This window comes from Myotis yumanensis, unplaced genomic scaffold, assembly GCF_028538775.1.
Source record: "Myotis yumanensis isolate MYYU_CA2020_CCGP unplaced genomic scaffold, mMyoYum1.0.hap1 SCAF_1, whole genome shotgun sequence".
Lineage (NCBI taxonomy): Eukaryota > Metazoa > Chordata > Mammalia > Chiroptera > Vespertilionidae > Myotis > Myotis yumanensis.
The window spans coordinates 238,525,928-238,586,875 of NW_027223752.1; the positions used below are offsets into that span (position 1 = coordinate 238,525,928).

General features: G+C 65.4%; 2 protein-coding genes across 2 annotated transcripts; both read right to left on the reverse strand.

Moving 5' to 3' along the window:
• Nucleotides 1–31,371: 31,371 nt before the first annotated feature.
• On the reverse strand, nt 31,372–33,253 carry ADRA2C (adrenoceptor alpha 2C). The gene has a single exon (XM_070411369.1). The coding sequence runs from the start codon at nt 33,251–33,253 to the stop codon at nt 31,862–31,864; it is 1,392 nt and encodes a 463-aa protein (XP_070267470.1). The 3' UTR covers nt 31,372–31,861.
• A 26,460-nt stretch (nt 33,254–59,713) lies between these two features.
• LOC138997454 (uncharacterized) lies at nt 59,714–60,643 on the reverse strand. The gene has a single exon (XM_070399138.1). It carries the CDS (start codon nt 60,641–60,643, stop codon nt 59,714–59,716), a length of 930 nt encoding a protein of 309 aa, XP_070255239.1.
• Between the last annotated feature and the right edge of the window lie 305 nt (nt 60,644–60,948).

Below are 60,948 nucleotides of genomic sequence, written 5' to 3' on the forward strand. Positions count from 1 at the left end.
AGCCCGTGTGCGTGGACCCTGAGTGACCCCATTACCCGCAGGAGGGGCCGGGGGAACCCGGGGACGCGGGGAAACGGACGCTCTGTGCATAACGAGCAATGAGTGTGGAGCTACAAACACGGCAGGCCGACGACCAGCGGAACAAATTACAACCCACCCGACAGTGGGAAGCAGCGTCCACTTTCCAGTCTTTCCTTAGGTGATGGCCTCACTGTGTCATCCCCCCTCGCCTGCCCATCCCGAGAAGGCAGGACAGGGAAGCGGCGCTGAGAGCGGGAGGATCTATCAAATGCAGGAGGAAGGAAACACCATCAGGCAGATAATAAAACTGTTATTGTCCCAGATTTTTAAAAATATGCGTGGAATTTGTCAATTTAAAAGAAAAGGGTAACATGTGCTTCTTTCCACTTGTAATTAAATGTTCACCTTTGCTCCTGTTTTGCATTCATAGTTCTGCGGGGTCTTTCCTTAAAGAGGGTCCCCAAGCTGCCTCTGGGCCAGGCCCACAGCGCCTGGTCCCACCGCTGTCCTCGCGGTGTTTGTGGGGCTGGAACGAGACCGACAGGGGACGCTCTTAGGCGCTTACAATTAGGATGATTTCTTACTGGTGACAAGATCCAACTCCCGCTTCGCCCGCCTTGGGCTGGGGATCAGAAGTTTCCCCCTGGTCCCCCACCCCTGCCCTGCCCTGCCCTGCCCTGCCGCCTCGACCGACCGTGTCTCTCCCTCCAGGGACCCTGCCTTCCTCCAACTTCGAGCAGCCACAGCCCTCTGGCCGGTCCTGCCTGGGCCTGGTTCTAACCTCGCACAGCCTCTCAGAGTGAGGAAGGGGCCCCGGAGAGAAGCAAGGCCCTGGCAGAGGCGGTGGTGGTGCAGCCACAAGCCAAGGAATGCTGGCGGCCCCCAGGAGCAGTGAGAGCGGAGGAACAGATGGGCCCCTGGACCTCCGGAGGCTGCAGAGCCCTGGTGACGCCGGGTTTGGATCAGACTCCAGCGCTGAGAGGGTGTCTCTCCTGTGGGAGCCCCACGAGTGGTAACCGGTTACAGCGGCTGCAGGAAACTAAGACCCCATCTCAGCGCCTGCTCACTGCCGGCCCGTCCTCAGGCACCTGCCCTCCTGCCGCAGGCCTTGGCTCGGCCGGCCACGCCCTGTGCCTAACGTGTTCGCTCCCTCTCGTCCCTCAGGTCTCTGTGCAAACATCCATCTGCCTCGATCCACACAGACCACCTGGTTGTCCTCCACAGCGCCGGTCACCCGCCTCTGCTCCGTGCCATCTGCTGGTCTGTGGAGGTCACGCTCGGTGTCACCCTCCTCACCCCGCCCGGTCCACGAGGGCAGGCCTGTGCCCGGTGTGGGAAGCGATGCTCCGTGAAGTGTCCCTAGGTGACCGGAACTGGGAACTAGACTGTCCCCCCGGGAGAGGCCCCTGGAGGCCCCTGAGCTCAGATTTTTGCTGTAGGAGATGTGGCTGCAAAGGAAAGGGACAAAGAGGATGGAGCCCTGCCCGCGCCCAGGGACCCAGCTGCCGGCTGGCTCCCTGGTCCATCAGCCATCCAGGGGGACCAGCCAGGGGACCAGCCAGGGGACCGGCCACGGGGACCAGCCATGGGGACCAACCAGGGGGACCAGCCAGGGGGACCAGCCAGGGGACCGTCCAGGGGACCAGCCAGGGGGACCGGCCAGGGGACCGGCCATGGGGACCAGCCAGGGGACCGTCCAGGGGACCAGCCAGGGGACCGTCCAGGGGACCAGCCAGGGGACCGTCCAGGGGACCAGCCAGGGGACCGGCCATGGGGACCAGCCAGGGGGACCAGCCAGGGGGACCAGCCAGGGGACCGTCCAGGGGACCAGCCAGGGGACCAGCCAGGGGACCGTCCAGGGGACCAGCCAGGGGACCAGCCAGGGGACCAGCCAGGGGACCAGCCAGGGGACCGTCCAGGGGACCAGCCAGGGGACCAGCCAGGGGACCAGCCAGGGGACCAGCCAGGGGACCAGCCAGGGGACCACTCAGGGGGACCAGCCAGGGGACCAGCCAGGGGACCGTCCAGGGGACCAGCCAGGGGACCGGCCAGGGGACCAGCCAGGGGACCGTCCAGGGGACCGTCCAGGGGACCAGCCAGGGGACCAGCCAGGGGACCAGCCAGGGGACCAGCCAGGGGACCGTCCAGGGGACCAGCCAGGGGACCGGCCAGGGGACCGTCCAGGGGACCGTCCAGGGGACCAGCCAGGGGACCGGCCAGGGGACCGTCCAGGGGACCAGCCAGGGGACCAGCCAGGGGACCAGCCAGGGGACCAGCCAGGGGACCGGCCAGGGGACCGTCCAGGGGACCAGCCAGGGGACCAGCCAGGGGACCAGCCAGGGGACCGGCCAGGGGACCGTCCAGGGGACCAGCCAGGGGACCAGCCAGGGGACCGTCCAGGGGACCAGCCAGGGGACCAGCCAGGGGACCGGCCAGGGGACCAGCCAGGGGACCAGCCAGGGGACCGTCCAGGGGACCAGCCAGGGGACCGGCCAGGGGACCGTCCAGGGGACCGGCCAGGGGACCAGCCAGGGGACCAGCCAGGGGACCAGCCAGGGGACCAGCCAGGGGACCGGCCAGGGGACCACTCAGGGGGACCAGCCAGGGGACCGTCCAGGGGACCAGCCAGGGGACCAGCCAGGGGACCGGCCAGGGGACCAGCCAGGGGACCAGCCAGGGGACCGGCCATGGGGACCAGCCAGGGGACCAGCCAGGGGACCGTCCAGGGGACCAGCCAGGGGACCGTCCAGGGGACCAGCCAGGGGACCGTCCAGGGGACCAGCCAGGGGACCGTCCAGGGGACCAGCCAGGGGACCAGCCAGGGGACCGTCCAGGGGACCAGCCAGGGGACCGGCCATGGGGACCAGCCAGGGGACCAGCCAGGGGACCAGCCATGGGACCAGACAGGGGACCGGCCACGGGGACCGGCCATGGGGACTGGCCATGGGGACCAGCCAGGGGGACCAGCCAGGGACCGGCCGGATCCTGACGACAGTGGCTGCATCATGGGAGCCTGGGCATCAGGGCCCCCCGCCTGTGTCCTCAGGCGGGAGGGGTACGTGGCCACCAGGGACCTGCACTGGCCTTAGAGGCCCAGGACCCAAGTTCAGATCAGATCTGCCCCACCCCTAGCGTGCCCGTGCCCCCAGTCCCTCCCGCCTCGTCACCTGGGACCTGGCATTCCCTGGGCTCCGCTGCGGGGCGGGGGGCGGGGCGGGGGGCGGGGGGGGGGGGGGTGGTCAGAGTGCTGAGCCCAAACCCAGCAGAGCGCCCGCAGCCCATGGAAGGTTCTAGTGAGGGGCGGAGCGGCCGTGCTTAGAGAGCCGCGCTCTCGCTCACGGGCTGGTTGGGGCAGCCCTCCCCATGAGGGCCCCTCGAGAGCATCTGTTCCCCATTATCTGGGGGCGGACAGGCCGCCGATGCGGCCCATGATCTCACGCGGGAGGGCGGAGGCTGGCGGCTAATCAAGAGCCCAGACCCCTCGGCTAGGCTCGGCGGCGGGCGCTGGAGAGCGAGGGGGGGCCGGGGGGGGGGGGCGGGGGAGCAAGGGGGGGCTGGGGGGGCACAATTAGGCCGAGGCGCCTCGCCCCGCAGGCTGAAGCAATCAGCATTCCTGGCATTTTTATAGCACCTTGCCCGGATGGACAGACAACTCCAGCCCGCTCCGCCCCTCCTCCCTGCGGGAAGCACTGGCTGGAGATGGGGCCGGCTCCCCCCCGTGAACAGAGAAAGGGGTGCCGCCGGCCCTGGGTGACAGGCTCTCCGGGGAAGAGAGTGACCATGTGGACGGCGCCGCGTCCCCGCCAGAGCTCCGAGCAGCACGCGCCTCGCCCCCTCCCAGCCTCCGGCCACTGGTCCGACACTGTGTCCGCGGGTGCTTTTCACCATAGTCTCAGATGATGGCTGGTCGACTGCGCTTGCATGCCTCCGGAGACAGGCAGCTCACTACCTCCTGGGGACTCCCTTTCACACTTGGATGGCTCCGACTGCTACTGCCCCCCTGGGACCCCCGCTCACCAGGCCCAGCTGTGTCCCCTGGGCCTGTGCCCGGCTCCTGGCTGGGGCACCCCCGGCAGCGGCCTCAGGTGGCGAAAGCGGTGACCACCCTTTCCTGGTCCCTTGGGTGCTGGGCACGCCCCTCGTCACGTCGCCTCCCCCGGCTGTGCTCTCGCTGCGTAGATGTTGCCGGAAAGAGCAGAACGATAAGATCGAAGGCTCCCAAGGCCTCCCTGTGGGGCTGCGCCTGAGTCAGACCCCGACTCCGCGGGGTGGGCGCCTCCCCCACGGTCTGGATCTGACCATGTTCCTCCCCTTCCTCCTCCTCCCCCCTCCTCCCCCCTCCTCCCTTCCCTTCCCTCCCTCTTCACGGCACGGTGCTTACTGAGCCCCTACTACGTCCCCTCAGGCCCGAGTGGAGCGCTGGGACACCCTCCTGTGCCCACAGAAAGCCTGGGAAGCGTCGTGTGCTGGGTGGGGTGCTTTCTTCGCTGGGTCGGTCTGAGCAGTAACCGCCATAAAAAAAATCCCTTCCCGTTTCTGAGCTCACACGTCAGCTACTGGGGCCCGAAGCGGCTCGCGGAGCCTGCAGCGCGGAGCACAGAGCGCCAAGGCCACTCGCTCGACCAGCGTCCACTCTGTCTGGTTTCCCAAAAGGAAATCCACCCCCCGACCCCCCCCCAACCCCCCCCCCCCCCCCCCCCCCCCCCCGCGCACAGATCGACCAACTTTCTGCCGGGACCTTTGACCCTAACACTCCACGCCGCTACGCTGATGCCGAAGGACCCTGGGCTCGGCGGCGGCACGGCCCTCCCAGCAGAGAAGCGGGTGCAGTGAGCCATGCGTGTGGCCGTGTGTGAGGCCTGAGCCGTGGCCCCGTGTTGGAGCCCCACCCCAGCACCGCCGAACTCGACTTATTAGCAAATAAGGCCCTTGCAAAGGCCATGAGTCAAGATGAGGCCGCGCTGAGCGGGGCCCCGGGGTCCTTCCTGAGGCGGGAGTTGGACACAGCCCCCCCTGCCAGAAGCCGTGGGAAGAGTGGGTGGCTGCCCCGGAACCGCCAGGCGGGGACAGGGACCCTCCCCTGGCGCCTCAGGGGGAGCAGGGCCCGGACCCCGAGACCTGGGACTGCAGGGGGTGGGGCAGGCCTGCCTGGGTGGTTGGTGAGAGTGGCCGGGAGGTGGAGGTCAGCGCACAGGGCCGGGCGCCGGGAGGCGGCTCCCCCTCCTGTGGGTGGGGCGGGGACGGTGCCGGAGACTGGCCTGGGCAGGGGTTCACTTTGCCATCGTTCATCCACAGACACGTCGCCAACAGCTTCGACATCCGAGCGAGGGGTGCGTTCACCTGACCGGGCATCGTTACGGGGCTTCACCCGCAGGCGCTCGGGTCATCCGACCGCACACGGTCCCGGCCCTGCCGCCCGGGATGCACGGGAGCCGGCGGCTGCGAGGAGCCCCCGCCCCAGCAGCATGATCAGACCCGGAGGGAAGCCCGCAAACGCCGCTCTGAACAGGGTGACCCCAAGTGCCACCCCCCCAGTCAGCCAGCGGGGCTCCCAATGCTCTTTCGGAAGAGGGGTGTCCACTGGGTCACCCCGACCTCTGCTGGCCCCCACTTCCCGGCAGCACTGTCCCCACACCCCATCCCCTCAGCTTCCTGAGGCCTGGGCACCGCCCGACCCCCTGGGGCCGTCCTTCTCCCGTGTCCAACCGTGGCCCCAGCCCGATCCCAGGCTGGACCCCAGGCCGGCTCGGCCCCTCCTCTCCCTCACCCCTCCTCAGCCTTGGGGGCCCCGGCCTGGAGAGGGTGTCTGTGCCCCCCGACCCCCCCAGCAGCCATTGTTTGTAACAAAACAGCCTCTATGTTTGTGTCTCCAGGACAAATTGCTCTCACCTGGAGTTTAATGGGAACCAGGCCTCACCTCACTTGACTCCCCGGGAGGCTGTCCAGGGAAGGGAAGAGAGGGACCCCAAATGTTGGAGAGGCGAGAGGGGGCCCAATGGTCAGCGCCCAGCCTCCAGGACCAGACCAGGTTCACACCCCAGCTCTGCGGCTTCCTGGCCATGCATCCTCGGGGGTGGAGGGGGGCACCCCGACCCTGCCCTCAGCGCCTCCCGTCTGTAAGACCAGCGGGTGCTACTTCCATCCATCTGGGCCTTGGTGGGGCCTGTGCGGCCAGGGGGGCCCTGCAGGAGAGAGAGGGATGCGGAGCGGGGAGCAGCCCAGCCCGGGAAGTGGGTGGTAACCTCCCCAAAGAGGCCGGTCCTCCGCTGGGCTGCTCATGCCGCCCTGGAAGCCCAGGGGTGAAGCGCCGTTGGAAGGCGGCTGGTTGGTTTGTGCATAACGTGTGGCCACAGCGGCTCTGGCCAAGGCTGGCGGGCTGGAGGCGTCCAGGCCTGGGACCCATGGGCCTCCTTGAGGTCCCGGGGGAGTGGGAGTGTCAGGTGGGCAGAACCCCTCGCTCGGGCTGTGACGGGAAGTGGTCTCTGGGGGTGTCCGGAAGGGTGTCCTTGAGGAGTGTCCTTGGACCCAGGTACACCTCTGCCATCGGGGCCTGGGCAGAGCTTGGGGGTCCCACGCAGAGAGAAGGCCCAGGGACAGACTCCAGGGATCCCTGGGGAATGCCACCCGCTCCTGTGCACAGCCTCATGGTGTATGTACTCAGCCTGGGGCTGAGTTTGGGGTCATTTCTCCAGGCCAAACAGTCAAGCTGTCCTTTCCTCATGACCTCTGGGGCCAAAGCTGGCAGAGCCACACCACTCCGGCCCACGCTGAGAAATGTAGATGATTCCATCTATTCATCCATCCATCCATCCATCTCTCCATCTGTCCATCCACCTCTCCATTTGTCCATCCATCCACCTCTCCATCTGTCCATCTATCCATTCACCTCTCCATCTGTCCATCATCATCCATCCACCTATCCATTCATCCATCCATCCACCTCTCCACCTGTCCATCCATCCATCCATCCATCCATCCATCCATCCATCCACCTCTCCATCTGTCCATCCATCCATCCATCCATTCACCTCTCCATCTGTCCATCCATCCATCCACCTCTCCATCTGTCCATCCATTCATCCATCCAGCCATTCACCTCTCCATTTGTCCATCCATCCATCCATCCACCTCTCCATCTGTCCATGCATCCATCCATCCATCCATTCACCTCTCCATCTGTCCATCCATCCATCCATCCATCCATCCAACCATTCATCCATCTATCTACCTCTCCATCTGTCCATCCATCCATCCATCCATCTCTCCATCTGTCCATCCATCCATCCATCCATCCACCCATCATCCATCCATCCACTCATCCATCCACCTCTCCATCTGCCCATCCATCCATCCATCCATCCATCCACCTCCCCATCCATCCATCCATCCATCCATCCATCCATCCACCTCTCCATCTGTCCATCCATCCATCCATCCATTCACCTCTCCATCTGTCCATCCATCCATCCACCTCTCCATCTGTCCATCCATTCATCCATCCAGCCATTCACCTCTCCATTTGTCCATCCATCCATCCATCCACCTCTCCATCTGTCCATGCATCCATCCATCCATCCATTCACCTCTTCATCTGTCCATCCATCCATCCATCCATCCATCCAACCATTCATCCATCTATCTACCTCTCCATCTGTCCATCCATCCATCCATCCATCTCTCCATCTGTCCATCCATCCATCCATCCATCCACCCATCATCCATCCATCCACTCATCCATCCACCTCTCCATCTGCCCATCCATCCATCCATCCATCCATCCTCCTCCCCATCCATCCATCCATCCACCTCCCCATCCATCCACCAGTCAGGGGCACTGACATTGTTTGGGTGCCTTGCTCTCCTTCCTGGAAACGGGGAGCCCAATCCCAACCTCACGTTCGCCTTGACGATGAAACTGGTGAGGGCAGGGCCTGGGGACACAGGGATGCCCAGGAACAGCAGAGCCATCACAGCCTCCGGTGGAGTCAGGTCCTCCCCACCCGCCTGGGCTCCCGAGCCCTCCGTGGCCCAGTGCCCGCCACGCCCAGGACCAACCCACCAGCAAACCTTTGCAGAGCAGCCCCAGCTCTGGGCTGGGCCTTGCTGCCCCCGATGGGTCCCCAGCAGCCCCGGGGCGGGGGCGGGGGGGGGGGGGGGACACCAGGCTCAGAGGCTGTGTGTCTGCAGGGAACAGGGCGGGGCCACATGGCAGGTGCAAGGGGAATGGAGGCGGAATGGAGGGCGTGAGAGGAAGACTCCCAGACAGAGACCTAGACCCCCCTCCGCACACCCCAAAACTGGGACTGTGAGAGCAAGTGGAGGAGAGAGAGGAGGGGGCTGGATTCTCCTGGGGGGGGGGGGGGTGAGGCTTGCCCTGCTCTGCCCCCTCCTCCAGCTCCTCAGTGGCATGGGTCCCCCCACCCTGACCTGATGGCTGAGATGAGTCAAGTGGTGGGGGTGGGGCTCTGGGAGGGAAGCACCCTGGAAGGCTGAGGTCTCGCTGCGTCCACGGCACAATAGTGCCACCTCGTGGCCGCCCCTGGAATCGCCGCTGTGCCCTTGCCTGGAAGCCGGGGCACCTCACCTTCTCTGACAGGACTCCCCTACACCGCCCGCCCTTCACCTTCTGCTTCGCCTCCGCCCACCCGCCGCTCCCTGTGATGTGGGTCGCCTGCCCCCTCGGGCGTCCTGCCCGCGGGATGAGATGTTTTCCCACCGCCACGCCCAGGCGCCCCGCCCGTGGAGTTGCCTCGCTGGGGGCGTGGGTGCCTGCCCGGCCCTGAGCCCGGAGTGGGACGGGTGCAGAGGACGAGATCGCCTGGGGGGGGCTGTGCCTGGGACCCACGCCCACGGAAAGGGGACCAGAGAGAAACCAGGACTCTGAGGGGGGCCCCGGGAGGGGGGGAGAAGTGGGCCAGGCAGCTGCCTTCTGCCCAGCAGAGAAGGTAGGCGCATCCCAAGGGGGACTGGGTGGGGCTGTGGGTTAGAGCGACCAGGTCTCAGAGCAGACAGGGCAGCCCAGGGGCTGCGGCCCCTTCCTAGGGGACGGTCCCCTTTCCAGGCAGGAACCCCAAGACCCTCTGTCTCCAGGTGCTCTCACCAACACGCTGCCTCCTCCAGGCTGTCCTCCAGGCTGACCCCCAGGCTGACCCCCAGGGACACTGCTGCCTCTTCTACCCCACAGGGGCCCACCCAACACCGGTCAGGGCAGCCCAGGCCTCGAGGGCAGCCCAGGGGCCGAGCCACTTCCCCTCCTCCGTGAGGCCAGTGGGTGTGGGGGGCTCTGCGGTGTCTCTAGCAGCCCCTGGGTGGGTGGGGCTGACCTCACAGCTCAGCCCAGGTGTCGCAGGGGGCTCCCTCGCGGCTCCAGGAGGGTCGTTCTGCCTCTCCCGCTGGTGGTGGCTCCGGGCGTCCTGGGCTGTGGCCACAGGACCCAGTCTCTCCTCCATCCCGGTGTCTGCACCCCTCTCTCCTTGTAAGGAGAGAGCCAGGGACCTAGGGCCCCCTCCCCCCATAATCCAGCTCATCTCCTCACCTCCCCCTGCACAGGTGACCCTGTGGCCCTCGTCAGGGGTGAGCTGGCCCTGGGGGGGTCCTGGACTCAGGCCACAGCCGTGGGGCCGTGGGGCCGTGGGGCCGTGGGGCTGTGGGGCCGTGGGGCCGGGGGCTCAGAAACAGCAGGTCTGAGGGGGCGCTCAGGGCCAGAACGCACAGCGGGGCCTGCCTTCCTCTCCACGGGGAGACCTGGTGGAGGGGCTCGGTCAGGTTTTATTCTCAATCAGCTTCGCTGAGGTAGAACCCACATACGCTGCACGTGGAGGAGTGCACCGGTGGTGGGGTGACGGCTCACCCAGGCAGGGCAGCTCCCTCCTGCCCCACCCAGGGGCGCAGTGCAGGTCTCGGTCCCACCCTCTGCGCGGCTCCTGGAGGCCTCAGTTTCCTCACCTGTGCAATGGGCTCCTCCCAGTTCTACCCTGGGATTCCGAGGGCAGAGCCGTGCGTGCCCACATGGCGTTTACGGCACCAGCACCGTGTCGTCCTAACTAACCCGACAGGCAGCGTGGCCAGCGAGGCTCACGGCCGTCCCTCGGTCCCTCGATGGCCTTGCCCCCCCTCCCCCCCCCGCCTTCCTCCCCGAAGACACTGAGGCCGCCTGGTCGGGCCATGACCCTGACACCTGGCCTGCTCTCGGGATGCCTTTGTGTTTCACCCAAAGGACCTGTGTACCGTTTCTCAGTCCAAATGAAAGCCAGGCTGAGAACCACACCCCACACAGGGCAGGGCCAGGGGTCACACCCCACACAGAACGGGGGGGGGGGGGGGGGGGCGGGTCACAGCCCTGCCCAAAGCAGGGGGGAGGGTGTGGGGGGGGCAGCCATCCTGCCTTCCCTCCCCTGTGCGGCCTCTCCCTCCTGGCTCCCCAGCAGCTCAGCCCCTTATGGCTGCGGTTCCGAGGGAGCGTTATTGCCGCTTCTGTGGATAAAGGCGACGAGGCGGAGGTGGTGCGTAACCTGCCCAAGGCCTCGCAGGAGCCAAGCCCAGGTTTGTCCAATCAGTTCCCTCCTCCCCTCTCCCCGCCTCCTCCTCAGGTGGCGCCGTGCCCTTCGTGGCCGGCAGGTGGCAGCACAGGGATTCACTGGAGGTGAGAACGGGCAGGAGGCAGGCTGGGGGGCGGGCATGAGCCTGCAGCTCAGGGAGGACCCCGGGCCGGTGGCTGCAGTGCCTGGAGCAGGAGTGGGACAGGGATAGGAACGCCAGGCTCCACGTCAGGCTCGTGTTCGAGCAGCTCCCGGGACCAGCGTTCCCACAGCAGCGCAGCCCCTCCCGCTGGGCTGGTGTCAGAGCCAGTCCTGTCACCAGAGGGGAGACCCGGGCCCCCCTCACCCCCCGCACCCCTCAGCCGCTGCATGGACGCCCCAGCGCTCGTCTGGATCGCGGGGAGCCACTGAGGTGCTTGAGGGGTGCAGCCTCCTGGAAGTCAGCAGAGCACAGGCCCACACAGACCAGTCATGGGCCTGGCAGGTGGGACCGCAGGCAGGGGACAGGGCAGGGGGCACGTGTCCGACCTTCCCAGGGCCCGTCCCCGCCCGCCCTCCCCAGGGCCCACCTGCCTCCTGCCTCGCAGGCCCACTTCCTGCCACCCCTGGGTCTCCGGAAGGACTTAGGGTGCCCCTGCGCCCGCCCTGTATCTTTAAGAAGTGAGACTTGGTTCCGGTGGAAAGTTGGGGCAGTCCCTCTAAACCAGTGGTTCTCAACCTGTGGGCCGCGACCCTTTAATACAGGTCCTCATGTTGTGGTGACCCCCAACCATAAGATTATTTTCGTTGCTACTTCATCACTGTAATGTTGCTACTGTTATGGATCGTCATGTAAATATCTGATATGCAGGGTGTATTTTCATTGTGACAAATTGAACATCATTAAAGCACAGTGATTAACCAGAAAAACAATATGTAATTATACATGTGTTTTCCGATGGTCTTAGGCGACCCCTGTGAAAGGGTCATTCGACCCCCAAAGGGGGTCGCGACCCACAGGTTGAGAACCGCTGCTAAGCGAACGTCGTTAACGCAGGCCAAGGACCTTCCCGGACCGGAGACGCGTTCCCTCCGCCTGCTGCTTCCACTAAACACGGTGGTGTGCGTGCAGCGATGTTTCCCAGATCCGTGCTGGCGTGGGGCCGCCCCTCCTCCGAACCCCCAGGCTCCGGCGCGGCTTCTGGGGCCCCAGCGATGCCCTGCACTGGGCCCTTCCTGGCCAGAGGGCCTATCACCGGGTGCCACGGCCCGGGCCGGTCACCTCCCTGAAGCCTCAGCCGCCCCGTGGGGTGGCACCTAGGACCCACGGACTCAGAGTCTTCGTGCTTCTGTTCCCCTGCCTGGAGGTTCCCACGCTCCCTCCTCCTCCCCCTGGGCCCCCGCCTCACAGGCTGACGGCAGCACCCTGCTGCGCGGATCCACGGCCCTCACTCTGTCCACCTTGTGGCTCTGCCCTCCCGCCACCACCTGCACCAGCTGAGGGGGTGGGGGAGAGCGCCCAGAGTGGGTGCGCCTGCTTCCCCGTGGCCTTGGCCCTGACTTGGCGCAGCTCGCTCCCCTTCACCCTCTCTGGGCAGAACTCACGTGGCTGCACCTCCCTGCGAGGGAGGCAGGAAGTGTGTTAGCTGGGAGCTGGAAGGACAGGAGTGTGGATGGTAACAGGTAGCTCGCCGTCACGGCCACGTGCATAGGACTGTGTACAGGTTAAGTAAAGAAACACAATGAGCCGAAACCGGTTTGGCTCAGTGGATAGAGCGTCAGCCTGCGGACTGAAAGGTCCCAGGTTCGATTCCGGTCAAGGGCATGTACCTAGGTTGCGGGCACATCCCCGGTGGGGGATGTGCAGGAGGCAGCTGATCGATGTTTATCTCTCATCGATGTTTCTAACTCTCTATCCCTCTCCCTTCCTCTCTGTAAAAAATCAATAAAATATATTTAAAAAAAAAAAAAAAAGAAACACAATGAATTACACAGACACGTTTTGTATGTGGTGCAGAGATCAGTGTCACTGCATGGATGTCAAGTAAATGCTTGTTTAAAAAGAATGCTGAATGGAAGAATTTTTATTGATGCATGGATGGATGGATGGATGGATGGATAGAGGCATGCATGCATGGATGGATGCATGCTGGGGTCCAATCCCAGCGGGTCCAGGGGTCCCCAAAGGTGTGGACGGAGTCGGTGAAGAAGGAATGACACGAAGACAGCCTTCAGTTGATCAGCAGCCTAGTCAGGACCTCTAGCCAGGATCTCCAGCCAAAGTTCTGGTCGGAGCTCTGGTTAGGAACTGATGAGGTTCTGATGTTTATTGTCTTGTTACATCCGTATTTATACCAGCCGATTTTAATCCTGTCAATTTCTATTACAAAGGTTAGGGCGTTTCTTATCTCCATTCCAGGGAGTAAAGATTATGTAGCTTAACTACCTGCCTGGCACTTAATTAAGGGGTTGTATCCCCTCCCTAACCTCAGGGAAAGATCCCCACCTGGGGATACAACCTTTCTCAGAGAGGTGACCTTGGTTAAAACACATGGCGCTAAAGGGAGCAAACATATTAAGAACAGTATGCTATATATGCCAGGTCCATTGAAACATATGCTGTGCAGATGTTTCTTTCCTGCAGCGACTGTGTCAAGCAGCAAGGATGGACCGGCTTCCAGCAGATGCATGGATGGATGATGGATGGATGGATGGATGAATACATGGATGGACGAGTGGATGGATGGATGGAGGCATGCATGCATGGATGGATGCATGGATGATGGATGGATGGATGAATACATGGATGGATGGGTGGATGGATGGATGGAGGCGTGCATGCATGCATGGATGGATGGGGAAATGGATAGATAGATAGATAGATAGATAGATAGATAGATAGATAGATGGATAGGTAGATGATAGATAGATAGATGATAGATAGATGATAGATGGATAAATGAGTGGTGGATGGATGGATGGATAGATGGATGGATGGATGGATGGACAGATGAGTGGATGGGTAAATAGAGGGATGAATGGAGAAGTAGGTAGAATGACCCAGTGTCCAGGGGTGCTGACGTGGGTCGGCTTCTGAAGAAGTAGCTAGACCTGGGCAAATAGGGGACAGCCAGCAGAGTCCCTGAGTTGGGGAGGGGACACCATGAGGATGAAGTATCTTGGCCTGAGGGGTCTGGTGGCCAGTAGGTGGACATTGCCAGTACCTCTCCTTGCTGCTCCCCCTCCAGCTGGCCTTGCCCGCCCTCCTTCATTGCCTGCCAGGGGCGGTGGAACCAGGCTCCCAGGAGGGCAGGGTGGGCATGCGGGTGGCGGGGCCTGAGCTGACAGTGATGGAGTGGAGCAGGTCCTCTCCTGTCACACTGAGCAACCGGTGGCCCGCAGTTCAATGTAGAAATGGCCACGTGACATGAGGCCTGACGCAGTGTGACGGGGCCTAGGAAAGGGGGGGGGGGACATGCTGAGGGTCTTCCTCCCCCGGCGTCGGCACCTTTTTCCAGGGGAAAGTCTCCCACCTGCTCTGCTACCTTGGGGCTCCCGAGAGCCGTGGTCGGGGCCGCTCCCTGAAGCTGGGCTCCTTAAAGGAAACGTTCTCAGGGGCATGTGCAGCCCAGGCGGCAGCGGTGTCATATCCAGGGGCTCAGGAAGGGGCACAGGGCCAGGGGCACAGGGGTGAGGGGCACGGGGGTGAGGGGCACGGGGGCGAGGGGCATGGGGGTGAGGGGCACGGGGGTGAGGGGCACAGGGCCAGGGGCACGGGGGCGAGGGGCACGGGGGTGAGGGGCACGGGGGCGAGGGGCATGGGGGTGAGGGGCACGGGGGTGAGGGGCACGGGGGCGAGGGGCATGGGGGTGAGGGGCACGGGGGTGAGGGGCACGGGGGTGAGGGGCACGGGGGCGAGGGGCATGGGGGTGAGGGGCACGGGGGTGAGGGGCACGGGGGCGAGGGGCATGGGGGTGAGGGGCACGGGGGTGAGGGGCACGGGGGTGAGGGGCACGGAGGTGAGGGGCACAGGGGTGAGGGGCACGGGAGCGAGGGGCACGGGGGTGAGGGGCACGGGGGTGAGGGGCACGGGGGTGAAAGGCACAGGGGTGAGGGGCACGGGGGTGAGGGGCACGGAGGTGAGGGGCACAGGGGTGAGGGGCACGGGGGCAAGGGGCACGGGGGTGAGGGGCAAGGGGCATGGGGGTGAGGGGCACGGGGGTGAGGGGCACCGGGGTGAGGGGCACGGGGGTGAAAGGCACAGGGGTGAGGGGCACGGGGGTGAGGGGCACGGGGGTGAGGGACACGGAGGTGAGGGGCACAGGGGTGAGGGACACGGGGGCGAGGGGCACAGAGGTGAAGGGCGAGGGGCACGGGGGTGAGGGGCAAGGGAGTGAGAGGCAAGGGGCACAGGGGTGAGGGGCATGGGGGTGAGGGGCACGGGGGCGAGGGGCACAGAGGTGAAGGGCGAGGGGCACGGGGGTGAGGGGCACAGGGGTGAGGGGCACAGGGGTGAGGGGTACAGAGGTGAGGGGCATGGGGATGAGGGACACAGGGGTGAGGGGCGTGGGGGGTGAGGGGTGAAAGACACGAGGTGAGGGGACAGCAAAGGGCATGCGTCTCCTACGACAGAGGAAGTGAAGCAGGACGCGGTTTCCTCCCGAGAACAGTGCTGAGCTGGTCGCCCCTCAAACCATCAGATGGGGCAGAGGGTCCCTGGGCCACGGATGTGCAGGGGAGGAGGGGGGACCTCAGCAGCCACAGGCGGGGCACCCAGATGTCACCTCTCCTCCCCTCTGGACAAAACCATTTTTGTTTCTGTTTAGAGAGAAGTGCGCTCGTGGTAGAGACGCTTGACAACGTGCAAAAGTGAGACGAAGCCGAACCCCGGCAACTCGCGCCGGAGACGCGGCCGGTTCCCGCGGTCCCCGGCCTGTGGGGATGCTCATGTGCGCAGGGCGGCCTGTGTGCCCGGAAGACATGGGAACAGCGGCGGGCGGCGGGAGGCGGGCGCGAGCACGCGGACCCCTCCGGGGCCTGTCGCACGCTCGTCCTCGGGTGGCCCAGCCTCACGCGTCCCTTGTCAATGCCTGACGTGGCTGCCCCCCCCCCCCCCAGCCCCTGAGGCCGAGAAGAGGAGAGGATGTGAGCAGGGCCGCCCCTCGGCGACCGCCAGTCGCGAGCATCACTGTCGGGAGGAGGGATTGCCTCATGGAGAAGCAGTGTCCACTGTGTCACACGGAAGTGACAGCGCCGTCCCAGGGGGCTGTCAGGCAGGGACTGAGGCGCAGAGGAAAACGCTGGCTCAGCACCCGCGTGGCACAGAGGAGCCACGGGAAGGGTGGCAGGGAGGGGGGCAAGATGGCATCCCTACCCTGCCACGGCCAGGCGTGGCCCCCCAGGCGTGGCCCTCAGGCGTGGTCCTCATGTGTGACCTTCAGGCGTGGCCCTGGCAGTGTCTGTGTCCTCGGGTGAAAGCACTTGTGTCAGTCAGCAAGGGGAGTAATAACATTGTGTAACAAATAGCTCCAAACCTCCATGGGGTAAACACATGGACCGATTCTTCGCGTCAGGAACGACTGCTCCCGCCAGAGAAGGGGAGCAGAGACGCCAGGGGCCGGCCCCACACACAGGCCTGCCTCCGAGGAGCTCCGAGGTGGCTCCACGGGATCGCGTGGAGGCTGAGGAGGCAAAGCTAGTCCCCAGCGCAGGACCCTCGCCCCGAGAACCCCGCCGAGCCCTGGAGGGGTCAGCCCGGGAGGGGAGCACACACCCTCAGAGGCTCAGAGGCCAGCCTGGTCCCTTCAGGGTCACAGAGGCAGCGGCTCTCCCACGTGAGGCTCAGCGAGGGGCCCAGGTCCCCCCAAGAGCGGAGGCCAGCGGGGGGCTGAGGCCGCCCTGGAGCTGGAGCTGGTCCGCACACGACCTGTTTCCTAAGGGCCGAGCCTGGGCTCGAAGGGCCGAGGAGCAGTGGCCACGGCCAGGGCTGGGCATGCGGCCGCTCCTGCCTGCAGAGCTGGGGGGGCTCGCTCGGCGCCCCAGGACCCGCGGCTGCTCCGTGCGGTGGGCGGTAATCACCGAGTCAGCGGCTTCCTCGCCAGCCTTCGAGCGACTTAAAAATACCTGCACCGTGAGTCACCCTCCCGGCGCGGCCTGGCAGCAGCTCGTCTGCACACATCCCTGAGCCCGGGCGGCGGGGTCCCCAGAGATGGAGCCCCCACACCCGCATCTTCCCAGGCAGCCGGCCAAGGTGCCCGACTCCTGCCCCTGCCCCTGCCCCCAGGCCTGATGCTGAGCCGTGGGGCCAGCGCCAGGGCCCGCTTCTGCCCACACCTGCCCCTGCCCACACCTGCCCCTTCCCCACACCTGCCCCTTCCCCACACCTGCCCCTGCCCACACCTGCCCCTGCCCACACCTGCCCCTGCCCACACCTGTCCCTGCCCACACCTGTCCCTGCCCACACCTGCCCCCTGCCCACACCTGCCCCCTGCCCACACCTGCCCCTGCCCACACCTGCCCCTTCCCCACACCTGCCCCTGCCCACACCTGCCCCTGCCCACACCTGCCCCTTCCCCACACCTGCCCCTTCCCCACACCTGCCCCTGCCCACACCTGCCCCTTCCCCACACCTGCCCCTGCCCACACCTGCCCCTGCCCACACCTGCCCCCTGCCCACACCTGCCCCTTCCCCACACCTGCCCCTGCCCACACCTGCCCCTTCCCCACACCTGCCCCTGCCCACACCTGCCCCTTCCCCACACCTGCCCCTGCCCACACCTGCCCCTGCCCACACCTGCCCCCTGCCCACACCTGCCCCTGCCCACACCTGCCCCTTCCCCACACCTGCCCCTGCCCACACCTGCCCCTTCCCCACACCTGCCCCTGCCCACACCTGCCCCTTCCCCACACCTGCCCCTGCCCACACCTGCCCCCTGCCCACACCTGCCCCTGCCCACACCTGCCCCTGCCCACACCTGCCCCTTCCCCACACCTGCCCCCTTCCCCACACCTGCCCCCTGCCCACACCTGCCCCTGCCCACACCTGCCCCTGCCCACACCTGCCCCTTCCCCACACCTGCCCCTGCCCACACCTGCCCCTGCCCACACCTGCCCCTTCCCCACACCTGCCCCTGCCCACACCTGCCCCTGCCCACACCTGCCCCTGCCCCACACCTGCCCCTGCCCACACCTGCCCCTTCCCCACACCTGCCCCTGCCCACACCTGCCCCTTCCCCACACCTGTCCCTGCCCACACCTGCCCCTTCCCCACACCTGCCCCTTCCCCACACCTGCCCCTGCCCACACCTGCCCCTGCCCACACCTGTCCCTGCCCACACCTGCCCCTTCCCCACACCTGTCCCTGCCCACACCTGCCCCTTCCCCACACCTGCCCCCTTCCCCACACCTGCCCCTGCCCACACCTGTCCCTGCCCACACCTGCCCCTTCCCCACACCTGCCCCTGCCCACACCTGTCCCTGCCCACACCTGCCCCTTCCCCACACCTGCCCCTGCCCACACCTGCCCCTGCCCACACCTGCCCCCTGCCCACACCTGTCCCTGCCCACACCTGCCCCTGCCCACACCTGCCCCCTGCCCACACCTGCCCCTGCCCACACCTGCCCCTTCCCCACACCTGCCCCTGCCCACACCTGTCCCTGCCCACACCTGCCCCTGCCCACACCTGCCCCTTCCCCACACCTGCCCCTGCCCACACCTGTCCCTGCCCACACCTGCCCCTTGCAGGCTGCACACGCACCCGGCAACAGCAGCCCACCGTGCCAGGACCCTCCCCAGCACCCATGACAGGGGCACCTGAGCTGCATCCCGTGGCCACTCTGCAGGTGAGAATGTGGGGTTCAGAAGACGGGGCTCAGCCGGGCAGACAGTCACAGGCGGCATGAAGCCCCCCTTTCTACCACGAGGCTCAAACAGCACGAAACTTGATGCTATAACCTGCATGTCCCCCGAAACCACACCCCCAAGGCGATGGTGTGAGGAGGTGACCGGGTCATGGGGGCTCTTATGAAAGCCCCCCCTCAGCGCTCCCTCGCCCCCACCCGGTGAGGTGGCAGCCGTGTCCGCCTCTCCTCTCCGCCTGGAGGAGGCCCGGGACTGGGACTGCGGCAGGAGGTGCTGGCTCCTCAGCCCGGCCCGAGGTTTGTCACCGCGGACAGACCTGCCACCGACGACCCCACGCGCAGGGAGGGCAGGGGGGGTAGGGGGGGCAGGGAGGGCATGGGGGGCAGGGAGGGGAAGGCCGGGCCTGGGGGAGAGATTGGCAAAACGTATTTTTAAACCTTAGTGTTTTCTCTTCCTTTTAACCCAGGCCTTCCTCGCGTGGGTTCCATCCGGGAAAGCATCCAGGTGGATGGCGCGTGCGCCGTGGGCCTCGCCTGCTGGGGCCGGGAACTGCAGGGTGGCCCCCTCGGGGCCCAGGGCCCGCTGAGCCGTCACAATGAGTGCGTCTCCCGGAGGCCGAGCAGATGGAGGCCGAGCAGATGGAGGCCGAGCAGATGGAGGCCGAGCAGATGGAGGCCGAGCAGATGGAGACAGAGCTGGGCTCCTGAGGACTTTGTCTCATTTCCATTAAAAGCGTCGGTGCCCAGGAGTCGGGGCAAAGTGGTTGAATTCATTGTCCACCTCGGGCGGGTCCTGGGCCTGGAGGTCCCCCCAGATCTGGCCTCCTGCTCCTTCCTCTCCTCCTGCGCGTGCTCCTCCTTGCTATTCCCTCCCGGAACCGCGCACTCTGCCCCAGGGCCTTTGCACGAGCTGGAACGCTCCTGTGATGTCATCATAGCTCCAGTGACTCTTTATGGGGAAGGGACCTTCCCTGACACCAGATGGAGAATAGTAACACGCACACACGCATGCACACGCACACACACACACACACACACACGTGCGCGCGCTCTACCGCCTGCCGGCCTGGCCTCGGTGTGCCCCCAGCCTCACCTGCGGCACCCACATCTGCGGGTGATTGTCAGCCTCTCCCTCTGGGACGGACGCTGTGGGTGCAGGTGTGTGGCCTTTGGTTTCCTGCTGTGGAGGACACAGCACCTACTATGTGCTCAATAAACACCCCTGGACTGAATCTGGCTGCCCCTCCGCCTCCAACGCTCCCGCGGTCTCCTCTGAGCCAAGGCCTCGGCGAGCACTGGGCACTGATGAACTTAGTGACATGCAATTTCGCGTTTGAAATGTGCATCAAGCACGAATCTCCAGGCTACGGAGAGATCAGGGAAATGCCTTCTCAAGGACATCGAAACAGAAAGCAATGTTTATCCAGCCCGGGAAACAGGTCTATGAATGTGCTTACGTAACGCCGTACACGCCCAGAAAAGCCGCTGGCGGTCACGGCGAGCCCCCACGCACACCCCGCACATGCCGCCCGCTCCGCCCGCTGCGCGTGGCCGCCCAGCGCGGAGAGCGGACCCAGGCTTTTCTCCTTGGCAGCGTGGCCGCCTTTGCCCGTTTTGCTAAGTGGCGGGCGGGAGGTGTTGCGATTCCAAAATGAAAGGAAGCCGTCACCGGGTTGCCCTGAGCGGTGCCCTGCGGAGTCTTCTTCCATTTTTCTTGAACTTGCGAGGACTTGCCAGTCTCCGCGGGGGAGTCTCGGGTCCCCGGGGTCAATCCGATTAGCGGGTAATCGCTCTGCACCTGCCCGGAACCAGGGCCGGCGGTTTCCAGGGCGAGGTCTGTCCCCGAGAGGCAGCCTCCCACAGAGGCCTTTGTTCCCTGAATAGCGTGTGACTGACAATGTATTCCCCGGTGGAGAAGCAGGTAAGTGAGCGAGACTTTCCCGGAAAGCCCACGTGTGAGCTGGGGAGCAGTGATTCAAACCCTGGAAGAGAAAGGATGTTGACTATTAAAACGATGGAATATGTATTTCTTTCCTCTTTTTTCCGCTGATGTTTTTGAGACGGGTGACAGGAAGTCAGTGACTTGTTTAAAAGCTGAAATTGTTTTTAAAAAGCTGTCGTGTACGGGTGACAAGTTGCATTGTCCCCGGTTGCATCCGGATTTACAGTGTTTGGGGGGTGTTTCCGGAAGCATAAACCCCGAGTCCTCCCACTCACTCGTTAGGGCCTCCCGCTGGCAGAGGAGGCGTGCGCCCTGATCGCCTGGTGACCCGCTTCCCTGGGGCTTGGGCTCACAGAAATCTCCGCTGGTGACCTGTGTGTGTGAGGGTCAGCGTTCCCAGGTGCTCCCGGGGAAAGTGTGGCAACGCAAACACAAGTGTGCAGTAAACCAGATTCGGGGCCGACAGTGCCCCAGCAACAACATAACCCACAGCCGAAGGTGGAATAACATGGCCTCACGAGGAATCGGGCTCCCTCCTCTCTGGTTTCGGGGTGCATCACCCGAAAACCGCCACTGCCAAGTCACTGCAGCTCGGCAGCTCCTGCGTTGAGCGTCTGCCCCCTGGTGGTCAGTGCGCATCATAGCGACCAGTCAGATAGGCAGAGGGACACTTAGCATATTAGCCTTTTATATATATAATTTAGATGTGAATTTATATTTATTATCATATATAAGTTAAGTATCTATAATAATAAAAGGGTAATATGCTAATTAGACCGGACGTCTTCCAGACGTTGTTCCGGACGTCATTCCTGACGAAGCCGGGGCCGGAGGGAAGCCAGCCCGGGTCCTAGGTGCCTGTGGGCAGCCGGAGGAGGCAAGCCCGGGCCCCAGGTGTCAGAGGGAAGCCGGTGCCGGCAGCCAGGGGAAGGAGCACCTACTCTTGCACAAATTTTCATGCATCGGGCCTCTAGTAAACATATAATAAATGAAAAGGTGGGACAGGGCCGACCCAGCCTCAGTTCAAAGGCTGCCGGCGGGTGCCCCAGCTCCTGCAGTGCGCGTGCTGCCTCAGGCTGCCAGCCCACACCTGCTGAAACGGCTCACTGCCTCCATGCGGCCCTGGCCCCCCATATCATCCCACATCACCCTGCAGGCAGACCCCTCCGACATCCCCCGAAACACGCCTGCCCCTGAGTCAGTGAGTGGACCAGTGGTGACAGGGCAGTGAAGAGAGATAAATCATGGAGGGCTTCCTGGAGGAGGTGGCTTCTCAGCTCGAAGTGGGAGAGCAGAGCAGACACATGCTAACAGTCCAAGAATCTTCCACGGATCGAAACGACCTCCGAAGCTCGGGCTGGCCCGTGTACAGCTTCCTTGCCAAGGCCAGCAGCCCAGGGACCATTATGCGTTTCGATGAAGACTAAGGTTTGTGAGAATTCCTGAATTCACCCACCATCCTGCAAGGAGCCCACCTGGCAGCTCAGTTCCCAGAGGTCTGCCTCGTGAGGCCCCACAGACTTTTGTCACAACCCAAGCCGAGTGATCTCCCGGCTCGGGCCAGCCCAGAGCCCAGCGGCTCATGGGAGCAAATGGATTTGTCTCGAGATGAGAGACGCTGGACCACTGCGCCTCTGGCACTGGTCTGGCCGGAGCCAGGTAGTAAGTGGACATAATTTATAATCTCCCCTCACGGAGCCGCCGCCCGAGCCCCCACACAGCAGGATGAGCGTCGAGAGTCCCAGCCAGGAGCCCAGAATCCAATTTCCTCCCGGGCCTGCGGACTAAAAGCTCTCTGCACACACTGCACCCCGTTCTCAGATCCAATTAGCCGCGGCCTGAGCCACTCGCCCCGAGCAAGGGGACCAGCCAGGCTCTGCGAGTCCGGTGGCCTCGGGCTCTGGGCAGCGCCCAGAGCCGGGAACTGGCCCTGTGCCCTCCCTGCAGCCACCTGGTGAGCACCCTGCCTCCCAGATGCACCCCCCCCCCGGAACTAAGGTGTCTCCCCCCCAGAACCAAGGTGCCCCAATCTGTCTGGCACTCCTGGCTGCCTGCAGGTGCACCCAGGGCCGCCCAGGCTGGAGAGGAGAGCTGGTGGACGGAGAGCTCACAGCTGCTTGGGAGGCAGCAGGGAGAAGCCAGCCCAGCCCGGAGGGGAAGTGATGGGACCCACAGCACCGCTGCCACCAGAGGCGCTGGCTGGCTCGGTCTTTTGGAGAAAAGAGAAAGTGAAACCTGCCCGCCCTGTGCCTCGGGATTCGTAACCTAAGGACGTGCTTTATTTGTGTTTGTGTCAAAATGTAACCCTGGGCCTCCATACGCACCCCCGTGGACAGGCGCTCCCCCGCTGTGGACACCCCCGTCCCCGTGGACAGCCCCCCGTGAACAGGCGCCTCCCCCCGTGGACAGCCCCCCGTGGACACCCCCCTCCCCATGAACAGGCACCCACATCCAAGCTCATCTGACGGGGCCACCCTCCCTCCTGTGTCTCCCACGACAGCCTCCGTCCCTCCTGGAATCGGAGAGGCTGGTGTCCAGGAAGCAGTAGCCCCTGCCCCTCAGGCTGAGCCGGGGGCACCTCCCAGGGCCCGCAGGACGGGGCGCCTCTCAGACGCTCAGCTCTGAGACCGAGGGGGGCAGCAGCAGGGCTGCAGGGGTGGCACTCACCGCCACTGGGCCTCACGCCCATTTCTTGGCCGGGGGAGGGCGTTGGCAAGGTTGGGGTGTCTCCTTCATCTCACTTATTAGCCACCATGTTGGGGTCCACTCTGTGCACAGGTGCTGGGCATCCAGGGTCTGCCTCTCCCTTAGGGACAGTGAGCTGGCATGTGCCACCTCCCGGCCTCAGTGTCCACGCCGGGCAGGGCTGACCCGCAGGCTGGCGTGGTCACGTGGCTGGCGAAGCTGCCAGGGCCTGCGTCTCGCCCGGCCGTGGCTGCAGGTGCTGACAGGCGTGCTTCCAGGACTGCTGGTGGCCCCTCCCAGAGACCCCAGCCACCTCCCTCCTCCCACAGCCCCTCCCTCCCTCTCTCCCGCCCCCTCTCTCCCCCCGGGACAAGCCCAGCAAACCCTTGCCATGTGGCTTGTGCTGGGAACTAAGCAGCGCACAGTGTGGTGCCTGGTGTCGCGGCCACGGGGCCACGTGCCAAGAGTGGCAGACGCGCCCAGGCCACTTCCTCCTCTGCGAATGGGCGCTGCTCCGGCTGAGCCTGCCTACAGGGCCAGCCCGGAGGCGGGTGCGGAGGGGCGGCTTGGGAACCTCGGAGTAGGCACCTGATTCATCTAAGATGTGTGGGTGACGTTATGGCAGGTCCCAGCTTTCCACAGTCCCGCCCCCCGTGGCCCCGTGGGAAGCTGGCCACTGTCTGAAACGCACATCTGATCCCGTTTTGCCATCCAGTGGGACCCCATGTTCCTCCACAGAAAGCCCCGGCCCCTAACACGGCTCTGGAGCCGGCACCGTGTGACTCCCCGCCCCTACCCTCCCCCCCACCCCCTGCAGCTGCCCAGGCCCACCAGCTGTGCTCGAGGGCCCTGCACCTGTCACCCAGCCCGCCCCTTCCTCCCCCAGGAGCTGCCTCTGCCCTGCAGAGCCCCCCGTGCAGCCTGCTCCCCTTCCCAACCTCCTGAGCTCAGAGAGGGCCTCCTGGAGGTGGTGTCAGGAACCTGGGGGCGGGGGGGGGGGGAGCAGGAGCTGAGCAGGTGGGAAGGAGCAGGAGCCCAGGTGTGTCACCCTGAGGGTGAGGGCCTCCTGGAGGTGGTGTCAGGAACCTGGGGGCGGGGGGGGGGGGGGGGAGCAGGAGCTGAGCAGGTGGGAAGGAGCAGGAGCCCAGGAGTGTCACCCTGAGGGTGAGGGCCTCCTGGAGGTGGTGTCAGGAACCTGGGGGCGGGGGCGGGGAGCAGGAGCTGAGCAGGTGGGAAGGAGCAGGAGCCCAGGTGTGTCACCCTGAGGGTGAGGGCCTCCTGCATCCTCAGGCCTCCAGTGCCCACAGGGGCCCAGGCACCGGGGTCCTGGCTGGGCCGCTGGCCGCCTGGCCTCACAAGCACCCCTCCCCCCCAACCCTGCTTGCTCCGCCACACTGCCTGCCTCCGTCACGCCAGCCTCCCCGGACACTGCGGGCTCCCAGAGCCAGGCCTGGCGCAGCACGGCTAGCAGTCAGGAATGAATTGGGTGCCTGGCACCAGCCAATGCCACAGGGGCCCACAGACCCCTCACTCCGGCAGGAAAACTGAGGCACGAAGCTGGGACACAGCCCAGAGAGGCCGGGAGTGGGCCGGCCTCAGTTTCCCCATCTGTAAGCGCTGCTGGAGACCTAGCGGGGAGGGAGACGCTGAGTGAGGCACAGCCGCAGCCATGCGGCCACCGGGCAGCTGGCAGGAGCCCGTGGTCCGCGCAGCCTTCCGGAAGGCTCCGTGCCTGAGGGCGCCTGCTAGGCCCGAGTGGGGGCCGTGCGAGGCTCCCGGCCTCCAGCCCCGGCCTCGGCTCTGAGCCAGGGCCCCGCTGCGCTCGCGCTTGGCCGGTTTGCTAGAAATCTCAAAGGTCAGCTGTTCTCAGGTTTCCAGAATTTATCGATTGTGTCTGGGTTGGAAAAGCAACAAAACGGCTCTTATTGCCCGTTTCTGTGGCCACAGCCGGGAGCGAGAGGCCCGGCCTCCCTGGCCACTTCTGGGCTGCGCCACCCAGAGGGTCTGCGGCCCCCGCCCGCCCCCAACGCTGCCCCTCACGGCCCCAGCCTGGTCAGGCAGGGCCGTGTCCTCGGGTACCCGCACCCCATGTCCAGGAGTCGACAAGCCCGGAGCCCCCACGCCCGATGGAGGGGTCCGTGTGCTCTCTGCCCGACTCCCCGTGGAGCCGCTGGGGCCACACGAGTCCAGCCGGCAGGGGCCTGCCTCTCCCCACCCCACAGACCCTCATGTCCCTGGAGTGAGGGGAGGAGGACCCAGCCGCCCTGAGAAGGGGAAGCTGGAGGTGAAGACGGGGCGAGGCGGGGAACTCAGACGGGCTGGGAGTCCCACATCCGGGTCTTGGCAGCTGCCCCACGTCAGTCTCCCACATGCCCATCTGACCAGAGCTGGTTCTTCCCATATGTATTAAGCGCCTACTGTGTGCCTGCCTCTGTGTGGGGACTGGGATGAGATAGCGCAAGGTGGACTCGAGCGCAAGGAGGCTGTGGCCTGGCCTGAACACCCGCTCCTGCCCTGGGCCAGGCCGGGCCCCTGGCTGTGTGAGGCTCTCCAGGGCCCTCCCCTCCACCAGGGCTGGTCCCGCCCCTGCCAGCCTGCCACCCCGAACCCTGTGCCCAGGGCTGCAGAAGCCTGTCGCCTCCCCCAATGGCCCATGTTCCCGAGCCCAGCGTCCATCCCAGAAGTTGCTCTGGGCCTGATGCCAGGGCTGCCTGCCCTGCCCCCGGGAACGCCCACCCAGCACAGGCCCTGCCTCCTGCATTTCTGAGCTGCCCCAGGCTCTCCAGCGCCCACACTGCCTCTGCACAGAAGCTGCTTCTGCCCACTTTCCAGAGGAGGAAACTGAGGCTCAGAGGCTCACCCTGCTCACTCTGGCTCCACGCCCAACTGGGGCTGGGGGGGCGGGGGGGAGCCGTGACGTCACACTGTGCACCCAGGCTCAGCCACCCAGGCAAACCTGCTGATGCCAGGGGACGGAGGGGCCCCATGAGGCCAGCCCTCTGTTGTCAGAAGGGGTTCCAGCGGAGGTGCCAGTGGGAATGGACCTTAAAGGGGCAGCCCTGGCGGCCCTGGGCCACGTTGGCGGCTGTCAGGCCCTGCCCGCTGCGCCTGCATTTAACTCTGCATCTGCAGGTCACCCTCGGCCGGACAGCAGCTACCACCTGGGCAGCGGGGGCCCGGGAGGTGCGCTGGGGACGGCTGGGCCCGCCGGTCACCGCGGCATCCACGGCGAGCCGATGGCGCTGGTGTTTTTCCTCTGACCTGGAGCCTTGTGGAAGCAGCCACCGCAATCGGTTCTGAGTAACGGCCTCACGTGAACCAATTAAAAGAGGACTGATTTGGCCTTAAATTCGATTTGTGAGGGCAGCACGCTCCGGGAAGCGGTAACCGGATTATTTTTCACCTCCAACATTTTGGCATTTATGTCCTGGGCGGGGCCAGCTGTGAAAGTGGCTCCGGGTGGGAACCGTTTCTAGGAGACGTGGGGAAACAAAGCCGCCCCGTGCACATCGCGTCCACATGGAGGGTCAGAGCGCTATGACGTCAACATAATGAGGCCACACCAGGCTCGCGTGACTCTTGGGCCGCGTCTGACCTCGTTGCTGAAACAGTTCATCTCGGGGTGTTCGCGACGGAGACCAGCGGAGAGGAGCGAGCCGGGCTCTGCACAGAGCTCGCCAGGCCTCAGTGGCTTCCCCGCCCCAGCTGCTCTTCTCTCTGTAAAAGGAGGCTGATCAACCCCGGCCTCCAGGGCTGGTCCTGGATCCGTGTGGTGGGTTGAGAGATGCGAACAGCCCAGCGTGTGACACCGAGGGGGCATCTGTCATCATCATCCCTGTCTGGGGCTTGGTTTTCTTGTCTGTGAAATGGGAGCATTTGTGCCCACGTGGCAGCTTTGTGAGAGGGGAATGCGCAGAGCCCCGGCCAAAAGCCGCCCACAGAGGCCACAGGAGCTGCTGGGATCCCCAATCTGGGACTCTAGTGAGAGGGGAGGGGCTGTTGAATGGCCCGCCCCAGGGCCTCCCACCCAGAGCGGTGGGGCAAGCCCAGCCTCGCCTCGGGGGGCCACATGGTGATCCTCTGGTCTGGCAGCGCTGGCCGTCAGTGAGGAGCTACACGGGTGGGGTGCCCACCAGAACCGGAGGGGACACAGCCAGCAGTGCCCTGGCCCGGCAGCGCAGAGTTCCTCTCCAGGCCCAGAGGCCTGTGGCACCCACGACAGCGCCCCCTGCAGGGCCTGGGACCATGTCCTGGGGTCTGGTCCGAGTCCTGAGGGGCACAGGAGAGGAGCTCCTGGCAGAGGGCAAAGTGGGCATTAACCAAGGCCTGGGCCGGGCACAGCCGGGGGAGGGAGGGAGGAGCACTGAGGGCGGGGCTGGCATTGGGTCCAGGGTGCAGTGGGCCTGCAGCAGCGGCTCGTCCTGGGAGGGAGCTGGGGTCCACAGGGGCTGCACCAGGTCCCCTTTGCAGCCGAAAGGCTCGTCTGGCACCGGGGCTTGACGGCGGAAGGCAGAAGAGCCCGGTGCCCACAGCCCTCCAGGCTCCCAGAGGGCCTGGCCCCGGGAGGCAGGCTGGTGGGGGGCGGCGGGTGGAGTGAACCATAAAGGCCTGTGGGCGCAGCTGGTGGCGGAGGCGGGCCGGCGGTGGGGGGGGGGGGGGGGGGGGGGCGGGGCTGTGGGGAGGCTCCAGGGTTCTCTTCGGTCTCTCAGACCCCACAAGGGATAGACCCCCAGCATCACGGAGGCCGTGGGCCGGCACCCAGCACGTGGCTGGCCCCGGGTCCCGGCGTTTCCTGTGAACTCGGCAGCGGAGAGCCTGTGTGGATCTGTTCCCTTTTGCTCCATGGCTGCCAGGCAGCGCGGGCACATTTCGCACTCAGCCCCCAAGACGAACCCCTGCCCACCCGCGTGGAGCGCCCCATCTCGGCATCACGACCCCGTCCCCGAGGCTCTCCCTGGGGAGGGGCAGCCACAAAGACTTTGACAGGAAAGAAACACAGTTGTGGTCCCGGGGCTTGCTTTTGGGCCAGGGTTGGTGTGGACTCTGCTCCCCAAGCAGCTTTCAGAGACACTGTGTGGCGTCCCCTGGAGTCTCAGGCCCCTCACACCCGCCCTGCCCTGGCCCCACCTGCCCCGGCCCCGCCCCACCTTGCCTGGCCCCGCCCAGCCTGGCCCTGGCCCTGCCCCGCCTGGCCCTGGCCCTGGCCCCGCCCCACCTTGCCCTGGCCCCTCCCCCTCCTGGCCCTGGCCCCACCCCACCTTGCCCTGGCCCCGCCCCGCCTGGCCCTGGCCCCGCCCTGTCTGGCCCTGGCCCCGCCCCACCTTGCCCTGGCCCCTCCCCCTCCTGGCCCTGGCCCCACCCCACCTTGCCCTGGCCCCGCCCCGCCTGGCCCTGGCCCCTCCCCGCCTGGCCCTGGCCCCGCCCTGTCTGGCCCTGGCCCCTCCCCGCCTGGCCCTGGCCCCGCCCTGTCTGGCCCTGGCCCCGCCCCGCCTGGCCCTGGCCCCACCCCGCTTGGCCCTGGCCCCGCCCCGCCTGGCCCTGGCCCCTCCCCGCTTGGCCCTGGCCCCGCCCCGCCTGGCCCTGGCCCGTGGGGACTGCGGGGCTGACAGCCCCTGGGGAGGGCGGGCTTGGCTGCAGCTGCCAACCAGGCTCACGGGGCTGCGGCGCCGGGTGTTTTGATCGGAGGCGGCGCGGGAATCTGTGGGCCCCGCACGGATGTGATATAAAAACACGGCGGCTGCCAGCGCCCGGAGGCCGCTTCCTCGCCAGGAGCAGCACAGCCAGCGAGTGCCTCCCCGCAGCCCCGCCCGCCCCGGAGTCCACGCCGGAGCTGCTTTCCCCAAGTCTCCCGACCTGCCTGAGCCGGGCAACTGTGTTTTGAATTCCGTCCTGAGCTGTAAGGGAATATGTTGGATGATTCTTTTCCTCCTGTCCTACCAGCTCACAATTGAATGGAACACAGGACTTCACTTACACAAATGCATGCCGCGTGGGCTCGGGCGGTTTAGGCGCAGGCCAGTCTGCCCACTCCCGCCGGCCTTCCCGTCCTCCATCCCGGATCTTCTCGTGGGGGGTGGTTGTGTGTGTGTGTTTTTTATTTTGCCTGAAATCTCCTGCCCCTGAGGGAAGCCTCAGGCAGGAGGCAGCTGTGTTCAGCCTCTCCAGCGGAGGCCAGGGGCGGGCGGCGCGAGCTGGGCCTCGGCACAGGCGGGCAGAGCCCGACACTCTGGGTCTGCCTCCTGCACTGCCCGTCCTGCGCCAGACGGCCAGCTCCCACCTCAGTGTCCTGGCCACAGGCCGGGGCTGACAATGGGCTCCTCGAAGTAGACGTGAACAGGCGAGGAGGCCACCGCGTGGCTGGACGGCAGCGCAGACGGTTGGGCAGAGGTCGGGCCCTGCTCTGGATGGCAGAGCAATCCCCTGACGCCTGGCTCCCGGACCACAGTGGGAGCAGTCAGTGCTCAGGGCCCCACTCCATCCACGCAGACAGCAAGGCCAGCGCCCGGCCCAGTTCCCACGCAGAGCAGGGTGGGAGCCGGTCTGGCTGCTCTTCCAGCCGAAAAGCCAGCCTCTCCAGGCGGCACTCAGGAGGGAGTGGGAACAGCTGTCGCTGAATGGGGATGAGGCGTCACCGGCTGCCAGCGGCCCAGCGCCAGCCTTCCCCCCCCCCCCCCCCCCAGGTGCCATTCCCGGGACTGGGGAGGAAGGAGCAGGTGTGGACACGCTGCCGGAACACCCTGCCCCTGTGGTGACCGGGGGTCCCTGCCCCCGCAGCCGGTGCCCTCTCCAGAGGTCACCCCACGGCCTCCAGTCGGCTGGCATGTTGGACCATAGACTGGCAGATTTCAAGCAATGCCCCCCCACTTCACAGGCCAGGCACTGGGGTCAGAGGGGGCACGGGGGTGCTGGGCTAGCTCAGCAATCCTGAGGCAAAGCCAGGCCTCCGACATGGACACCCCTTCAGGCCCCGCCCAGCGGAGAAGTCAGAGCTGTCACAAGGGGCTTAGTCCGCCATTCCCCCCTCCTCTTCCTCCCCCAGGTCTGGGCCTCTCCGCCTGTCCCGGAGCCTGGGCACAGGTGTGAGGGTGCCCACATGAGTTAGTGTGGACAGTGGGGGGGCGCTCGGCCAGTGGGCGAATCCTGAGGACCCATAACTTGGGGTGATGAGGCCAGGATCTGCACAGGGGTTGGGGGCTCTCCAAGGGACGGCGCTAGCACGTGGACCAGGAAAATGGCGTGCCCTGGCTCCCGCTTCAGGGGACGAGGGCTTGAGGATGAAAAGAAGGACCCAGGGCTGACCCCTCCCCGGACAGACCCGCCCCCCAAGGCCAAAGACAGATGGGTGGTGATTCAGGAAAGAGCTGAGGTGGCGGCAGGGGAGAGGGGAGGGGGACACAGGAAGGCCAGGGCACCGTGGGAAGGAGGAGGAACCGTCTCCAGCAGGTTCCACAGCCTGAGCCCCCCAGTGCATGTGTGTCACGTGTTTCAGAGGGATTCCCCCCCCCCCCCCCCGCAAGTGCCCAGGTCCTGCTCCTGACCCCAACCCCGGCTATCCCAGCTCCAGGCTCCGTGATGGAGCCGGCAGTCTGGGGGAGGCCTCTCTCATACTTCATTCGCTCCTTCTAGCCACCCTCCTCAAGCCTCAGTGTGGGGAGGGGGCACAGACATGGGGGGGCCATGAAGGTGAGCTGCAGGGGTGGGGAGGCCGACTCAAATGCAGGGGGTGGTAGGAGGGACGGGCACGCTCCAACCCCCTCCCACCCACCCCCACCATGGCCTTCGGGCCTCCATGTTCACAACAGTAAGAAGTCGGCAAAGGCCTCAGGTCGGGAAGAAGGGTTTGAGGGCTTGCCTTGGCCTCAGCCCCAGGAACCTGCTTCTGGGCAGGTGTCGGCAACCTGCGCCCTTCAAAGTGCCCAGCTGGGGGCGGGGGCAGTGTGGGAGCAGTACCACAGCTGGGGGGTGGAACCACAGCCCAGGCTGCCATAGCCCTTTCTTCCGCTGGGAAGGGGCTGCCAGGCCAGGGCGGGCACTGGTGGGCGCAGGGGCGGGAATGGAGGTGGAGAGGGCAGTTCTGCAGGGTCTGCATATGGGATCAGTGAGGGCTTCCCTTAGCCGGTCACGGCACGTGCGTTCTGAGCACGTATCTTATACGTATGTAAAACATTTGATTTAAAAGAAAAAAAGACACCCCCCCACACATACACTTCTCGTGCAAGGGGACAGGTTGGAATCTGGGGACCTGGGGTGTCCTCCTTCACCCGTGGGGGGCGGTAGGCCGGTGCTAGTCTGGAAGTTACCCAACCCTCCCCCCGCCGGGGCTTAAGGACCGACTGCACCCAGCGCTGAGATTACAAAGGTTTATTTAGAAAATAGTTTGGTTGTTGGGGTTGTCGTTTTTGGCAAACATTTCAATACTTTCAGTGCCTCCCCGACAGCGCCCCCCTGGGTCCCTGGGGAAGTCAGCCCTTGCTAGGAGGTGGGTGTGGGGCGGGGCGCGTCTGGGGGCTTCTCACCGTCTGGAGGGTTGCCAGCGCCTCTGTGGCTACAACCCCGACCTGACAGCCCCCCTCGGCAGGGCCCCCTGAGCGGGATCCAGGCCTGCAGCCTCGCCAGCAGCCTCTCGCTGAGATGGGAAGGCAGAGGGGCTCCCCTTTCTCCTCCCCTCTCCCGGGGGCGCTTGGGTCTCGTCCGCCCATGCACCTGCCCTGCGCCCTGGAAGCCAATCCATCCCTGGGTCTCCGGGGAATGAAACCAGCTTTCTCTGGGGGCCACGCCCGCCCGCCCCCTCCTCCCGGAGCCGCCCGGGGTCTCCGCGCCAGGCGGGGCGCACCCGTCACTGCCTGAAGCCCCTTCTCCTCCGGCGGAAGAGGATGTGCTTGAAGGAGCGCCGGAAGTCCTGGTTGAACACCGTGTAGATGACCGGGTTGAGCGAGCTGTTGCAGTAGCCGATCCAAAAGAAGAACTTGAAGAGCGGGTCCGGCACCTGGCAGGCCTCGCGGCAGATGCCGTACAGGCTGTAGCTGAAGAAGAAGGGGAACCAGCAGAGCACGAACACGCCCATGACCACGGCCAGCACGAAGGTGAAGCGCTTCTCGCGCGCCTGAGCCACCTTGCGGCGGCACACGCTGCTGCGCGCCCGGCGCCGGCGCGACAGGAAGAACTCGACGGAGCGCGAGCTGGCGCGTGACAGGCGCCCGCCGGGGCCCGGGGACCTCGCGGCGGCCAGCGCGCCCTGCTCGGCGGGCCCGGGAGCCAGCGCCTCGGCGCCGCCCTCGCCCGCCTGGCCGTCCGCGCGCTGCCGCCCACCTCGCCGCACCGCCCCCCGGCGCCGCCGCCTCTCGGCCGCCGCGCTGCTGTCCTCGGGCTCCACGTCCGCTCGCGGGCGGCGCGGGGGCGCGCAGTGCCCGTTCTCGCCAGCGCCCGTCGGCGCCCCGAGCCCGTTCTCCGTGGTCGGGGACGCGCCGTCCGGGCCGGCGGCGGTGTGCTTCTCGCTGAGCGTGCGTGTGCGCAGCTTGGCCACGCGGTAGATGCGCGCGTAGACCAGGACCATGATGAGGCAGGGCGCGAAGAAGGAGCCGATGCAGGACGACAGGATGTACCAGGTCTCGTCGTTGAGGCCGCACTGAGGGTAGGCGGCGCCGTCGGGCTGGCGGTAAAGCGAGACGAGCGGTGGGAAGGAGATGACGGCCGAGATGAGCCACACGGCCACGATGGTGGCCTTGACGCGGCGCGGCGTGCGCTTCAGGTTGTACTCCACGGCCTGCGTCACGGACCAGTAGCGGTCCAGGCTGATGGCGCACAGGTGCACGATGGACGAGGTGCAGAAGAGCACGTCGAGCGCCAGGTACACGCCGCACCACACCTGCCCGAAGTACCAGTAGGCCATGAGCTCGTTGGCCAGCGAGAAGGGCATGACCAGTGTGGCCACCAGGATGTCGGCCGAGGCCAGCGACACCAGGAACAGGTTCTGGGGGGCACGCAGCGCGCGGCTGGTCAGCACCGCGATCACCACCAGCACGTTGCCCACCACGGTGAAGACGATCAGGAAGCTCACCACCGCCGCCAGCCCCGCCACGGCGCCCGCCGAGTACTGGCCCGGGGGCGGCCCCCAGGCGACCCCCGAGGCGTTGGCGGCTCCACCGCTGCCCCACTCGCGGGCGCCGCTCGCGTTGGGTCCCGCCGCCGCCGCCGCCGCCAGCGCCACCGCTAGCGCCGGAGACGCCATGGTCCTCCCGTGAGCTACGCGGTCCCGCCTGGAGTCGGGGCGTCGCCGCGGCAGCTCAGGAGCCCCCCAGCCCGGGTTGGCGCCCGCATCGCCGCCTACTCCTCGGGCGCGCCCACCGGGAACCGCGGCGCCCCGCAGCCGGCCCTCGGCCGTGTTGGCTCGGCAGGCGAGCGGCGCGCCGGAGAGCGTGGCTGCCGGCTCCCCGCAGCTGCCGCGCGTTAGTGCAGAGCAGGAGGCGCCCGGAGCGGGCGGCGACGCGGCAGCGGGGGGGAGGGGGCAGGTCCCGGGGTCCTCGCGGCCCCGCCCTCGGCCCGGCTCACCGGGAGCGCCCCGGCCGCGAGGCCACGGCGACGCGGCACCCGGTCGGGCCGGCCTCAGCGGCTCCTCGGTCCCGGCGCCCGGCCGAGGCGCAGGCTGCAGGCGGCGGCGGCCCGGGCGCTCCGCCTCCCATTCGCCCGGCGAGGGGTCGGCGCACCAGGGTGCGGGCCGCCGCTCCTCCGGGCCCCACACGCAGCCTCCGGCTCCAACTTTACTTTCCCGGGCAGGGCGCCGCCGCGCGTCCGTCTCCAGCCCCTCCTCCTGCTGCTCCCGGTGCGGGCGCCCCCCGAAGACCGCGCTGGGCCGTGCGGGCACCGCCTCGCTCGCCCAAGCTGCGCCGCTGCCGCCGCCGCCGCCGCCGCCGCCGCCGCCGCCGCCGCCGCCTCCTCTCCGCCGCTGTGCTCTCGGCGCGAGTGCAGCCGCCCGGGCTCGGCTTCCAACTTGGGGAGAGTTGCGGGGCGGGGCGGGGCGCGGGTGGGCAGGGGCGGCCTGGCGGGCACGCCAGCGCCGCCGGCCCGGGGGGAGCGGGCCGGGAGCCGGGGCCCGCGGCCGCCTGGGCGAACCTGCCTGCGCGGCGGCGGGGAGGAGTCGGGGCGGTGGCGCGGGGCGCGCGCTCAGCGAGGGCGCCCCCTCCAGGGCCGTCTGCAGCCTGCGGGATGGGCTGCGTGCCGGCGGCCTGCGCGGTGAGTTCCCCAGTCCTCTTGGATGCAGGAGCCTCCGCATCCCCCTCCCCGGCACACGCACTCGCGGACACGCACACGGGCGCAGCACCGGCGGCGGGGTCTGTGGCCTGAGCGGAGCGCCGGCCTCGCGCTGGCTGTCCTCTGAGCGCGGGGTCCAGCCCGACCCCTGCGCGGGGCTCCCAGGCAGAGCCACCTGCCCGGCCTCTTTTCCCTCCGGTTTGCATGAATCATGACGCGGTGCCCGTGGAGCCCGGGCAGGCGCCCAAGCTCTGCGCCCATGTTGACAGTTGTTGCAGTTTCATTCTAGTCTAGTGGCTCTGCTGTTAAAGGGCGAGGGCTGTTCAAAAATCTCCACCCGGATGAGGGCGGTTTTGTGGGGGCCTCATTCCTGCTGGCTTAGGGGCGATTGTTGGGGTAACCCCGCTTACCCCTGTCCCACATCCCTGTTCATTGATCCGCAGATGTGCACGGTCAAGCCCCCCCCCCACCCCCCATCCCGCCAGACCCGTGCTGAATGGTCCCCGCCTCCAGGGAGACAGGCTTGGCGGGAGAGGGGGGAGTGCTGGGGCTTGACAGGTGCTGGGACCACGGGAGGACCTTTCCTCTTCCGGACCGCACCCCGGCTGGCTGCTGGCTGCTGCTCTCCCTCTCCTCAGATGGGGGGCGGGCATTCCTGGGGGGAGGGGGGTACTCTGGTGTGGCAGGCAGTGCGAGCAACCCCTAACCCAGTGATGCCTGGAAATGGGAAGGGTCTGCTGGCTGATTCCCTCTTCTCTGAGCTCCCCAAGGCCTCAAAGGGCCTCACACAGGGGAGCCCAGTGGTCTCAGCAGAGATGCCCACAGCGGAGCCTCCTTATCCTTGTTAACCACGTGACACGGAGGAGGAGGAGTCAAGCTGGGGCTGGAATCAGACAGTGCAGGTGTGGGGCCTGCCGCCGGCATTTATGCCCATGCATGGCCAAGGCCTGGGACCCAGGGAAGGTGGGGGGCCACCATCCTTGTGAAAGGCCCCCTGGTTCTGGAGGCCCGAGGTGCCACTGACCCGGGCACCCTGGGTGCACTTTGCAGGGGAGACCCGCAGACCCCCGTCCTCCGTCACCAGCTTGCCCAGGCATCACAGGGTGAGCACTGTGCCCCCGGCCTTGACGTGCTTGGCACACGCTGAGGTGGGTGTGGTGATGCCATCAGTGCCTGGGAGGGGGGTTGCGGGAAGGCTTCCTGGAGGGAGTGACCTTGGAGCTGCGTTTAAAGACTGGAGGGGAGTTATCGGGAGGTGAGGGGCCCCTGTGGGCCATGCTCCCTGGGGTGGGGGTGGGCTTCGTCTTGGGGGCACAGGAGCCAGAAGAGGGAGGTGGCACCATCTGCTGTAGGTCTGGAGTGCCCTCTCCCAGCACCCAGCCTGCCATGGGGCGGCCTCCAGACCAGGAGGGCTTCTCCCCTTGTGAGGAGCACTTTGGGACATGCACAAGGACGTTCTGGTTCCACGTATCGCCACCTGCTCACAGCAAGGGTGGCTCAGCACGGGGGATTTGGAGGAAATGGACAGAGCAGTGGGCCCACGCAGACAGGACCTCCCCTGCCAGGAAGCAGCTCGCCCAGCCAGGCCAGCCCAGGGCGTCTGGAGTACCCAGCCAGCCACGGACCCAGCCCCAGGGACGCCCGGCGACCTTTTGACCTCAGGCCACAGACGTCATGCTGTGGACAACCTTCCTGGTGTGACCTGGGTGGAGCCGGAGGAAGTGCCTCTCCTGTGGGTCCAGGGCCAAGCGGGGGAGGAGAGCTAATCCCCGAGGAGTTTGTGGTGTAGAGTGGCCCCGGGCTGGGCTTTGGGGCTCCTGCCTGCGTGCACACACACAGGTGCTCCTCTTGTCCCCACACATGTGCATGCACACACATGCACGCACATGCACACCCACACACGCACAAGTGCTCGCCTCGTCCCCACATACGTGCATGCGTACACACACACACACACACACACACGTGTTCGTCTCGTTCCCACATGCATGCATGCACACACACAGGTGCTCCTCTTGTCCCCACACATGTGCATGCACGCACATGCACGCACATGCACAGGTGCTCGCCTCGTCCCCACATACGTGCATGCGTACACACACACACACACGTGTTCGTCTCGTTCCCACATGCATGCATACACACACACAGGTGCTCGTCTCGTCCCCACACACGTGCATGCATACACACATAAGTGCTCATCTCATTCCCACACGCATGCACGCACACCCACACATGCACAAGTGCTTGTCTCGTCCCCACAACTTGCATGCACATGCACACACACACAAGTGCTCATCCCCACACACATGCACACACACACAAGTGCTTGTCCCCACACACATGCACACACACACACAAGTGCTCGTCCCCACACACATGCACACACACATAGCACACACCCACACACGCACAGGTGCCTCACTCACCCTCCAGGCTACAGGGAGTATTTTTGTCACCCGCTGTGGGCAGCTCTTTCCAGGTTTCACCCACCTCACCCTCTGCCTGCTCGCCTGCTTGTTCAGGGGGCTCTGGAGCCGCTCACCCAGGCCATGAGCCCATGCGGCACCGTCTGCCTTGGCTCCAGGCCTTGGTCTGTCCATGGCTCTCCCTTCCAAAGGGGTTGCGGGAGGTTCCTCCCTTGAGGCCTGATCTCCCAGGCTGGATTAGAGGCCCCTGGCTTCCTCCCGTGGGCCCTGGGGCTGTGGACCCCTGAAAGCAGGCCATGCCCCTGTCCCATTGCCTGGTACCGGCCCGCTCCCAGCACCCACTAGAGTATAGCAGAGGACCGGGGGCACCACAGCCAGGTCGGAGCCTGCGTGTTGCTGGTGCCCTCCAGCCTCCTCAGCTGCCCCGGGCGCCTGCGCTGTGCTGGGTGCAGGGGACCCAGAAGGCCCCTTCGGCTTCTGTCCCACGGAGGCTGGAGTTGTTGGGTATGGAGTGCAGCTCCCGCTCATGCTCAGACTTGCAATCTGGCAGCGGGAGGCGCTCCTGCCTCCTTGGGCCTCAGTTTTCCCATCTGCAGGATGGGGTGTTGGACAGGCTGGTTCTATGATCCACGCCAGCTCTGCCCCCGCTTGGCTGCTTGCTCCTGGAGGTGGGCGTGTGTCTGGTCTGCCGTCCTGCTTGGCTGGCGCCTCCAGGGCAGGGGCGAGTGCTGTGTCAGGGAGCCGACCCTCCCCGGGGCTGGCAGGGCTGGCAGGGCTGGAGGGAGGGAGCCAGCTCATCTCCAGGCTGAGAGGCCTGTTTTCTCCTTCCAGCCGAGCAAGGATTCCTCTGCCCCCACCACCACCACCACGTTTATTTAAAATTTCACTTTTGCAGAGGAGGTGGGGAAACGAGGCCTGCTTCTCTCGCTGCCCCTCCCCGAGGAACCCCAGAAGTGCTGTCTTGTCGCAGCTCGGCCAGGATCAGCGCCGGGCCAGCCCTCGTTCATGCCCCGCAGGCTGACCCACTGCGGTATCGATCACGCTGATGGGCTTGGCACCGCGGAGGCTTGTGGCGCTGGCGCGAGTCCCTCTGGAGGGAGCTGCTTCGAGGGCTGCCTTTGATTGGCGATGAATGTGATCGGTTAGAACGGTGGGTCAGCGTGTCTCAGCTAGGCCTGCGGTGGTTCGAGCTCGCCACCCTCAGCCTTCTGACGGTTCCCTGCTGCCCAGACCCCTGCACCTGGCACTCAGGCCCTCCTAGGCCTGGCCTCCCCCATGACCAGCCCTTTATTCGTTCAGCCGTTTGTTCAGTCCGCAGACTCACGGGCATCTTCCGGGCGCCAGCCTTGGGCTGGCTCTGTCAAATCGAGTCACTGCAGCCCCGTCTCAGCTGCTGAGTCACTGTGTGATTGGACGAGGCGTCTGCGCCTCAAGGCGCAGGACACGGGTCCCACTGGATGTGTCTCCTGCAGGCCGGCAGGTGCCACCAGGAGGGGCCAGGAGAGCAACTCAGGACTCGGGATGTGAGCAGAACCTGGAGGTGCCGCTTAAACCCGCTCAGCCAGCTGGCCTGCCCTCTCTGAGCCTCTTCACAGCGTCTGCAGGACTAGCTGGGCAGCTCTCTGTCGGGGCGGAAAGATGGCACCTTTGCCTGTTGCCCTGGGGACCCTGCTCACGGGAGGGAGGCAGGCCGAGGAGGAAGGCTGCTGGGAGGTTTTCTCCGTCTCCGTCCTGTTTAACTTGCTCTGACAGTTGCGGTGACTTCAGAAGATAAAAATCCCAATAAAAGGCACCGAGACCTCGCACTGCTGGCTGGCAGCGGGCGCCACACAACAGAGAGGACGCCGTTGTTGGTACGATCGCCGGCGTCTTGCATCCTGGCTGATGGAGTCCACTTGTCACGCCTTCAGGCTCGCCCCCGGCCTGTGCTCGCACCCCCGGGCGGCAGGGAGCTCCCTGCGTCCTCAGCGGCCCCTCATCCTCAGGGAGCTCTGCTTATTCTTGACGTTGAGCACAGGGCTCTGGCACCCCAACCGGGAGGGCAGTTCCCAGCCGGGAGGGCCAGGCTGGCCTGGGGAAGTGAGAGGGGCTTCCTGGGGACAGGCCTCTGCTTGGGCCTGACAGTGGAGGGAGACCCTTGGCCGAGCAGCCTGCTTTCTGGAAGCTTCTCCCACTTCCCCAGGCACTGCTCCCTCCCACCTCAACCAGGCTGCTCCCAAGGAGTGACCTTGGCGTTGGCACATGGCCTGCCTGGACCTGCCGCCTCCCTCGGGGCCAGGCCCCCAGGCCCTCCGTCCAGGGCTCGCTCCTCTGCAGGGAGCTACAGGATGGTCAGCAGATCTGAAAGCTTCTCATTTATTTCACCCTCTGAGAACGGGTTGCTATTAACACCCCCACTTTGCGGGTAGGAGGCAGACACAGCTGCCAGGTCGTGAAGGAGCGTTGGCGGTTTCGGGCTCTGGATCAGGGCCCTGCCCCATCCGGCCTCACCGCCCAAGTAGGTGCCCCCAAAGTGACCACCAAGTAACAGAGACCCCGGGGGCCCCTGGCTCGATGCCGGAGGCTTCTCCCCCAAACGGTCTCTCTGGGGCCGCTGTCTCCCCGGGGCCGCTGTAGCCTGTCGGGTGCTCACCAGCCTCTAACCCAGCGGTTCTCAACCTGTGGGTCGCGACCCCTTTGGCAGTCGAACGACCCTTCCACAGGGGTCGCCTAAGACCATCCTGCATATCAGATATTTACATGACGATTCATAACAGTAGCAACATGACAGTTACGAAGTAGCAACGAAAATAATTTTGTGGTTGGGTCACAACATGAGGAACTGTATTTAAAGGGCCAGAAGGTTGAGAACCACTGGGTTTTCCCATCCCAGAAAGGCCGGAGCCTTTAAACCACAAATTCGTCACGAGAGGGAATGGGAGTGGCCTGAGATTGAGGCTTGCGTGTCAGGGCACAGGCGATGCTGCTGTAACACGGTGACCCCAAAGCACAGCAGCTCATCAGAGGTTGGTTTCTCTCCCAAGCAGAGAGGCTGGCCGGCTGCCTCCCACCCTTCCTTGGGCCCGGTGGCTGGTCCAGCTCTGGCCACTGCCATCATGCCCTTGTCCACACCGTGGGGTGTGAGAGGGCTTGGTCCACCCATCACAGGGCATCCCCATCTGGAAGTTGCACACACCCTTGTACTAACATCCCATTGGTCAAAATGTGATCACATGGCCACACCTACTGCAAGGGAGTCTGGGAAGTGTAGTCTGTAACAGGTGGCCCCAGGCCAAGATAAACATGTAGGGTGTCCAGACCTGGACAGTGTTGACAATGGGCTGGCACTTTGTGGTGGGCTGTCCTGTGAATTGCAGGGTGTTGGGCAGCATCCTCTACCCGCTGACGGCCAAGAGCAACCCCCACCCTCAGACTGCCAGGCGTCCCCGGGGGCAGAATCTCCCAGCTGAGAGCCACTAGCCCAGATCAAGGGTCCCCAACCCCCGTGGCCACAGCGCCCAGGAGGAGGAGGCTGGGTGGGCCGGGGAGCCTGTGGAGCGTGGCCGCCAGGGCGGGATTCCCATGTGGAACAGCCCAGCTGCTTGCTGATGGCAGCTAATGAAGGGAGGGAAGGAGCCGTGCGGCTGTGGGGGTTGAATCAAACATGGCCTCCCAGTGTTGAAACAGCTCCCGGAGGCCATGGGGGACCTTATTTGGAAATCGGGTCTCTGCAGATGTCTTCAGGGCCAGTGAGGTCATGCCCGAGCCGTGGGCCTCACCCGTGGCTGGTGTCCTTACAGGGAGAGGAAGAGACAGACACACGGAGAAGCTGTCCCTTACGTGTGGGGGTCAGTGGGACGGTGAGACGGGCCAGGGGAACACGTCCGGCCACAAGCCAGCATAGCTGAGCCGGTGGCCCAGACAGAGCCCGGCCTGGCGCTGGGCAGCAAACAGCAGTCCCTCCCACCGGCCACAGCCCAGCCACAGTGCTGCAGGGGTCCTCTCAGACCTTCAGGGTCCTCCTCTAGCAAATGGGTCAGGACAAGGCCTCCCTACGTGAGCGCTGCTGAGCGCGTGTGCACCCCAAACGGCCAAGCACGCACGTGACAAGCACCGAGGACGCGCACAGTGGCTGTTGCTCCCCCAACTTGCAGCCCCCAGGGTCTCCCCGTAGCTCTCTTCCTCCCACCCCTGAACTCCCGGGTCTTAACCTAATCCGATGCCTGTACCCTTCCGTGCTCTGCCCCATCTGGGCCTCAGTTTACCCTCTCTGAGCGAGTGGCATGGCTTTGATCTTCTCTAGGCCCTCCCAGCTCTAAAAATTCTAATTAGGTAGGATCCTGCTCAGGGAGCTGGAATTAGGAGCCATTGTTATGCAAGAACACAGGCGTACAAAGACACTTTAAAAAAAACGCAGCAGAACAAAAGAATAAGTTGATGGCATCAGACTCGGGTATTGTACTTCGAGAAACTATTTTAAAACCAATGCTTTCCACTGCAGTGTGAGCAGGAATTGCCCTGGGAAGCCAAGTTTGACTTTCACAAAAGGTTTGTATCGACAGGACATGTTATCATTCAATTTCTAGGAAAGAGGAGTAATTAGATGCCTCGTTCCAGATATTGTTTCAATTACAGCAGAAAAAAATACCTATATGTGCCCGTGAGGAAGCCAGTGCCGCCTCTTCCTACCGGGGAGGCGCCCTCCCGGTTCAGAGCCGCCCTGCAGAAGCAGCAGCCCGCACGCATGCACACACGCACGCCCACGGGCAGCCCAGCCTCTGCTCCGGGCGGGGTGCAGGCCCGGCTCCTGAAGGTGCCGAGCAGGTGCATTGGGGAAATTGAAACCATCACCGGCTCTGGTTGCAAGGCAAGCTGATGTCCAGGAGGGGGCGACATCCGATGGTCCCGCCCCTGCACGCTGGTCCCCAGAGCTTGAAGCCGGGCGAGGACTGAGAAGGGACTGGGTCCCACACTGCAGACAGGGGCGCCATCCTCATCCCCAGTGATTCTCCCCCAGCTTCCACCGGCCGCCCCGGGGAGCCGCCCCAGGGGGATCTTTCCAGGTGGAGCTGTGAGCACCCGCCCGCTGCCTCGCCCACCGAGGAAGTCCTAGCTCGCACCCAGCGCTCGCCTGGCCTGGTTTGGTGCTCGCACCTCTCCCCCTCCTGGTCTTTCGCACTCCGTTCCAGAATTCCGTCTGCGCTGCTTTTTGCTAATGCCCCACGCCTTCCGCCTGCACACCTGCCTGGGTGGGGCCCTTCCGCTGTGACCTCACAGCCCACTCTTCCTCATCTGTCAAGATCAGCTCTGCTGCCTCCTCCAGGAAGCCCTCCGGGCTCCTCCGGGTGTCTGACGAGGCTCTATCTTGGGGGGAGGGGTGCTCACTGTCTCACTCTCCTGGTGCCTCTCCAGGCCCTTCACCTGCACCCCAGGCCCCGCCCTGGGGGAGTCCTTCAGGGTGGCCGATGGATGGAGGAGCAAGGGGCACAGAGGGAAAGGCCACCTCTGTCTGAGTCAACAGCCTCTGTCTACCCACAAGGGCTGACCTCCGGTGTCTCCAGAGCTGCACTGCCCAGCCCCTCCAGGCCCAGGCGGGACGGACTCCCGCCATGGCCAACCCTCCCCCGGGTCCTTTCGTCCTCCCCGGCACTGTCTCCCTCCCCTGGGACCCCTCTGTGCACGCCTGCTTCCTGGCCCCACAGTAACCCAGGCCGGCAGGTCCACGAGCTGGATCTAGCCGGACAGGCAGGCTTCGTGGAGACATGGGGCCGCCCCACACACACACCCCCCCCAACCATGGACATGCGCCAGGGGCCTGACGGTGACCTTCAGTGTAGCAAGGCCTGCTCCCCGGCTCCTGGGGGGTCAGGTGAGATGAGGGTCAGCCGCCTGGGCCCCCCTCCGGCCTTGAGACAGCTCTCGCGGCTTTTCCTTGTTGCCTCGCTGTAATTGCCCGTCCTGCTGGGAACGTTCTGGCTAGAGGACTTTACGAGTGACCGCCTGCTCACCCGTGCGTCCGGCTGCAGCCCACGCAGCTTAAGTGACAACAGCAGAGGCACTGGACTCCGTAGGAGAGAGGCCTGCATCACCAGGGGCCGGCCACGGGGTGGGGATTGGGGTGCTGTCTCCCCATAGGCAGCCTCCCCCCCCCCCCCCCGCCATGCTCAGCCCCTGCCATGCACCCGCCTGCAGGCAGGACCCTCCAATGGCTGGACCGCGCGCCCGCCTCTCAGCTCCCAAGGGGCAAGTGGGTCAAGGGCAGCTCAGTCCGCTCTGCTGTCCCCTCCCCTCCCAGGTGCCAATCATTCCCAGCCAGTATCTGCTTGGATCCGGCCAAGGGCAGGTGCTCAGGTGGGGTCTGCAGGGGTGGGGAGTGGGGACTGAGCGCGCCCGGGGCAGCCTTAGAGGCCCAGCGGTGGCACCTCCCTGCGGCCTCTGACCTCGTGCCCCCGCCCGCGCTGACTGTCCTGCGCAGAGGCACGGGTGGGCGAGTTCTGGTGCCAGCTGCCAGAGGGCAGAGCTCCGCCCGCCTAGTGTGAGAAGCCAGGAGGTCAGGGAGAGGTCAGAACAGGACTGGGTGGCGCCGCAATGACCCCTTAAATAGTGCCCCTTAAATAGTGTGGGCAGCGTCACCCCTCCTGCCCACACCCCCAAGGCCAGGGCTGAGGGGCAGGAGGGGCAGCAGGAGCTCCCCCGCGAGTGACACGCTGGGCGGAGGGTGGGGACATGGTGTGCGGACCAGCGCAGGGGTGATGGATTGACCAGGGTCTGTTCGATCTCCGCTCAGAGGTTCCGGAGCGAGGCAGCGGGGACCGCGTGCGCTGTGCTGCGAGGTGAGGCCTCGGGAAGCCGTGCCCCTGCCTAATTAAGCCATTAGCAGTGGGTCTCCATGGAAACCACTTACCCGGTGCTCACACAAATGAATATTTATTCAATTAGCAGGAGGCACGGGTGCAGGGAAGCCTGGCTTCCCACGGTGCCTGCTGTGGGGGGTCCTGGGGGAGCAGGCACTGTTTCACCTACACGGCCTGGTGTTCACGGTCCCTGCGAGGTGGTCACCGTCACCGGTCACGGAGGACACAGAGGCTCAGAGCCGCCCAGCCTCCCCCTCAGCAGAGACAGCGTGAACCTGGGTGACCTTGAGCCGTCCCTGGAACCGCCCGTGCCCTGGACAGTCGCCTGTGACTGGGTCTCACCGTGATGCCGTGTCCGCCCGTCCTGCTGCTGTAACAAGACCTGGCTGGCGGGCTGCCCTCCACACGCTTCCTCCTCGCGGTGCTGGAAGCGGGGAGGCGGGAGGCGGAGATTGGGGGTCAGCTTGGGGGGCCCTGTCCCGGGGGGACCCTCGTCCTGCTTCAGAGCTGGAGTCCTCACGGGAGGCAGGGGTGCTGGGCTCTGTGAGGTCCCTGTGTCAGGGCACTAATCCCATTTGTGGGGGCTGCACCCTCAAGACCTAAGCTCCTGGAAGGCCTCCCCTCCGAGCACCTGGCGGGAAATCGCACCACCACGGGCATTTCTGTCGTGTGAGGAAGTCGACTACGTCTTCGTAAGTCCAAGTCCGTTTAAAACCTATTTATTACAGTGATTGGGCGACATTGGCCCACAGGCACATCCAGGTGTCAGGGGGGTTCGTTTCTGTTACAAGATCTGTATATGGCACCGCGTGCCCACCGCCCAGTCGCATCCTCTCTGTCACCAGATATTAGGACCCCCCTCCCCCACCCCTCCCGCCAGCAGCCCCCCCTCCGCTGTGTGTGTTCACGAGTCCAGTTTCCATTCCACGTGGGCGAGGTCGTGTGGCTCTCAGCGTTCCGTCTGACGCGTGTCACGCACACACTGCTCTCAGGCCCATCGTGTTGTGGCGTGTGGCGTGTCACCCTCGCCGCGGGCCGTCTTACATCCCTTAGTGGTAATTCTTCCCCCTGATGGGCTCGTTTTTCCACATGACTTTTGTGATTTTGTTTCGCAACTTTTGAAAGTTCTTTGTAGACTAGACACCTTTTATCTATGAGGTGAATTCCAAATGTTTCTGTCCGGATTGTCTTTTAATGTTGCTTTATTTTTCCATGCAGAAGGCGTGGGGGAGGGCTTGTGGGTCCGTTTGCTTTTCAGACCGATTGTCAGCACTTCTCTCACCGGGTCTGCGTTTTCCTCCCGGCGGAAGGCGTCCCTGGACTCGGGGAGGGTCCCCGCGGCGGCTCCTCGCGCTGCACGGTTAAGCTCCGTACATCCCGGCCGCGGGTCCCGTGGGTCTACGGCCCACGATGTGAGAGGCTGACCCCATCTCATCCACTGGCCGCGGCCCGCTGTGCGGGAAGGTCCGGTTGTGTGGGGTGGGGACACCGCCCCGGCTTGCGCGGGACTGAGCGGCGGGGCTGCGGGCCTGGGCCCTGGCCGCGGTGCCGGGTCATCGCGTGTTTCCGTGGAGGTCCACGCAGCACGTCCGTGTCTGCTGAGGCTGGCACTCGCCCCGCAGTCAGCCCCGGGGCGTTTGCCTCGCTATTCTTGCGTGTTTATTTTTCCATCCGAACTTCAGTGTCAACGCTCGCTCCATAAAAAACGTTGGCTGGGATTTTTATAGGATCCCGTTAAGTTTTGCCCTGAGCGAGGGAGCTGACGCTGCTGACGGTGGAATGCCCTGACCGGCTATTTCGGGTCTTGGTGTCTCTCGGTGGTTTATGGTTTCTTTCGCACGGGCTTCGAGGCCGCTGCCAGCAGCACCTCGGGGTGGGGGTGGGGTGGGGGGGTGGGGTAGGGTGGGTGGGGGTGGGGTAGGGGGGGTGGGGGTGGGGTGGGGTGGGGTGGGGGCGGGGGTGGGGTGGGGTGGGGGTGGGGGTGGGGGGTGGAGGGGCGGTGGGGTGGAGGGGCGGGTGGGGGTGCATGTCCCCGCCAGGCTGCAGCTTCTCCGTGGCCGCCTGCCTCTCAGGGACATCCCAGTCTCCGGAGAAGAGCCTGGGCCGAAGCGCCTGGAGGAGGCCGGAGACCCAGAGCGGACGCAGCGAGCCCGCAGGACGCTGAGCGGAGGTAGCGGCTGCTGCGGCTGCTGGGTGGGTGCTCGCTGGTGCAGCGGCCGCAGGAGACAGCACAGTTAGCCCTCGGGAGACTGAGCCTGGGGGCGGCCGTGTGACCTGAGGCCCGGGGGCCGCGTGGTTGAGACGTAGCTCTGAGGAGGAACTTCTGCCAAGTTCACGGTGGGCTGGGGTCGCCTGCACCTGCAGGGCGGGCAGACTTGGGGACCTCCTGCCAGGGCTGCACTCTGCTCCTCAAAGCTCAGGATGACCTGGGCCAGGGCCAGCGTGGGGCCAGGGCCTGCGTGGGGCCAGGGCCTGTGTGGGGCCAGGGCCTGCGTGGGGCCAGGGCCTGCGTGGGGCCAGGGCCTCCGTGGGGCCAGGGCCTGCGTGGGGCCCACACAGGATGTGGTTACAGGTAGCGCCCCCACCCCCAGGGCAGGTCGGACCCCCCTCCCTGGAGCACCTGGGGCTGCGGTGCCGGCTGCTCCCGACAGCCCTGCGCTCCAGACTCCGAGCTGCAGCCGTTGTCGGCAGAGGCCTCCCCAGAGGCCCGTGAGCTGCCTGGAGCTGCCCGGTTCCTGCCGCACATGACACGCTGGAAGCTTTTAGAAAGAGCAAGCATCTCCTTTTAAAATGTCATCGTCTCTCTTCTCTTTAGGGAAGGAATTGGGGTGCAGAGAGCCCGTGGGGAGAAACGCTTGTCAGCGCGGAGCCTGGAGCTGGATGCTGGGAACGAGTTGGGGGACAGCAGTCCCGGCTGGTTCCGGGTTTGGCTGCATCTCCACGGTCCCCGACTTGAGCCCGTGCACGCACCTGGGGCGCGGGCACCGCAGGGGGGCGGGGGGGGGGCACGGGTGCTTGACCCCAGCTTCAGGCTTGTCTTCTCAGGAAGCTGTCTGCTGGCCAGCCCGCTCCGGCCCTGAGGCAGGCCTGCTCCCCGAGCTCCTGACCACTCGGGAGCCCACCCGCCACCCTGGAACGTGGCCTCCTCTCTGCTCAGGGGCCTGTGCAGGGACCCCCCGGTGGGCAGGGCACCTCCTCCACAGAACACGACTGAGCACCTGAGGGTGCCATGCAGGCGAGCTGTCAGCCCTGAGCTGTGCAAGCACAGAATTCAGTCCACGCAGTCAGCATCCCCATTCCGGACCTCAAAACACCCGGATGATCCATTTTCCAGTGCCTTCCGTGGGCTATTATTTCCTTCTCCTTCGAAATCAGTTTCACTGACGGCAAAGCCGTAGATTAGGTCGAATAGCTAGTGAATGTAGGGGGTGGGCCCCAGCGATGCACAGCAGCTTTCGGCGGAACTCCTGCAGGTGAGCAGGGCGGTGCCGAAGAACTAGGGAGCCATAGGCGGTTCTGTGCGCCCGGGAGAGAGCAGGGCCCAGGCTTTCCCCATCAATCCCTGGCTCGAGGGTGGCCTGTAAACGCGGTGAGTGACCGAGCACACGTGTGTGAGCAGATGAACTCACGTGGATGAAGGAGGAGGCGCAGCTGAGCGGGGAGGAGGCTGGCTGTGCCGGTCAGAGGCATCAGCTGAGGCCTAGAGGTGCCGGAGCGTCCGCAGCAGGTGGGGTCCCTCACAGACTGTGATACGGGTCAGAGGGACGAGACGCACGCGAAGGGTGGGGACCCTGCCCTCCATCAGGCCGCTCACGCAGTGAGTGGACTGGGAGGGGTCACAGCGCCCGGAAGAGCTCCGGCGGCCAATCCCGCGTGAGATGGGCTCCGGTAGGCAGGCTGCCGAGGAACGCTGCCCTGGAGCCCCCACAACCTGGGGAGCCTCGGGGACCTCGTGTCCTTACAGCCGCTGCACCTTGGGAGGAGAGAAGCAGCCACAGGGCTGGTGCTGTGAGCTCAGCCGCACCTGCTTCCCTGGCTGCGGGACTCTGCCTCGCGGGGTGGGTGTGCGCAGGGCGGGTGCTCCGAGGCTTCCTCTCCTGCCCCCAGGAGCCGGGCGGGTGGGCTGGGGGGGGGCGCTGCGCCCACCTGTGCTGGTCAGACTCCACTCTCCCCACCTCCCCACAGCCGCTCGGGCAGGCCGGCAGGGCAGGGCCCGGGGGACAGTTCACAGACACATCCACCTTGAGCCGGTGGTGGGGTCTGGGGACGGGCCTCACGTCCCGGAGGCAGGACAGCGGGACCCTTAGGCCTGTGGCCCTTCAACTGGGCAGCCTGAGCGTGAAGCCTGCCTCCCCCCGTGGGGAGCTGCTCAGCCACTCGGTGCCTCGGTTTCCCCTCTCTGCCTGTCTCTCCGATGAGCCGTGAAGGGGTTGTGTAGGGACTGTGGTGCCCACCTCACTTGGCTCCTTTTTGTCACCATCACCCTTCCTGAGGGCCCGGGGTGGCGAGTGAGGGTGGGGGCAGGCGGGTGGGCTCGCAGGATGTGCCCACGGAGGCCCGGCCCGCCTGGCACGCAGCCCTGTCTCCCAGGTCCCGGGCAGGGACAGCAGCCAGGGCGCCTTTATGACGGGGGTGTTGGGGGGATGTGCTGACCGCCCCCGACCCCGGCCAGGCTGTGGTCGTGGACCTGGGAGAAGATGGGGTCAGGCCACTCCGCGCGCCCCCCCCCGAGTGGCGCAGCCCAACGCCCTCAGCCCTGTGCTCCGGCTTCCCCCCTGGTCAGCAGCCGTGAGCGCAGGAGTGAGGGCATCCACCCGAGATGCCGCCGCCGTGATTCGGACGCCTCTTGGCTTTTGCGGAAGTGCTGGCTGCACGGACTGGCTCCCCACTCGTTCTTTACAAGTAAATTGTTACCTAGACTCCTCCGGAGGGTCTGCCCAAGGGCGCCGTGGGCGCAGCCAGAGGGGCTCGGGCGGGCTTGGGCGTCTGGCAGCACCGGTGGAAGCCGAGGTTCCCCACCTCGTCCCGAGTTAGGGGACCCCCTGCTCAGAGGCCCAGGAAGACGAGCCGAGAGCGGGCGCATGTGGAGGCCATGAGGGGATCTGGCGCTGTCTCTCGGTCCCGCCAGGACCCAGCACGTGGTCTCTCCCACTCCATCCCCGGGGGGGAGCCGAGGCTCAGGGAGTGCCTGTCCTCAGACTCACTGTCCCTGCTCCTTCTCCTCCCCGCCCCCCCCCCCCCACCAGCCCAGCCTGAGGGAGGTGCCCGGCTCCTGGAGTGCAAGGGAGGCTGTTTCCTTGGCGACGGGTCCTGCGCCTCCCTGGGCAGGGCCGGTGTCAGCCAGGAGCGTCCTCCCGAGACCCCCTCTGGGGCCGTGGGCGGAATTTCTAGCTCCAGAACGAGTCTCTAAAAGCCCCCGTGAGGCGGCGTGGAGCCTCCTAAAATAACTGCCGTCAAGCAATTACCCCTCGGGAGGCGTCTGGAGGTGTCGATGGGACTCACACTTTTCTTGATAAAAGCTCGTCCTTTGTGCTGTGGAGCCCGGCAGCGGCTCAGGCTCAGCGGCTCAGTGGCATCGGGGCTGCTCCATCCCATGCACCCCGCACGGTGGGTGGCCCCCGCCCCCAGCCCGCTCCCCTCCTTCTCTCCGGGAGTTGGGCACCTGGGGAGGACGGAGAGCGGAGGAGGGAGTCAGCACCTCAGGTTCCCAGCAGAGGGAAGGGCAGGTTTGCAAAGTGTGCACTTTCCCACCTGCTTCCCAGGCCAGGCCTGCTGGCAGGGCGGCCCCTCGCTCTCGGCTCTCGCCCCTGGCCAGGCACCATCCGCCATCCACAGGCAGGGGCAGCCGGGGGATTGCTGGGGGGCACGAGAAATACACGCTTTCCGATGTCACCGCCCCTGGGCCAGGGAGCATGTGGACACACCTCCCACCACCGTCGGCGCCGCCCCTTCTGCCTCTGTGGTGTCTGAAATGGTTCCTGGCAGCCCTGCCTCCGGCAGTGCCAGCTGCAGACACTGGCCATGGTGACAGGCTGCGGACAGTAGGGACAGGGTCAGGCACGGACTCCCTGGGCACCGCAGCGGTGCTGGCCGGCCCCAGGCCTGGCTTGGGCCGCAGGGATGTGGGTGGGATGGTGGCATGTGCGCTCTGGTCCTCGGCCTGGGGGACGGCGCAGGCTTCTGCTGTCTGTCTCTCTGGGATCGCCGGTCTCCACCGCGGGACGGGCACGCTGCTCCCGGGACGAGGGACGCAGAGCAGAGCTGAGTGGCCTCCTGGCCTGAGGCCGGGCCCGGCTGCACTCAGCTCACAGCGGCCACGCCCAGGCCAGCGGTAGAATCATGAGCAAGAAATACACACTTTGTCGTCAGCAGCTGGGTCACAATCTGTTACACGCGTATTGTGGCGAGCTCACTGATGCACGCTGACATTTGTTTGGGGCCTTTACATCCAGCCGAGGTTGGCGGGGTGGGGAGGGCGCCCCGGACAGACGAAGGGGAGGTGTGTGCTGGGCCTGAATGCGGGGCTCCGCCCACTCTGCTCTGCTCTGCGCGGCCCTGGTGCTGCTCCGAGCACCTTCGATCCTGGGTGCCCAGTGGCGGGGGCATCCTCCACGTCAGCCAGGCAAGGGTGGGAGATGCATCTGGACTTGGGAGAGTCCTTCCCCAGTCACACCCCCACCCACTCAGCGCTGCTGGGCCTCCTCCTCCAGAGCATCTCTTCCCTAAAGACTTCAGGACGGCTCGGCTCCCAGTCTCCCCGTGAGGAGTGTGGACTGCACCCCAGGTGACCCTGGATTCTCAACTCAGCCCCCACCTGCTTTTCCATCCTATCATTTCCCCCAGTGCTCCATCCCCCTCTCCCCTGGTTCTCCATCCCCCTCTCCCCTGGTTCTCCATCCCTCCTCCCTGGTTCTCCATCCCCCTCTCCCCTGGTTCTCCATCCCTCCTCCTCCCTGGTCCTTCATCCCCCTCTCCCCTGGTTCTCCATCCCCCTCTCCCCTGGTTCTCCATCTCTCCTCCTCCCTGGTTCTCCATCCCTCCTCCTCCCTGGTTCTCCATCCCTCCTCCTCCCTGGTTCTCCATCCCTCCTCCTCCCTGGTTCTCCATCCCCCTCTCCCCTGGTTCTCCATCCCTCCTCCCTGGTTCTCCATCCCCCTCCTCCCTGGTTCTCCATCCCCCTCTCCCCTGGTTCTCCATCCCTCCTCCTCCCTGGTTCTCCATCCCCCTCTCCCCTGGTTCTCCATCCCTCCTCCCTGGTTTTCCATCCCCCTCCTCCCTGGTTCTCCATCCAGCCCCCACCTGACTCTTCATCCAGCCCCGCCTCTGGGTTTGCCTACCCGTCCCTACCCCTGGGCCCTTCCTCCCGACGCCCCACGTCCTCAGAGCCGTGTTCACCCGCCACGTCCTGTCAGATGGGTCTCAACTGCCCACAGTGGCCTCCCTCTCAGTGGGCAGCGTTCCCCGCTGTGCAAAGACCCCGAGCCCCTTCTGCTCTGGTGGAATCCGGTGTTGGTCCATGTGTCTGTCCGTTCAAGTGCCCGGCAGCACAGGGCTCTCAGACACCAGGGCCCCAGAAGCCTTGGACTCACTGTGAACGGACTCTGTACGTGACGTCCACTGAACCGGGACTGTTCCAGCACATTCCGCTTTAACCTCTTAGAGAAAAAACAAAACCAAGATTCTAGCTCACAAGTTTGCATTCCTTGCTCCCGCCTTCAAATTCACTCCCCCTCCCCCTCAGATGCGCTGCACCCCGCACCGCCGGCCTGGCCCCGTGTCAGCGGGTCTGTGTGCATGGGTGGTCCTGCTCCCGGATCACAGAAAAACACAGAAACACAGCAGATGCCGACACCATTGAACAGGGCTGGGAAGGGAGGTCCTCCAAGGACCCCAAAGCCTGCAGCACGAGGATCTGAACTTCTCCAGGCGACCCTGGAAGACGGGGCGACCAGCTCTGGCATTCCTTCTGACGAGACCTGCAGAGCTCACTACACATGCAAAGTCCCAGGCCCGGCCCCACCTTCTGAACCAGGGGCCTGAGGGTATCTGTGTTGGGGATCGTGGCGGCCCTGGGGGGTGGCTCCGTGGGTTGGAGCGTCGTCCCGTGCACCGCAAGGTTGCAGCTTCCATCCCGGTCAGGGCGTGTATGGGAGAGATCGATGCTTCTCTCACATCAGAGTTCTCTCTCCGCCCTCTCTCTAAAAGTCAATAAAAACATAACCTGGGGCAAGGATTACACATATAATCGTGGACGGAGGGAATCTTTTGAGCCACTGTCCGCTCTTCCCCTGCCTCCCCTTCCCTTTGCCAGGACCGGCTTCCCACAGCTCCAAAGAGCAAGTCCATCCCTGCCCTCACCACACACACACACACACACACACACACACACATACACACTCACACACTCACACACTCACACACGTGCACATGCTCCCACTCACATGCTCACATGCATACAACTCACACTCACATACTCTCACAGGTGTGCACATTCTCATATGCATATACATGCTCACACACATATCCACACACTCTCACAGGCTCACATTCACACACACTCACAATTACACGCACACACGTATACTCGCACACACATGTGCACACTCACATGCATGCTCATACTCACATTCACATGAAATTCATGCGCATATACACTTATACATATGTACATACATGCATACTGGTACACACATTCACATACACATTCACTCACTCACATTCATTCATCTACCCATCCATCCACTCACCCACCCACTCATCCATCATCCATTATCCATCCATCCATCCATCATCCATTCATTCATTCATTCATCCATCCATCCATCATCCATCCTCATTTAACCATCTATCCATTATCCATCCATCTACCCATCCATCCATCCACCCACCATCCATCATCCATCTATCCATCTGCCTATCTGCCCATCCATCCATCTGCCTATCTGCCCACCCATCCATCATCCATTATCCATCCATTAGCCATCTAACCACCCATCCATCCATCATCCATTATCCATCCATCCATTCATTCATTCATCCATCTATCCATCATCCATCCTCATTTAACCATCCATCCATCTACCCATCCATCTATCCACCCACCATCCATCATCCATTATCCATCCACCCACCCATTCATCATCTATCCATTCATCCATCATCCATTTATCCACCATCCACCCATCCATCCATTCATTCATCCATCCATCACCCATCTATCCATAAACCCATCCATCCACCCACCTACCCATCCATCAACCCATCCTTCCTTCCATCCATCATCCATCCACTTACCCATCCCTCCATTCATTCACTTATCCATCCATCCACTAAACAAATAGCTCTTGAACTTCCACTGTGGCCAGGGCTGCTCTTGCTCTGAGGAAAGGGGAGGAGCCAGTCTGACAGGACCCGCCCCCTGGAGCTGACTTTGGGGGTGGGGGTGGGGCAGGCAGTGACGGCGTTCTCCACCTGGCGGCTGGTGTCTCTGTTCCTATCCTTTCTTACCAGAGCGAAGGGCGCCCCGACGCCGTGGACCTGTGCCTGTGCCTGTGCAGAAGGTGCCTGACTGTCCACGGGGCCCAGGGCCAGCCCGGGACCAGCACCGTGGACAGCACCGACCTGCCAGCGCTGTGCGCCCACTGGGAAGACAATGATTTCCATCCCAGTGCTTCCCTGACCTCATTCTCCTAATTCTGCTCTCAAATGTCAAACTGCCTGAAGTGGGCTCCTGGCTGGACAGGTGACAGGGCTGCTGGGGCAGCGTTTGGGGAGACGCTAACCCCGTGTCCCCTCCCTGAGGGTGCAGAACCCCGCAGCCGGGGGTGGGGAGATCGGGAAGCTCAACCGGCTGCCCCCGGAGCGGGCACTGCCGCCGAGGAGCCAGCTCTGGGGCCTGGCAGACCCACCACCTCCCCCCTGAGACCCCGGCATGCTCCTCGCCCAGCCTCGGGCGCCCCCTGTAGAACCGGCTGGGCCATCACCGGCCCCACAGCAAGTTCTCAGCCAGCAGGCCTCACCCTAAGGCCGCAGCTGCCCCCTCGAGACCTCGAGTCCCGCCAGCAGGCGTCTGGGCCTCCCTGTGCTCCCCGCTCACGTTGTGCGGCCGAGCACTCGATGGAAGGGGAGCCCATTCAAATGTGACCTCCCTGGGGGCCTGGCGGTGGAGGGAAACTGAGGCCCCTCCTACCCAGCCTATGGTGCGCTCAGCAAGGAGCAGCGATGGGAGAGGAGGGACTGGTGACCATGGAAACCCAGCCTCCGGGAGCCCCGATTCCAGGAGCTGCAGGAGCTGAGACGGGGCGGGGTGGACGGGTCAGCGTACCAGGGGCGGTGGAGGGTCAGGTGACAGGATCCCTGAGACCACCAGGTTCCAGGGTGCGCAGGCTCCTCCCTGGCCCGGCTTCCCCAAGTTAGGGTGCCGTCCCTGGGCTGGCTCTGCTCCGGGTGCCCGCTCTGACCTGGGCAGAGCTCTGATGCCGGCACAGGGCCGGGCCATAGTTATGGGCAGTGATGGGGCGGCCGCTCAGGTCTCCCTCGAGAAGCCCCTGCACAGAGAGAGCGCCACCTGCAGGGCTTGCTTCTGCCTCAGCCGTGGCCACGTGCCTCCCGGGCGGGCGGCCCTGGCAGCGACGGGCAAGGCCGGGCAAGATGCCATCTCCAGTGCTGGCACCTCTGCAGCCGCTGGTGCCCTGGAGCAGCTGTGGCCCGGCAACTGCACCACCCCCTGCCCCACGCCCCTCGCACAGGCGCCACCCTGGGCCCATCCTCCTCCCAGGGCTGCGGCTCGGCCTGGGCGTGGAGGGTCCAGGTGAGCAGGGCTGTCCTCCCCCGGGTGCCCGCTCCGGCCTGGGCCTGGCTCCTGGTGGAGGGACCGATGGCAGATGCCCAGGGGGCGCCCATGGCCCCTCTCCCTGGCCGTGGGCACCTTCTCCCTCCATGTGGGGTCCTTGTGTATGAAACAGGGACCGTGATGGTCCCGCCAGTGGGGCTCCTCTGAGGGTTGAGTGAGCGAACACGTGGAAGCTTCCGGAATGATACCTGGCACATGCTAGGCCCCACCCGTGAAGGGCTTGGTATTGTGCTTGGCACCCTGACATTAATCGTGTCCTGTGGACCCTGGAGACCAAGTGGGGGACCCCCCCAAGGTCTGCCTGTCGGAGGGGCAGCCTCTCCTGGGCAAGGCGGGCCTCTCTCTCTCTCTCTCTCTCTCTCTAATATATATTTTTTTTAAATATTTTATTGATTCTTTACAGAGAGGAAGGGAGAGAGATAGAGAGTTAGAAACATCGATGAGAGAGAAACATTGATCAGCTGCCTCCTGCACATCTCCTACTGGGGATGTGCCCACAACCCAGGTACATGCCCTTGACCGGAATCGAACCCGGGACCTTTCAGTCCACAGGCCGACGCTCTATCCACTGAGCCAAACCGGCTTTGGCTCTCTAATATATTTTTATTGATTTGAGCCTACAACCCAGCAGGCATGTGCTCCTGACCGGAATCAAACCCAGGACACTCCAGTCTGTAGGCTGACGCTCTATCCACTGAGCCGCACCGGCCAGGGCCAAGGCAGGCCCCTCTGAGAGGCCTCGGGCGCAGCAGGCCTCATCCGGAAGAGGTGGTGAGGACCCGGTGGCCGGCGGGCGGGGCGGGAGGTGCAGCCCCCACAGAGCCGGTTCGGAGGGGCTGCAGGGCTGAGTGTTCGGACCTGGGCCCCGGGGTACGAGGGCCCAGCCGGCCCCACAGGCAGCCTGGCTGTGCGATTCGCCCCCCCACCACCACGGGGGCAGGAGCAGCAGGGACCCCGCAGTCCGTGGGTCCCCGACCCTCCACCCGCACCCCATCCTCCTGCACACTGGCGCTGCTGCTCCCCGGCTCCCCGCTCCTCGGGCACGGGTTCGAGGTTTGCTCTGTAAATAAGAGAGTGAATCATTGAGATGCCGTCTTATTTCCTCCTGGAAATTCGGGGAGGGGGTCCCCTGCCTTCCCTGCTCAGCTGCCAGGCTGATTTCTCCAGGCTCCGCTGTGGGCCCCCCACCGGATCAGCCACGACTGAAGACTTTCCTCCAGAAGGTGGGAGCGCCCACTCTCCAGTCTGCCGGCTGTGGGGGAGCTGGGGACACAGCCGCCTGACGCGCGGGGCACCCAGCTCACTCTGCCTCTTCCCATCTGCACCCCGTGGGTGGTGCCCTTGTCACCCCATTCCGGGTCCGGAGTCCGCGCAGGAGGCTCGCGAGGTGAGCCCAGCCCAAGGTCACACAGCAGGAGCCGCAGCGGGAGCCGGGAGCCCAGGTCTGACCAGGCAGCCTCCCCCACCCCCCCCCCCCCCCCCCCGCATCCATGGGAGGGCTGCAGACAGCCGCGGTGGGGAGTTAGCCAAGTTAATTAGCACCCGCCTTAGGAAGTAGCAATTACGCGCACCCTGGGGTGAGGGACGCGGTTGAATAGAAATTCAGGTCAAGGCAGCTGGGGGTGCGCCTGGGCCTCCTCCCTCCCGCACACACCTGCCGGGCCGCCAGCCAGCGTGGCCTCCTCCCTCCCGGAGCCGCATTCACAGCTGCTCCTGGGTGTCTATGGGGCACCCTGACCGTGACCTCCAGCTCTCCCCGCCCTGCCTGGGGGGGGGGGGGCACACAGATAACACTGTTCCCCTTGGGAAGGAGAGGAAACCAGCGCCCCCGCCCCCTCCTGTCCCCGCCAGTGCTCCTGGCTGCCCTTCCTCACCAGAGCCTGGGCTCCTGCCAGCTCCTCACCTCCTCCAACCAGGCCTCCTGCACACGCCTTAGGTCCCTCTCAGCACAAAGCAGCATGATTGGGGTGCACTTTGTGGGGGTGTGCATTGTGGGGGTGTGCATTGTAGGGTGCACACTGTGGGGGCACACACTGTGAGGTGCAAATTGTGGGGGTGCACACTCTGGGGGCGCACATTGTGGGGGTGCCCATTGTGGGGGCGCACACTGTGGAGGTGCACATTGTGGAGGTGCACACTGTGGGGGCGCACACTCTGGGGGCACACACTGTGAGGTGCAAATTGTGGGGGTGCACACTCTGGGGGTGCACATTGTGGGGGTGCCCATTGTGGGGGCGCACACTGTGGAGGTGCACATTGTGGAGGTGCACACTGTGGGGGCGCACACTCTGGGGGCGCACATTGTGGGGGTGCCCATTGTGGGGGTGCACACTGTGGGGGCGCACATTGTGGGGGTGCCCATTGTGGGGGCGCACACTGTGGGGGTGCACACTGTGGGGGTGCCCATTGTGGGGGTGCACACTGTGGAGGTGCACATTGTGGAGGTGCACATTGTGGGGGCGCACACTGTGGGGGCGCACATTGTGGGGGTGCCCATTGTGGGGGTGCACACTGTGGAGGTGCACACTGTGGGGGCGCACACTGTGGAGGTGCACATTGTGGAGTTGCACATTGTGGGGGTGCACACTCTGGGGGCGCACACTGTGGGGGTGCCCATTGTGGGGGCGCACACTGTGGAGGTGCACACTGTGGGGGTGCACATTGTGGGAGTGCACATTGTGGAGGTGCACACTGTGGGGGCGCACACTGTGGAGGTGCACATTGTGGAGTTGCACATTGTGGGGGTGCACACTCTGGGGGCGCACACTGTGGGGGTGCCCATTGTGGGGGCGCACACTGTGGAGGTGCACACTGTGGGGGTGCACATTGTGGGAGTGCACATTGTGGAGGTGCACACTGTGGGGGCGCACACTGTGGGGGTGCCCATTGTGGGGGGCGCACATTGTGGAGGTGCACACTGTGGGGGCGCACACTGTGGGGGCGCACATTGTGGAGGTGCACACTGTGGAGGTGCACATTGTGGGGGTGCACACTGTGGGGGCGCACATTGTGGGGGTGCCCATTGTGGGGTGCAGCCTGGCTTCCCAACTGCAGTGCAGTCAACTGGTAGAGAGCAGGTACCCCTCCCTCCCAAGCCCCCATAGTGTGGCCCTGGCCACGTGGTTCCCACGGCATCACCCCCAGCCCAGGGCCAGGCCCAGCAGGAAACCCTGGGACGGAGAGGCAGCCTGCTGCCCGCCCGCCCGGGGCTGGTTCCTGACAGATCCCGTCCCCATCAGCGCCTCCCGGCCGCCCCTCCCGGCTGATCAGGGCTGCTCGGAGACCTCAGTGTCGATCCGGGGCCTCCAGGCACGTGACAGCGAGCAGCTCTGATGATCCGACCTTTGGTTTTGCCCTTGAACGTGTGAAAGGTGTGATGGAAGCCGCAAACCTTCCCAGGACCTGGGACCTGCGGCCCGCGGTGGAGGGCGGGGTCGGTGGGTCCTGCCGGCATCCGGCATCCGAGCTGAGTCCACAGGCGCAGGCAGGGGGCAGGGGGCGATGAGGCAGCGGTGCCTGGAGGGGCTGGCGTGCTGGTGCCCCTGAGCAGAGCACCGTGGACCCCGCCCCCCCTTGTGGGTTGGTCCGTTTGCCTCCTTGACAGCACAGACGGACGGACGGACGGACGGACATCATCACCAAGGAGAGAAACTGAGTCCCTCAAGGAGGAAAGGTTTGCCCTGGAGCCGCCCGGTCCGGCGGAGGCACCTGCCAGGCCTTCTTGCCCCTCGGCTCGCGAGCAAGACAACAGATGCGCCCTCCCCTCCCCTCCCCGCACCCTGTCCCTCCCCAGGCTCCCCCCCCCACCGCACAGGCCCTGCCCCCTCCCCCGGGCCAGGCTCTATTTCAGGAGGAAGGAGGGGGAGGCAGGAGAACTCCTGGAACGATTCCTGCCTCGGAACCGACAGAGCAGATGAGCCGACACGGAGGCCCTGCGGGGACAGAGGGGGTGCGGGGTGGGGTCAGCTGGCGGAGCCCGGCCGAGCCAGGACCCGGAGTAAGGTGCCCAGCTGTGTCCTGTGCTGAGAAAATAATACCGATAACACCAGCAACAATAATAATACTGCCTATGTGGTCAGTGCCTCCCCGAGCCGCCCTCCTGGCCATGCATCTCCGCTCACACCACACCGCCCCCCACGCAGGAGCCCGGGCAGGGCCTGGCCATCGATCTGACCGTCCTCTCTGAGCCACAGCCGTGTTCCGGCCCAGCTCCCGGCCGCACAGCCCACGGCCCAGAATAACCAGCCACCGGCACCAGCCACACCTCACTGCTCCGCGGCCCCTCCGCTTCCTTCCGGAAACCACACGGGTCTGGGGCTTGGCCCGGGCCCTGGGACCCCCCTCTCCATCCCGCGGGGCGAGGGGGGAGGAAGGAGTAGGCACCTGGGGCTCCGCTCTGGGAGGGGCCGGAGGAGGCGGGTGCTGGCCTGGGGCTAGTTGCGGGGGGGGGGGGGGCAAGTCCATGGAGAAGGTGCAGGGGGCCAGAGCCCAGGGACACGTGGGGGCCAGGATGCAGGAGGACACCCCCCGGGGAGGAGGGGCAGGCCTGAGCCCCACATCAATGCACCCCTCAGGGCTCAGCGAGGCTTCGGTGCCCGTGAGCCAGGCTCGGAGAGCTGGGGCCTCCGGACACGAGGGCACCGGGTGGTCCCAGGGCTTATGGGGCCCCATCACCAGCTCTGCAGGCCCCTCCCACCCAGCCTGGGCGACCACTGCCACAGACACCCTGGCCCTTGGACTGAATTCACTGCCACTAAGGCCGGCGGGGAGCCTCCATTCGCAGGAAAGGAGGCCAAGGCCCGGGCAGGTGGGGTGGACCCCACGACAGGGGACCCCACTGCAGAGGCAGAGCGTCCGGGGAGCTCGCGTCCTCCGTTGTCGGGAGACCAACATCGAGGACAAGGCCACGGTCCCTCTGACCAGCGAAGCCCCTGGGGACAGGGCTCTAGTCCCTTCCTGGCCTGGTCCCCGCATCCCCCAGGCAGCCCCCCCAGGACAGCTCCCAGGGTGACCCACTTTCTCCCCAAACCGCTGGGAATGTGCCTCGAGGCATTTTCCATCTCCTGGCCTCTTCCTGACACCGCCTCAACCCGACTTCCTGCCCCATCAGCAGATTTGCAAACCACAGGTTCCTTCCATTTCTTTGGGGGGAAAAAGATGGGAAAATTACTTTTCTCAGTATTATCTTTCTTCCCAGTGAGTCATGGCCGCCAGGCCTGCAGTGTCGGGGCCGAGAGCAGGGCGGGGACTGGCAAAGGGACCGGAGGAGCCACAGGGAGGAGCAGCTGGACCCCAGGGGAGGGGAGCGAGTGGGGGCCAGCCGGGGGTCATGGGGGCCAGCAGGGGTTTGTAGGGGCCGTGGGGGCCATGGGGGCCTGTGTGGGGGTCGTGGGAGCCAGCATGGGGCCATGGGGGCCAGCGTAGGGCCATGGGAGCCAGCGTGGGGCTGTGGGAGCCAGCGTGGGGCTGTGGGGGCCGTGGGGGCCGTGGGAGCCAGTGTGGGGGCCGTGGGAGCCAGTGTGGGGCCGTGGGAGCCAGCGTGGGGCCGTGGGGGCCATGGGAGCCAGTGTGGGGCCGTGGGAGGCAGCGTGGGGCCGTGGGAGCCAGCGTGGGGCCGTGGGAGCCAGTGTGGGGCCGTGGGGGCCGTGGGGGCCGTGGGGGCCGTGGGAGCCAGTGTGGGGCCGTGGGGGCCATCGGGGCTGAGGGGGCCAGCGTGGGGCCGTGGGAGCCAGTGTGGGGCCGTGGGAGCCAGTGTGGGGCCGTGGGAGCCAGCGTGGGGCCGTGGGAGCCAGTGTGGGGCCGTGGGGGCCAGTGTGGGGCTGTGGGGGCCAGTGTGGGGGCCGTGGGGGCCAGCGTGGGGCCATGGGAGCCAGTGTGGGGCCGTGGGGGCCGTGGGAGCCAGTGTGGGGGCCGTGGGAGCCAGCATGGGGGCCGTGGGAGCCAGTGTGGGGCCGTGGGAGCCAGCGTGGGGCCATGGGAGCCAGTGTGGGGCCGTGGGAGCCAGTGTGGGGCCGTGGGAGGCAGCGTGGGGCCGTGGGAGGCAGCGTGGGGGCCGTGGTGTCCAGTGTGGGGCTGTGGGGGCCAGTGTGGGGGCCGTGGGGGCCAGTGGGGGCCAGTGTGGGGGCCGTGGGGGCCAGTGTGGGGCCGTGGGGGCCAGTGTAGGGGCCGTGGGAGCCAGTGTGGGGCTGTGGGAGCCAGTGCGGGGCCGTGGGGGCCATGGGGGCTGGGGGGGCCAGCGTGGGGGCCGTGGGGGCCATGGGGGCAGGGGGGGCCAGCGTGGGGCCGTGGGGGCCATGGGGGCAGGGGGGGCCAGCGTGGGGCCGTGGGAGCCAGCGTGGGGCTGGGAATGTGGTGCTATCCACAGGTGGAGCTGGCTGGGGACAAAGACTTGACTGTTGGTGGAGTAACAGGGACCCTGGGGACATGGGGGGGGGGGGTGTTGCAGCAGAGGGAGGGCCCTGCCTGGAGGGGGCGCTGAGGAGTGGAGTCTCCCGCGGGGGCCAGGAGGTGATCGACAGCAGCCCTGGGCGGGGTCTGTTTGGGTATTTTTCATTGAGATGCA

Excerpts from the sequence above, each read along its gene's own strand:
- LOC138997454 (XM_070399138.1), bottom strand. The coding sequence starts at position 60,643 with ATGGCCCCCACGGCCCCCACGCTGGCCCCCCCAGCCCCCATGGCCCCC.
- ADRA2C (XM_070411369.1), bottom strand. The coding sequence starts at position 33,253 with ATGGCGTCTCCGGCGCTAGCGGTGGCGCTGGCGGCGGCGGCGGCGGCG.